The sequence below is a fragment of the Nyctereutes procyonoides genome, unplaced genomic scaffold (genome assembly GCF_905146905.1).
Source record: "Nyctereutes procyonoides isolate TBG_1078 unplaced genomic scaffold, NYPRO_anot_genome, whole genome shotgun sequence".
Classification (NCBI taxonomy): domain Eukaryota; kingdom Metazoa; phylum Chordata; class Mammalia; order Carnivora; family Canidae; genus Nyctereutes; species Nyctereutes procyonoides.
The window spans coordinates 30,324,108-30,396,196 of NW_026575120.1; the positions used below are offsets into that span (position 1 = coordinate 30,324,108).

Below are 72,089 nucleotides of genomic sequence, written 5' to 3' on the forward strand. Positions count from 1 at the left end.
CACACACACACACACACACACCATGTGATGGATGTGTTTACCATCCTCATTAAGGTAATCATTTTCCAATACAGGCATATATCAAACCACCACATTGTATACCTTAAGCTTATACAAAGCTATATGTCAGTTATATCTCAGTAAAATAGGAAAAAATAAAGATATGCTCCTCCTCCCCCCAAAAAATAGTTACCAACACATGTCACCAACTTCCCATTTTCTAGCCTCTTCCACTGGAGCTACAAATGTACAGGGTGCATTATCTGCCTTCCAGGCTTCACTATGCTACTATGGGAGATTGTTTTGCCAAATGTTTCCCTCCTGTGAATATGAATCATCATCCTTATGGCTTCTAATATCACTTCCTTTGTTGTGTACTATTTAGCCATTAAGCAAATTCCATCTATCTAAGATTTTTTGTTCTAGTAACAACTCTCTTCTGACAATAATTTCTGTATCAGTCAAGATTGGTTCAGTGTTGCTGCAGTAATAAACACCAAAATCTCAGTGGCTGAAAAGATTATTATTTTACTACATTGCCATTTGTGGGAGAGTAGGGGAGCTCTGCTAAATATAGTCACTCAGGAACTCAGGCTGATGATAGCCACTGTCTTGAATGTTGTTGGTTGCTGTAGCAGAGGGAATAAAGAGCTCTGGAGGGTCTTGCATTGGCAAACCTGGAAATGACTCATATTACCTCTGCTCATAACTAATAGGCCAAAATTAGTTACATGACATTACTCAACTACAAGGAAGCCAGGAAGAGCAATTCTCTCTTGTGCTCAGGATGGTAGGCAAAAAGGAAATATTTGTTGAGCACCATGAATACCCAGCAAAGTAGGTAAACAAACAAACAAAAATAATGAAAAATCTGTGATAAGTGAAGTGAAGGAGAAAAAAAAAAAAACTCGGGCTATCTGGTAATAGTAAATGAAGGATCTATTTAAAGTGGGTAGTCTGGGAGGTTTCCCTGATGATGTCACATTTGCAATGAGATCTTGACGTTCAGGAGTGAGTAAGAATGAAAAGAACATTCTGGACAGGAAGCATATGCAACAGCCCTTGGATGGAATGAGCTTGTTTTTTCCTAGAACTGACAGAAGACAAGATTTGGGGGGAACTCAAGAAGAAATGGTGGTGGGAGGGAAGAGTCATAAGATGGGAGAGACATCAGAGTCAGGTCACAGAAGACGATGAAGGCCATAGCAAATAATTAGGATTTTATTCTAAATGCAAGGGAAAGCCATTGAAAGGTCTTATGGTGAAAAGTGCTTGTTGGATTTAGGTTTGAAAGAGGTAACTCTGGCTATATGAGGAATTACTGGAAAAACGGTAAAAGTGAAAATGGGGAGACTAGCTGGGAGGGTACTATAACAGTGCAGACAGAGATGGTGGGGCTGGAAAGGGTTGTGGAGGGTAATCAGTAGTGAAGATGGTAAATGGTGAACGATTTAAGATATATTTTGAAGGCCTTACTGATGGATTGAATAAGAGAGAAATATTGGGAATGATGAGTTATTTATAACTTCCATTGTCAAAGATAAACAAAACTGGACACTAGTTAGAGTGGTTAAGTGGTAAGGACAGATTTTTATCAAAAGTAACTTTTTAACAATCAAAACCAGAGCCAGTCTTGAAAATTCCCTGAACAGACAATACCAGTTGAGTCATACAAACAGTGACTTAACTTATTTTGCAACAGTAACTTGACCTGGGTCATTTCTTATAGATGCCTCTGAAAATCACAAGCAAAGATCAAACTGTTTTCCAAGGTTGATATGAGCCAGTGCCCTATTATTTACGAGAATTCTAATGTTATAACCAGTCACTATGAAGAATAAAAACTCTGTTTTCCTATTCTATAAACTGTTTCATAGCAGCTACCCCTAAGCCTCATTTCATGGTTTGGTTTGACTGCTCCTGGTTTGCAAACTGTCTTTTTGGTATGTGAACAATAAACTTTGACTAATTACCACTTCTGGTGATTCATTGGTTTTACTTCTGTTATGTCTGAACTTTTGACAATCTATTACTCTAGGGAAAAGAATCCAATGTGAAATGAACTCAACCTTGATTTGTACGGAGATAAATGGGTGTTTCAAAGGAAGAATGAGGGAGTAAGGGGGAGGCGAGTGGCAGCTCAACAGAGTAAATGCAAGTAGGCCAGCTGTGTATGCTAGCTGGCAATCACTGAAGTTAGGATTTTCCCTTCCAACAGAGACTGGGAGACAGAGGCCCTAACTTTGGGTGTTGGCTGAAACAAACAGTGAGGAAAAAAAAAAATTGGCGGCCTTGAGCTTTCTCATTCAGGCACTTAAGGTGGCCATCTTAGGATGTGGCCTCAATCTGTTAAGAATTATATTAGTGTTTGTTCAAGTCTATGTATGTCAAGGTGGAGGCCTAGTTGAGAACAGGGCTCAGGGGAACGTGGCTGCAGTTTGGTCCAGGAGAGAATCTTTGTCACCACGTACCTGATTCTAGTGACATGTGGTTGGTGGTGTGGTTCACAGAGAAGAGGAAGTCTATGGGGACGACTAGGTTTAGAATCTAGAGGAAACCAAATCCCATGCTAAGTATGAGACATTTGAATGACTAAGAAGTTAAATATAAGAATGGACCACAGTAGAAGTCAGAGCTAGAGATATAAATATAAATCAAGAATTGTCATCATGATACAACTCAAAGATTACATAGGTGGGAGTGGGAGCTTGAGAAGACAGAGGGGCTCTAAGGATTTGCCTCACAAATTACTCCTTGAGATTTGTTTCTAGAAATATATCACAATTAGGTAGATGGATCTGTGTTTTTAATTATCAGAAAGTCAAATGAACAGAACATTAATCAACGTGGCTGTTAAACATTTGATTTTTCTTTCGATTTCAAATCTATCTCCATTTACTATTTCTAAATCGGTAAAAAAAATTGCATTTCTTGAACACTATTGTTCACACTCAACATATGTGGAAAAGTGAACAGAGGAGGATCAAATAACTTTTGCCATACAAAATTAGCTGAAGGTTGGGTCCTGTATTCAAAACTAAGCAATCTGCTTCCAGAGGCGATGATCTGAACCCCTATGCTATATCACAAGCATACTTAGTAGCCTGGTTTATTTAGTGGGTCATAAGTAATAGACTTGTATATACATATAGTAGTTCCAGTAAGTTTTTATTGGATCTAATGTTCCTGTGTGCATGCATGTCTCGGTCATTGGGGTTGGGATACAATTCACCTGGAGGCCATCCCCCAAGGTGTGTTACACCAAAACTCCAGGAAGGATAGAATCAGCTTCACTGGAACGGCCCCGAAGCTTCAACCCATTAAGAAACACACGAACAAAGAGGAAATTTTAACACACACACACACACAGATTGTACCAGAAGAGGGTGGGTTTGCTCTGCCCTATGGCATCACACTGAATTCCCCCCCCCCCGGAGTCTTCCCCTCCAAACGCTATACTATTACACTGAATTTTTACACGGTTATCCCTTTTTTTTTTTTTAAAGATTTTATTTACTCATGACAGATAGAAACACAGAGACAGAAAGAGGCAGAGACACATGCAGAGGGAGAAGCAGGCTCCATGCCGGGAGCCGGTGGGACTCGATCCCGGACCCCGGGGCCACGCCCTGGGCTGAAGGCGGCGCTAAACCGCTGCGCCACCCGGGCTGCCCCACACGGTTACCCTAAGTATTGAAGAGGTCTTTGGAGGCAGGCATTGTCTCCTTCCACCTCTCTTACTACATCCTCAGGGCCTAGCGGAGTCTGGCATAGAGTAGGAGCCCAAAGGATGGTATTGATTCTGGAAGGAGAGAGGGAAGGGACCCCCCCCCCAAAAAAAAGGGGGCTGAAAAGTAGGAAGAAAGAGAAAAAGAGAAAGGAAGGAAGTCAAATCAAACGTTCCTACTGGACACTTTTAGAAGGCGAGCAAGATGCCCTCCAAAGTTGCGTTTTAAAGGACAACTTTTTCCCACGCAGGGTGTGCAAGAAACCATCCCGGTCCCACCTGAGCGAGCCTATCCGAGCCCCTCGGCCCCGCCCCTCGGCCCTAGGCCCCGCCCCTCGGCCCCGTCCCCTGCCCCCGGACGCCGCTCGCCGGCCGGCCCGCCCACCGCGCCTGCGCACTTGGGGGCCGCTCCGCCGCGGGCCGTCGGGGCGGGGCCTTCCGCCCAGGGGAAGAGGAAGAGGAAGTGGGGGGAGGATCCTCGCAGGGAGTGAACCGGAAGTGCAAGCGCTCCTGCTCCTCTCCGGCCAGGCGGCTCCCGCTCTGCTGGGCCCGGTGGCCGCCAGAGAACTTTCTGTCTCCCGCCCCAGCGGTCGCCGCGGCCCGCTGCCTCGCCCGCCTGGCAGGCTCTCCCCCGCTTTCCCTTCCCCGCGCGGCCCTGTCTCCCTGTCGCCCCGCGGTGTCCGCTTGCCGCCGCCGCCGCCTCGTCGTCTCTGCCCGGCCGAGCGGCCCGCCCCGCTGCAGCGATGTGCGACAAGGAGTTCATGTGGGCCCTGAAAAACGGAGACTTGGACGAGGTGAAAGACTACGTGGCCAAGGTAAAGCGGCGACGAGCGGAGGTGGGATGCGGGTGGAGGCGGGGGAGCTGCGGGGAGCTGGGGGAGGGGAGGGGGAGGGCTGGCGACCCCGGGTCAGACCCCCACCCACCCTCCACCCGGAGCGCTGGTCATTGGCGTCTGGCCCCCTTTCTTCCAGGCCGGACTTCCTTCGATCCTGCTTTGAATGGGGGGCAAGGGTGGGGGGGGGTGGGAGGGGAGAAGGGAGGGGGGTCAATTCTCCCATCTTTTGGACCTGCCGGTGGCCCAATGGAGGAACCCCCAGTGATCAGAATCGGGGGAGAACGTTTTCTTGAACTTTTGAGCCTGCTGAGAATCTAAAGGAGTCAATGACCGTGACCGGGGTAGGGGGGTAGGGAGATGAGGGGCAAAAAAAAAAAAAAAAAAAAAAAAAGAAGTACCGAAAATCGCGATGGCTACAATCTTGAAACTTGGTACGGGCCTCCCTCTGAAGTCTTCACTCTGGGTGTGGCCTTTTTCCCCCCTTCCCACTCCCAGGGATTAGGTGTTTGGTTGCAGGGGTGGAGCGTCTGACCTGGATCAGAATAGTTTTGTTTTGTGTGTGTGTGTGTGTGTGTGTGTGTGTGTGTGTGTTTTCCAAGAAGCATGCTGTCACTTTTTCAGTTCCTCCGTGTCTGTCCCTTGGTTTGCACACCCCACCCCACCCCACCCCACCCCCGCCGCTGAACTACTGGAACGTGCACTGAGGAGTGTGCCGTTTCAGGGGTGCTCATCTCAAACCGAAACACTCCCCCGCCAAATAATAATAATAAATAATCATCATCATCATCATCATCGACCCTGCATCGTGGCGGAATGGTAGGCTTAAAATTCCGAGCTGGCCTGCCCTCGGGGGCAACCCCCCCCCCCGCCCCGAAACTGTGCCTTTTGCAGTCACGAGAGAACCCACCTGCGATTATAATACGGTTAAGTGTAAAAAGGGACCTTCCAAAGCAAACAGTATGACCTCATGACATAACCGTGGAGGGGAGGCATCTTGCTTCTTAAAAAAAAAAAAAAAAAAAGTTGTGACTTTATGACATAACCGTGGATAGCATCTTGCTCACCTCCTAAAAGCGTGAGAACGGGATCTAGGTTCTAGTTCTTCAAAGGGTATTTCGACCCCCCGGCGTGCTGTGTTTCTTTCCAGACCTGTGTCAGGAAGCAACTAAGCAGAAGCAGAGTTTCTCAAAACTTGCAGGATTGTGCAAAGGGCAAGCCGCTGCTAGTTTTTAGTCTATAATGAACCATTACAACTTAGCCTCCACCCCACCCCCACCCACCCCCCTCCCAGTACGCAGGATGTGTGTTTAGTTATTCACAGTGGGTCTGCACAGCACCATTCACTGCTTTCTCAGCTAGTAGTCTGAAACCCTTGGATGTTTCCACATAAGGTTGAAAGGCAGAAATTACGGGGACACTCCAGTCCCTGGTGCACTGTCCAGTGGTGGAACCCTGCAGTGCTCTGGAAGGGAGTGGGCTTTTTGTTTTTCTGTTTCGTAAAAGCTAGGTTATGCGATACACTTGAAGTAGGGAAAGTTGGTAGGTACTAATGGAGCTTACAACTACAGAAACACCACCATTTATGTGGTGTCTTCCTGGTACCTTATTTTATATCATCCTTGCGAGTCTTGTGAAGTCCTTTTATTCGTCTCGTTTTACAGGCAGGAGTCCTGAGATGCAGAGTGCTTAAGACAAAAATCCACAGTTAAAGAGATGACAAATGATTAAGCCAGAACTGGACTGCTGACTCCAAGACTTAGGCTCTTTAACTGCTCCATGCATGCAGTCTCTCCCAGTATAAAGTGTAATTGTGAAAGCATAGGATATCTTACTTCCAGTACGACATCCCCCCCCCCTTTTTTTTTAAGTTTTAAAATCAGGTCATTATGTGCAGTTTGGTTTTGTTCTTTTCCTGTTACCGCCATACTGCCTCTTCTTACCAAAAGAAGTGTGCTTGGGACGCCCGGTTGGCTCAGCAGTTGGGTGCCAGCCTTAGGCTCCGGGCCTGATCCCGGTCCAGGGATCGAGTCCCGCATCAGGCTCCCTGCATGGAGCCCCCTTCTCCCTCTCTCTCTGTGTGTGTCTCTCATGAATAAATAAATAAAATCTTTAATAAAAAAAAAAAGGTGTGCATGAGAGGGAGGCTAGACATTCAAAGAAAAGCAAAAGGAAGTATTAACTGGCTTATCTGAAAAGTTTGACTGAAATGTAATCCTATGAAAAACAAGCTTTTTCCTTAGTTTTGTTGAATAACTTGAGTCTCTTACTGTATCTTTTGTTTTGTTAATGAAAAATAACAACAAAAAACCAAACCACCAAAACCCAGCACTCCAGTTTTTCCTGAGTTCCCTTATGGTGCTATTCACATTCACAGGTGCTTGTGACATAGTTTCTTCTGCTCAGCAGCCATCTTCCCTGCTTACTCTTGACTCATTTTTTTCATCCTCCAACCCTCATGATGATACTCTTGAGTTTATGTAATGTACATTTATTTAGGTAAGTGTATGTAAACAACATACATAAAGGAATGTTTGGACTCCTCTAATTTTCCTTCTAAGCAGTCTTTAAAATACTCTCCTCAGTACTCCTATGAAGATTGCTCACATTGTTAGTATATAAGAATGGATCTGTAGGTGATTTTCCCTTTTTAAAACTAATATTTTAAAAAGTCAGTGATTTCACTTTTTTTTTTACCTGCTGTTGACTTATGTACAGAAATCTGAAATAAGGGTAGGCACAATTTGCTGTTTTGTGGTGAGTTCTAACTTTGAAAAATAAGTTCAGAGCCCCCAAATCATTGAAAATTGTATGTTTCTAAATGGAAAAAGCAGCATATAAAGAAAATTTTAGGTTAATCCATATTAAATGTTCATCTGTAACATTAAAACAATATCTGAGACAGCTTGGCTTCCGGACCGACCACACTTGGTTAGTTCATTCATTTGTATTGGGCATGTGTCAGGTCCCAAGCACTCTCTTAGGCCTGGCCTGATAGCGAAGAGGTCGGACACAGTGCTCAGGAAACTTAAGCATCCACCTTCAGCAGACTTGTGTGGGAAAATTTGCATACTTTTGAGGAAGTATGAAAACCATAAGTAACATCTCACTTACATGAAATTCAGTTTGTCCAATTGGAAAACAAGTGAAAGCTAGTGAGTGAGATCTTCACGAGCAGCAATAGTAGATACTTGTGGCCCCGTTTCCAATCTGTGTATTTCCTCTGGGTCACGTTACCTGTGCCTCGTCTTCCACTTCTGCCTTCACATTCACTTCTTCCACTGGAGTTAGCTCTGCTTCCACCTGGGCTTCAGTCAGCCTAAAGGATGGCTCTGTTCGCATGAAGTCCAGTTGAGCCCACACTGTCTTCTCAGAGATTTTTCATTTTTGTCGTTGCCATTTTGACTAATGACCTCATGACCCAACCGCTTGCCCAGATGAGAAATTGGGGGATTTTCCCCAATTCCTGAGTGTTGTCAAGACAACCCACTTCGTCCCTTTTAGCCATTCTTCACTCTCCGTTCTTATCACTGCTACTTTCCACTAGTTGCTGCCTCTTTCCTGCCTGAACTGTATTTTCCGTGACTATTAGTATTCCTCTCTTTCCTGGTCAACTTGCACATCTTGGTCAGGGAGATCTCTCTGTAATGTGAATTCTGAGACTCTTATCTTTTTCAGCCAACCTCCTTCACTGCCCTTAAAATATTTTGTGATTCCCCATTATTAATTTTTCCCCGTTACTAATTTTCAAAAGGGCCAGCTACTCCATTTGGGAGAGTAGGCCATTGGGATCTGGCCCATGCCTGCCTTTCTAAACCACCCCTCTGTAAACCCCCTGCTCCAGACCCACGCCAGGCTGTTTCTTACTTGTATACCTTTACATGTGCCCTTTTCATCCTCCCTGAGCAAGTCTGCTCACCTCAATCCCTCACCTCCAACTTGGTGAGCTTCTCTTTATCCTCTGAGCTTAAATACACTTCTGCCAGAAAAACATTTGCCTTCAACTGGTGCACTGCTGCTTTTGCTGTTTCACTTATCAAGTTTCTGTGACTTTGTTTACATGTCTGTCTTTAATTAGGCTCTGAGCCTCTGGAGCTTAGATATTATATTCTTTTTCATCTTTGTATCCCCCGTACAGTGCCAAGGAATTTCACACATGAAAAGCATATGTTCTGAGAAATTCTTTTTATTCTTGACTTAGCTACAGTTTCAACATACTTCATTAGCTTATATGATAATGATTACCATTGACAGAGTGATTTATATTGCCAGGTATTAGAAGACACTCTGCAAGATCTTTACCTAAGTTTTCGTTTGCTTTTTACCCTATCATTTCAGTATAGCTAATAGTATACCCATTTTAAGGGTAAAGAAATTGAAACTTCGAGAAGTTAAGCAATTCAACAAGGTCGCAAAGTAAGTAGCACAACTGGGATTTAAACCTAGGGCTCTCCGAATCTGCGCCCCACCCCCCTTTTTTTTACACCATATCAGTCTACCCTGAAATGGTTATCTGGTTTCTTAGCTCAGAGTAGCTTAGCATCAGCACATTAAGAAAAAGAAAGGGGCTTGCAAGAAGTAGGCACAAGTTATCTCTGATTATGAATAAAGACATAGAAAATGCCTACAATTTAAAACACTTTTAACTGTAATAATACGGAAATAGCATAGAGACAACATCTCTTACAAACTTTATTATCTCCTCAGTAGAGGCTCTCTTTGCTCAAGGTACTCTATAAGAAGACTGGTTGGTTGATAGCTTGCGGAAACTTTTGTATTTATAGTCACACACAGTTTTGGGTTTTTTTTTTTTTTGTGTGTGTGTGTGTGTGTTTTGTTTTAAGTAATCTCTACACCCAACATGGGGCTTGAACCCACAACCCCCATACAGAGAGTTGCAGGCTCTACTGACTGAGCCAACCAGGTGCCTCTGTAGTCACATAGTCTTAGAATTTATATTCCTAATTATGACCTATACAGTGCAGAAAAATTTAAATTGCTTCTCTTTACCTTAAGAAACAAATGTAAACTAAAGTATTGGAATTTCTATTCAGAGTGGTTTCCTGAATAAGAACTTCTTCTTTTTTTTTTTTTCTCAAAAAGTATGTTCTTAAAATTTTATTTGAGCATTGGGATGCCATGTGTAAATATAATTTCATTTACTTATCACATCAACCCATGAGCATAGTTAATGTTGTTAAGCCCCCATTTTAAAGATTAAGTGACTGAAGCAAAGATTAAATAGCTTGTCTACAGTCATAAAGTTCTTAGTGAAGCTGAGATTTGAACTCTAACTTCATAGCTCTTTGCTATTATACTTCATACCATTGGCCTTCGTTTCTCAAGAATGCCGTGTGATTCAGGGGGTACTGTTTTACTGAGTATGCAAATGTTAAAAATAATCACAGCAGGATGGTAAGTATCCATTGAGACTACTTAGAGGTAAGCTTTGTGATAGATTTTGAGGATCCAGCTCTCCCAGAAGTGAATGCTCATGAATTGTATTAATAAATAGTCCCATATAATTTCCAGCAGGTTGATATATGTACTCTCTTGTTGTGCTTCTGTTTCACTTACTGTGAAATACAATACATCAGGTCTCTTAACTTCCCTTTCTCTGTGGTTCCCTTTCCCTCTCTAGCCCCCATTCTAATTACATCTATCTGCCTTTGACACTCTGATAGCTTTGAAAAGCAACAATTGTGCACCCTTTGAAAGGATAGGATCTCTTGAACTTGAGAAAAGTATCAACTCTAATCTTTAGAAACTGCGAGACTTATTAGGTTTGCTTTTCACTTTCCTAATAAAATAGGCAATTTAAAAGCAATCCTAATTTAATATCTTGCTATTTATTCATTTTAAGCAGTTTTCCTTTTCTCTCCATTCCTTTTTTTAAATTACCAGTTTATTTCTTATAACGATCTGTCACTATATCTGCCCTTTCTGTACCAGGGCTGGTGACTCTGTCAGAAAGCAGATAGATCAGTTTGTATACGTATAGATGCCCTCAGAAGATATAGAAAGTTTAGTATAGATACACTTTTCTTTTAGTCTTTTTTTTTTTTTAATGTACAGGAAGATCTTTTTTATATTGGAAGTCTAGTGCTCACTCCCATGTCTATAGGCTATATATAGTGTTTTGATTTGAAATTTTAAACGTTATCCTTGCACTAGTGCAGACTGTTAAAAGTGTACTATATTAAAGCTGATTTGATTATAAAAATCATATAAGCTTTTAATATTTAAAAGATAACACTGTATTGAATAAAATAAATTGAAACTAAGTGTCCCCCATTGCTCATTTTCCCCTGCCCAGGTAGTTTCTTTAAAGTACAGGTTCTATTAGGTATTTTTAAGACAGAAAAGCATTAAAAAGACAAAAATTGCCCCATAAATTCTATCTAGATAATTCCTGTTAACTTTAAAATGAACTTTAAATTCCTGTTAATTCAGGAACAGTTTAAAAAAATGCAACAGCTATGGCTTTCTTCCTGGTCTCTGTGAACAGTGAGCCATTTTTAACAATTCTACATAATTTCAGAGAAACACCAGAAACTCACTCATCTATTTCCCCACTTAAGAGCAATTTTGTATGTACTTCCACACTTTGTTTTTTTTTTTTAATTCCTTAATAATTTATCTTGGATTCCACAACAAAATTTATTCATCCCTCTCCCCCTTTTTTTCCAGTAGGGAGGGCATAGTATTCTATTTTATGGATGTACCATAATTTATTTAACTAGTATTCTATGGTAAATAGTTTTTCAAGCTTATTTTTTCTTTTTTCTTTTTTCTTTTTTTTTTTTTTTTTCAAGAATTTATTTATTTATTTATTCATGAGAGACACAGACAGGCAGAGACACAGGGAGAAGCAGGTTCCATGCTGGGAGCCTGATGTAGGACTCGATCCCGGGTCTCAGGATCACACCCTGGGCCAAAGGCGGTTCTAAACCGCTGAGCCATCCAGGCTGCCTCTCCAGCTTATTCTTTCAATTAAACAGTGCTCTCGTGATTACGTTTGTATATATACCTTGATAGCTTTTGTGTCTGTATTACCCTCCTGATAAAGTTTTACTGACTTAGACATATATCAGTAAGCACACAAGACTGATTATTCCCTCACAACATCAGCAGCACTGGGCATCATCACACTTTTTAGTTTTTGCCATTTGAATAGATGAAAAATGATCTCTTGCTTCAAATTGCGTTTCTTTAACAAGAAAATAAAACATCAGAACTTTTATAGCACATGTATTCTTCCCCCCGCCCAATTTCTTATTTATATTTTTGTTCATTTTTCTATTAGGTAGTTGGCTTTTTATTGATTTGCATGAGCCCTTTATAAATTAAGGAAGTTCTTTTTTTATCATTTTTCTTGTAGATTTTTTTGCAGTTTGTCTCTTGACTTCATCTATTTTGTTCTGTAACAGTCTTTACTTTTTATATGGTAAATAGATCATTTTTCCCCCATTTGTGACTTGGATATTATCTTTTATTTACAGAGATCTCTTCTCTATAAGATTATAGATAAATTTGGTCTTCCAGACATCCCCCCCTTTTTTTTTTGTATTTTAGGTATTTGATCCTTCTGTTATTTACTTTGAAGTGTTTGTTTTTTGACAGTTTGTTTCCATATCATTTATTGTGTAATTCCTCTTTCCCTACTACTCTAAATTATTATTTCATAATTTATTTTAGTATGGAATAGAGCCATTTTTCTCTTGTATTCTCTTTGGAATTTTTGCAGGAGCATTCCTTTAAGATTTTTTCCTTTTTTCTTGTCTTGGGGAAAATACGAGCATTTTTAAAACTACCTCACTTTTATCCTTTATGTCTCCATAAGCAGTATATATTTTTTCCTAGCATGTTGGCACCATGTAATCTGAAGAACATAATGCTTTAGGTTCTAATTCTTTATGAAGTATTTTAGGATCAGAGGATATGGTTCAGTATGAGAATATTCTGTATCAAAGTATTTGAAACCATGTGTTTAGATAATCAAATCACAGCTGAATTGATATTTAAGAATTACTTTAGGTACTATAGCAGATGCTACCTTGTAATGAGAAGTATGACTGAAATCAACTTTTTTTTTGCAACTGTATCTTTATTAATAGTTCTGACAGCTTCAAAGCTTGATTTTTTTCTTTCTTTTTTTTTTTTTTTTTTTTTGTCCACAAAACACTACGCAGGGTAGAGCTGTGATTATTGAAAGCATTGAAGGAAGAAACAAAACATAAGCTGACCCTAGAAAATGAAGGGGCAACGAGTCATGTTACCTTAAAGTTCTAGAGGGCAATACAGTGATTAATATGTATGAATGTAAACTTGAGCTTCAAGTAAAGTTTAAATTAAGTCCACTTTTCTCCTATGTAAAAAGTCAGAGATGTGTAGGATATATTTTGAAAAGATTTCTATTTGGGGCGGCCCCAGGGGCCCAGTGGTTTAGAGCCACCTTCAGTCCCGGGCCTGATCCTGTAGTCCCAGGATCAAGTCCCACATTGGGCTTCCTGTAGGGAGCCTGCTTCTCCCTTTGCCTGTGTCTGCCTCTTTCTCTGTCTCTCTCATGAATAAATAAAAATCTTAAAAAAAAAAAAAAAAGAAAAGAAAAAGACTTCTGACTATATAAAATAATGAACATTTTGATACTTAGGTCTAAATTCTTCACCTTCTGAAAATTTTAGATATCTAAGAAAGGGGGTTGCAGATAATAAACACTTTGCCCATAGTATAATAGAAGCTATAATAGATAGTGTCCTTAGGGAATTTAGAATTTCATTGTTGACTTTAGCCAAAGTGTTCATGGCTTTGGAATTAAACCCTCTTGCTCTGGCTCTGTTAACTAACTGGGACGTGTTGAGCAAGTTAGTTCTCTGCTCAGAACCTGGGTTTCCTCAACTAGAGAAAAATGAGGCTATTAATATCTACTTGATATATATCAACTGTGTACCATTTTCCCTGGCATGCAGTGTTAGCCAAGAAATGTTAGCCATTGTTATTCATAATAATAACAACTATATGTTTGTTTAGAAGCAGAACTACTTAAATATCACCTAGTCCATCTCCCTTATTTTGTAGATGAGGAAAAATTACTAAAGGGCTTGACCCAGATTATACTGCTAATTAGGATTAAGACTTTAAAGCAATTTCCTGGAACCAGAACAGGTGCTTATTTTTTTTTTAACTAAACTATGGTATTTTATGATAAAGTACTTTGTACTTTATACTAGTTACTATCTCTGTTGCAATATTCTTTTTTGCCCCACCCTATCTGCTCAGTAAATTTCTATCTATTTTTAAAGTTCTTGTTCTGCCTAGCATTGCCTGTTTGTGCAGTTAATTGCTTATTTATGCCAATGTGGTATCTAACATGGAACTTTTTTACTGTGTTGATGCTATAGTGCAGAGTTTCTTTAACTGAAGAGATATGAGCTCCTGTTTTGACTGAAAAGTCCCTGGACTTGAGTTAGAAAAAAAATAGCTTAAGAAACTTAGATCTTGTTCTGTGGAGTTCTTCTCTTGCCTTTAAGTTTCGAATGTTCAAAAAGAGTTTTGTCTAATGACTGGTTAAAAAAAAAAGTGCCTGTGTAGAAGTGTTACCTGTTACCATTTAGATATTTGAATAGTGCCTCTCAAACTTGAGAACTCACAGCCTACCTCCCTCCAGATATTTCAGATGTTGATTTAAGATACAGTGTTTGTAGTGGGGCTTTAATCTTTTGGGAGGTGGGGCTTCCCAGAATTTGAAGGCCCTTCCTAGTGTTTGAGGAGTTCTCTCTTACATAGTATGAATCTTGATGAAATGCAAGTCCTACCACAATAAAAGCCAAAAAGGACAAATACATTGCTTTTTCCTGCCTACACTTAGGAAATGGCTCCAAAACTCATAACCATAATTGGATACTTTTATCTGGAGGTGATATAAAGACTCAGGCGACATAAAGGATATAGCAGCAGCAATAAAATATGCAGTTTGCAGAAAAAAAGAAGTAATGGTATGCCCATTGTGGCATCTCTTCTGCGCCTAGGTGCTTCTTGGGTCATATTTTGGTTTTATTTCCTGTTTTGAAACCTCCTTCATGCCTGCACATTTATGGAGCTTGGTTTTTCAACCTTCCCAGTAATTCTGAGAGAGATTTTTAATACCTGTTGAACACATTCCATTCCTGTTCCTCATTATGAATTGGTTTTTGCTGCTTGTAATTCAGAAGCCCATATTAATTTTTGCTTCCCTATCCTCCCTTCTTGTGCTGTGAGCTTTTTGAAGATAGAAATTTTCTTTGTATTTCCAGCATTTATCGTGTATTTTATCTGCGAAATAGTTAAGTTTAGGTTGAATTGGTATTCTAGGAACTAACCCTCCTCCCTTTGTTGTATTGTATATTTCTTTGTAACAGATGTTCTCTTACTATGTATGAATGATGTTCCTTCATATTTCCTCTCTTGAAAATAGCTAAGTTTTCAAAGGCTTTGTTTTAAACTGGTAAACTTTGTCCAGCTTTTTCACACTATTATCATAGGTGTGGAATACAATAGTGACAATAGTTATATAGATAGAATACCAGCTTTCACTTGTCACCTCTCATGGCCATCACTTTAGAAGTTCAGTAGAGAACTTTTAAAACCATAGATCTCAATAAAAGTAAAGGTAGTTTTTATGCTTGCATCTTGTAAAGAATCATCATTGCTTTTTTATTGGTATCAATGAACGGATATTAAAATCCATACTTAATGCCACATAAAACAATATAAAAAGCACATGGGGGAAAAAAAAGCACATGGACCATCAAACCAATAAAATTGAAAGCTATCTCACTGCAAACTAAGCCCTTCGAAAACACCCTTAGTATTTATTACTTTAAAGCCCTCTTTATAAGAGTAATTATACTTTCACTTTAGATTCCAACAGACCTGGGTTTGATCCCAATCCTACCACTTACTAGCCTTGACCAAGTTATTTAATTTCACCAACCTTAGCTTTCTCATCTGCAAAGAGGGATTATAATAATAACCAATTCAGATGTTTTATCTAATCTTTAAGAAATAGTGTAAAATTCAATAAAGCAGTATTGTACAGATTGTAACTACATAGTGAATATTTGCTATTTGTGTTGTTGTTCTTATGTAGCTCCATTCCTAAGAGGAGTCTTAGAGAGACCAGGGCTTTCTTAGGCTATGTGACCTATAGTCTCTATTATAGCTATTCATCTATGCAGTTAGGCAAAGGCAGCCATAGATGATATATAAGCAAATAAGTATGTCTGTGTTCAAGTGAAACTTTATTTACAAAAACAGGCAGCAATCTGGATTTGGCCCTTAGATCAGAGTTTGCTCATTTCTCTGTAACACTGAAGTTGCAATATTGGCTTGTCTAATAAACTCAGTTCTATTTCTTTCTCCTTGAGATTTTAAGATCTAAAATAATGATATGTATGATCAAATATAATACTTACTTTGGGGCTCAACATTTCCAAAAATATGATTCAGAAATTTTTCTGATTTAAAGATATTGAAGGAATAACAAGACTTAGAAAAGCTATGTGTAGATAAGGGAATGAGAAAGAAAGAGGTTGAATGAAATTCTCTAAAAGAAAAAGCAGAGTCTCTGTAGTAAATTTGTACCTTGGGCAAGAGGCTTAGACTTATTATGAAAATTAGGAATCATTACTTGTATACATGCAAACAAGAACTAATTTAGATTATTAAACTGAAAGGGGATTCTACAAAATCTTTTAGCCATCAGAGGTCATCCTTCACCAAAAATGTTCCAGGATTATTCTCTCTAGCCCTAATGCCAGTCCCAAGACCCTGCTTGATTTCCAAACTGTGGAAGTGAAAGAGAAGACTGCATAGTACGGTTTTCTCTGGTTCATTCATAATTCATTCAGCACATATCATTTGAGTACCTTTAGTAGCAGTCACTGTATCCAGTAAGCATAGGAATACAATAATTAATATTTTCTGAAGATCCATGTTCTTTAGTAGGTTCAGTTAAAAGGGTATACAGAACAAACAATAATTAACATAGTTGTATGGGTTCTAAATAAATTATTTTCCTACTTAAAACATGACATAGGAATAAAACTTAAAAAGCAATATACAAATATGTTAAGGAATCATACAACCATGTAAAAGTAATAGACTGCGATAAGAATCAAGAAAAAGTCATATTTGGTTACAGTAGAGCAGAGAATCAGTGCTATAGAACATCAAATTCAAAGTGGAAGATAATGGGAACATAATGCCTTCTCTGAGTGCTTACTCTCTGTCAGGTATGGTCCTACAAAATGAGATACTATGCATGTAGAGATGCATGCTGTTTAATCTCATGTCTACCCAGGTAGGCTTTATCTCCATTTTATATGTAGAGAAATGAAAATGAAGCAACTTGACTGAAATCCTACAGTTAGCCAGTAGAAGGGCAAGATTTAATCAGACTGATTCCAAAAGAGTATTCTTTGCCATCAATTGCACTGAAAGTTTTTAGAACTACAAATGAAGTACATAGATGGAAAAAATTGAAGATTATTACAATATATAAAGCATTGAGATTGAACCAGCAAAAGATAGGGAAGAGCATACAAGTTTGAACTGATAAATAGAAATACAAATTTTCACAACTGAAAAGAACATCCAAAATTGGAAATGGAGGGTCCTCACATTTTATTCAAAGCCAGTAAACATAAATGAGGAGCGTGACACATCCTGACTTAAGTGACTAACTATGAAGATTTTCTTTTAGTCTGTATGCTTATGGGCAGAATAGTAACATTAATTTTAAGAGGTTAAATCATCTTACCTTTAGATTATTTTCTGTGATAGTACTGGAAAACAGTGAAACAGGCAATTCTGTTAGGAATAAAACATATATTCAAGTTGTCACTCATGTATGATGGTGACAGAAAAACAATCTTAAGAAAATGTATACACCACCTCTCTTCCCACTCGATAGATTTCTTCAAAGGTCACACTTAAAATTGTAGGAACTGAGTTAGTTACTCTTTCCTCTCTTTCTTCTCTCCTGCCCCCTCTTTTCCTTTCCTTTTCCCTCTCCCTTCCTATCATGGGTTTATTTACAGATACATACTTTAGGAATGTAAACCATTGGATCCAGACACAAAATATTTCTCAGGCTACATAAGATTTTAGGAATAAATTCCACCTGTTGAACCCTGAATTAGTTTTTTGAAAATGAAACTAATTTTTGATCATATTAATTTTTTTCAAATTGAGATACTACCATAATGTTTTGAATGGAGTTTTTAAGTTTTGGTAGTCTATCTTCATATAAATGCATGCATTCTGTTAAATTAAAATTTTAATTTTATACCACCAGTAAAAATGTTAATACTTAGCTAATTTCCATCTGAAAATTTCCAAGTGTAACTGATTGATTTAAAACCTTCCAAGACAGAAAAATAAGGTGAGCTTTTAATAAGTAAATCAGCTATATAAAACTAATTTAAATGACTGAAGTAGCCATTTTGAAAAAAAAAAAAAAAAACTTAGTTAAAAGTTCTGTGTGGTATATCCATGGGGAAGTATACTATAAGAATTCTGCTCTTGGGATCCCTGGGTGGCGCAGCGGTTTGGCGCCTGCCTTTGGCCCAGGGCGCGATCCTGGAGACCCTGGATCGAATCCCACGTCGGGCTCCTGGTGCATGGAGCCTGCTTCTCCCTCTGCCTGTGTCTCTGCCTCTCTCTCTCTCTCTCTCTGTGACTATCATAAATAAATAAAAATTTCTTAAAAAAAAAAAATTCTGCTCTTGGAGGGGAGGAGGTTGGGAGGATAGGGTAACTGGGTGATGGACATTAAGGAGGGTAGGTGATGTAATATGAACACCAGGTGTTATATAAGATGGATGAATCACTGAGCTCCACCTCTGAAACCAGTAATACGTTATATGTTAATTAATTGGATTTAACTACAAGTTTTAAAAATTTCAGTTCTTAACTGTCATGGGCTTTCATTTAAAAACTTTATTAGTAAAAAACGTAGATGTATAACACTTCTGTTAAAAATACAGTTATACATTATGTTTGCACTTAAAATTTTTTTCATTCACGTTTTGATTTTCATTAGTTCTGTGTGATACTGATAAGTAAATTAATGAAAATGAACTTGTAATTTGAATATATCCTTCCAAAACCTTGAATAGTTCTCTAAGAATCCCAGAGACAGAAAAACATAGTCATTCAGATAACTATGTTAAAAATACAGAACTTTATTTTTTCATCCTTAAACAAAGTAAGTGTGTTTTGTTTTTTACTATGAACAATTTCTTCTTCCAAAGAAAACTTTTTGCCAGATTCTCAGGCATCATTACCATTGAAGTATGTTGAAATTATTAGCATTTGTCGTAATTTTGTCAGTGAAAATAACCCAGTTGGGAACATGTGTGTGGTGACTGATCCTGGTAGATTTTAGAAGGTGATTACTTTGGTCAGGATCAGCCTAGTAAGGATTTTAAATAGTAGTAAGAAACTATTCTTCAAAACAATTTAAAATGTTTTCTGTGGATGCATTATTATTTATTTACTAAATAGGTGCACATTAAGTGAATGTTTATGATGCGTATTATTATTGTTCATTATTTTGAAATGCATTCATATTTATAATATTTAAAGTTTGATGCATTTAGTGTGTCATACCTTTCCTGTTAACTTTGTAGAAAATATATAGAATTAAGAACAAGTTGATTATATATTTCTCAGACATTCTACCTTTCTGTTGTGCCATCTACCTTATTATCATCTTTTTGGTTTCCTTTCTTCCACATTGGTAAATTATACATTTGAATCCACTGCTGTGTTGTCATTTCTAACTCTGGTACTTTTTATCTGCTAATGTCACCGGTACAATATTATGTAATTTTTTTTTGGCAAAGTTGTACCCTAAGGCAAGGACTTGTAACCTCGAGGGGCAGGGGAGAGAGGACAGAGGGGCACTTGTAGGAAAGGAGGGCCCCTAGCATTCATCCAATCCTCAAAAGGCTCCGTCATTATAAAAATATTAAATACCACAGTCTTAGGGAAATTCTGAACTCACAGTAGGGAAAGGTAGTACTTAGCTGTAATTTAATTCCTAGGAACATTGACTCAACTAACTATATAGAATTTGTTAAATACAATAGTTTTACTGCATGCTACTATCAGTTAGGTGTCCAGGATTAATTTACATGCTGTGCTACAAAATAGTCACACGTATGCTAATTTAGTCTATTCTTTGTTAAGTGGCTTTTGAGGACACTGGTTTCTTGTGACAGTACAGTATGTACTTATGCATTAGAACTCAGTTGCAGCAGCATATAGGTATCTTGGAGATCAGAGGAAGCAAATTACGTGTGTATTTTCACCTAAAAAAAGTCCTAAGACAGAGTTCTCTGCAAGAGTCACATGACCATTTCATTTGGAAATATTATAAAGAATGTTATCTCAATCTGAATGTTTATTATTCAAATGAACCTAATGTGTAGTAGAGACCTGTAAGAAATACTAGATCTAGTAAATATTCCCACCAAACCACACTTTGGAGATGCATATGAAAGATTTTTGCCATTAAGGACAGGAAATCTGAAATTGTTGAAAGTATATACATATTTGCAGGTATATTTTTATTCCATATTAAAACCATTTAGAGTGGATAAGGCATATATTGAAAAAAGCTGGGAAATCTGATGAAAGGAGGAGGTAGAAAAGTAGAAATATAAAGTAAACTAGACTAAGTAAACTGACTACTCCTCTCTCTTTGGACTGTGGTTGTTAGAAATAAAACACTTCATATCACAAAGCCCCTTCAGAGGATTTTTTTAAGTTATCATTGTACCTAATTTTTTGTGCCTTATTTGCCTTAAACTTTCAGAAGCTGTTCTTACAATGATGTAGTACTAGCAGCCCAGCAGAAGAAAAATTAACTCTCTGGACCATATAAATGATTAAAATGACAGATCCCTAGAATATAGATAAAGCAAACCAAAGACCTACTACTTGTCCTGTATTACAAATAAACGTAACAATATTCTAATAGCCACCATGTAATTTTATGACTTGCTGGGTGCTTTGTCTACATTTTCTCATTTAATTCTCATAAACATTTGGCTTAAAAACACTATGGAAGATTGTTTTCACAGGTTAGATAAATGAGAATTGAAGAAATTTAAGTAATATGCCCAGGTTAACCAAGTTAGTAAATGGTAGAGCCAAGATTTGTCTGTAGATCTGTTTGGTTCCATAAAACACTCTCATTTCCATTACATGAATGTGAGGTTTTTGGTTTTGAAAGACTGAGGGAGTAGATAGATGGAGTTTCAATTTTTGTTTGTATGACTTGGCACATACCTGGTGTCAAAAGTGAAACTTTTAGAACCACAGTGACCATAGTCCAGCTCATGCTATGTGAATTACAGCTGTTAATTTTCCTGATGAACTTGTGTCTTTTTGTCCACTTCTGTACATTTCTACCATGTAGAATAATGTCTCGCTTTTAGCGGGAGCTCAAGAATATTTGAATAAATTGACCAAATAAATTGCTAGTGAGTGAAAAAAAATCTTTAAAGCTTTAAAAGGTCTTACTTATAAAGATCTAGAGCTGTGCATATGATAGTAAGTGTTTACATAGAAAGAGCTTGGAGTTATATTCTCTCTCCAGAAGATGAAATCAAAATCAAATTAAGGAGTGTCAGCTTGAGCTGAAAGGCAACGTTTGGAGACTAAATGACAGGAAAAAGAGTATCCAAAATCTGAACAGGAAATGAAGTGTTAACAGAGACAGAGACCAAGAACCAGTTCACCTTCATCTTGGCCTTAGCAAACTGACGGAAAAGGGATCTGAATCTGGGAAGGTGGAGAGGGACTGTAACATTGTCTTGGGATTTGACTAGTCACCCAGTGTACATTAGGGATGTTCCGTGTTCTTAAAATGCTTTTAACTGCTTCTACAGTGTAATACAAAAGATAAGGAGATTAAAAAAAAATAGATGACAAGCCACTTTGAGTTAGTCATGTAAAAAATCATTCCAGGCTTCATAATTTAAAAATAAGTTATTTAAATCATTATAAGACTTTACATTTGCTACAGAACATTGCTTATTATTTCTTTTATAATTTGTTACTCAAGAGGAAACAATCAAATTATTACACAGTATCACCAAAGCCAGGTATTAGTTTGCTGGTTTTTGCTTAAAATGAAAGATGAACACCTACTTTGGCTCCTAGACTTTGATTCAAAATATTAAGACTTATTTTTTAAACTTAAGGCTTGGAGATTTACTGCAGTTCTAAAAGTGCTGTACACTGAAAATTCTTGTTTTCATTCTGAATGCTCATTTTTATAAGGATGTATTTTGAATAGGTTTGTGAATAATTAGTCTAAAAGAAATAGCGGACTCTGCGTGTGTGTGTGTGTGTACATATATTATAAATACTGGGGGGGGGTGTTTCTCAAGCATTGAAAACTCTGTTAAATGAACTTTTTTTTTTTTTTTAAAGATTTTTATTTATTTATTCGTGAGAAGCAGAGACATAGCAGAGGGAGAAGCAGGCTCCCTTTGGGAGCCTGATGTGGGACTGAATCCCAGGACCCCAAGGTCATGACCTGAGCCAAAGCCAGATGCTCAACTACTGAACCACCAAGGCGCCCCTGTTAAATAAAATTTTATTATTAATTTATAAAACTAGAAAAATAGATCTTAGAATTTGAATTCAGATGTTCTGAGGTTAATTTACTTTGGAAGCAAGATGGATTGGATGATGTTTCTGTACAGTTTTTCTTTAATGGATTTTTAAATTCATAAAAATTACCATTACCTTTTAGCTAGTATGGAAAGTTACCAGAATTAGTATACTAAAAATTTTTGTTGTTGCAAGATCTAGGCAAACTAATAAATGTTTTCAAAGTCTAATGTGAAATAAAATAATAGGTTTTAAAAAGCCATGTAACTTTAAATTAATTTAACCATCTCACAGAAGAAGCTGTGGTTTTCCAGTTTTTGGTCTATTCATAAGTAATATTCTTACCTTTAATATAATAGTTTAATACTTTATTTTCAAAATAATGATTTTCCAGTATTGAGGTCTTCTTTGCTTCATCGGTAATTTAGGACATTTACTATTGGTTTTGGTGTGTGTGTGTGTGTTTGTGTGTGTGTGTGTTTGTGTGTTTTGTGTTTTTTTTTTAATTTTTATTTATTTATGATAGTCACAGAGAGAGAGAGAGAGGCAGAGACACAGGCAGAGGGAGAAGCAGGCTCCATGCACCGGGAGCCCGACGTGTGGGATTCGATCCCGGATCTCCAGGATCGCGCCCTAGGCCAAAGGCAGGCGCCAAACCGCTGCGCCACCCAGGGATCCCTGTTTTGTGTGTTTTGTGTGGGTTTTTTTGTTGTTCCTTTGGGGGTTTTTGACCTATTTTGTGTTTATATAAAGTTTTGGTATTGATTTTTAGTTTTACTGTATTGGAATTAGAGAATAGTTTCCATAAGGTTTTGAACTTTAGAATGTGTTGAGGTTTTCTTGGGTCTGTCATAGTCAACTTTCGTTAATCACTGAAAGTTAAAGGTGTAGTTTCTATAAAGTACAAAGTTCAATATATATTAATTCAGTCAACCTGCCAAAGACTGAGATTATTAAGACAGTCTCCCACTACAGTGCTATTTTTGTCAGTTATTTTCAGTTAGATACATGACTAACATACACATTTTTTTTATGTAAAATGAACATCTTTTTCACGTGTATTTTTCTTTGCCTTGAATTCAACTTTATCATATTAAAACTCATTAATTTTTTAGATATATGTGCCTGATATATTTTTGCCCATTCGTTACATTTTTCACATTTTCTTACATTATTTTGTTTTGGGGTGTGTGTCTCATTGGATTTTTGTTTGCTTTTCTTTTTGTCAGTGTTATTTAACAAAATCTAAGATTCATTCTATATCTTTAAATTTGATAGTTAAACCTATTCACATTTGTTGACATAACTGATGAGTTTAAATTTTCATTAGACTTTGAATTTATTTTGCTTAAACTTACTTTCATTTTGTATTTTTTTTTTTTTTTAGCCATAGGGATTTATTTTCTCAGTTTCCTTTTCTGTGAGTTGTAAGGTATTCATTTTTTTAGTTCTATCAGAACTTAAAGTTCATCAGAAAACAAGTGTTTGAATCTAAATTTTCCAAGCAGTAGCCTCTAGTTGTATTTTTTCAAAACAAGTGTGTTATTTCAATTGATTATAAAAGTAATGGATGCGGGAAACCTGGGTGGCTCAGCAGTTAATGGTCGTCTGCCTTCAGCCCAGGGCGTGATCCTGGGGTCCAGGGATCGAGTCCCACATCAGGCTCCCCACAGAGAGCCTCTGCCTCTGTCTCTCTGCCTCTCTCTGTGTGTCTCTCATGAATAAATAAATAAAATCTTTTTTTAAAAAAAAGTAATAGATGCTCATTTTTAACAAATATAACGTTGAAATTCAGAAAGTGAGAGTATTTTCATAGTCCTGGTCTCTAAAGATGACTCCTAATAAATTTATTGCATATTTTATATGATTATAGATAAGCATAGTCTTCTAAGTTTTGAAGTAAGTGGAATCATCTCTGCTTTATTCACTCAACAGCATGGTCCTCTCCCCATGTCAACAGTATGGAATTTGGGCAAGTTACCTTCTTGGGGCCTCGGTTTCCTTGTACGTGAATAGTAGTACTAATTTCCTAAAGCTTTGTGATAATTAAATGAATTAACACTTGGTAATTACTTGTAACAGTGCCTAGCCACATGGTAAACATTCAAGAAGTATGTTATTTTCATCTTAAATGATTCTGTGTAGTGTTTCATGGAGGATATGCCATCATTTATTTAAAAGTCACTGTGTACAGCATTTAATTGTGATTGTGTCACTTAAGACCCTATTTTGGGTAGAATCTAGTGGAGTTTTATTTTCTCACCTACTTTCTGTTTCATATAAATATGTGATTGTATGTGCTTGTTAAATTCTATGTCTTCTCTCTCAAGACTTATTTTTGATATCTCTATTATTTAATTTTTAAGCATATTTGCTTAACTAAAAGTTTAATTGGCTTTTCATCATTAGTTCTTTTATGCCAAAGCTCCCCGTTCTTGTGTTCTAATTTTGAATTAAGGCAACAGTTCTCAAAGTGCTGTAGATGTATTAGATCCCTGGGGGCCCCAGGGACCTCTTCAAGACATCCATTAGGTCAAGAGTTGTAATGTTAACAGAGTATGAAGTTCATTGCTACAGTGACAGATTCCACATTGTAAATAATCTTTAACAAACCGCCACTTGTTGAGTTTTAGTGTAATGTCAAAGAAAATCCATAATTAGCTGAAAAGGCTATTAAGAGCATATTAAATTTTTTACCTGTTCAGCTATATATCTGTGGAAGGCCAAATTTTCTTCATATATTTCGGCCAAAATGACACATCAAAACAAATTGAGTATGGCAGCAGATATGAGAAGTCAGCCGTCCTCTATTAAAGCAGATGTTTAAAAGATTGCAAGATATATATATGTGTGTGTATGTGTGTATATATATATATATATATATATATATATATATATATATATATATATAATGCAGTGTCACCCTTTACCTTTTAGGGGAGACAGGAAGAGGAATAGAGTTATTTTTTATTTTTAAAAATCTCATTTATGGGGGATCCCTGGGTGGTGCAGTGGTTTGGCGCCTGTCTTTGGCCCGGGGCGCAATCCTGGAGACCCGGGATCGAGTCCCACGTCGGGCTCCTGGTGCATGGAGCCTGCTTCTCCCTCTGCCTGTGTCTCTGCCTCTCTCTCTCTCTCTCTCTCTCTCTCTCTCTCTCTCTCTCTCTCTGACTGTCATAAATAATTAAAAATTTTTAAAAAAATCTCATTTATGTTAACATGCAGTGTGTTTCTTTTTGTTACTTCTAAATGAATTAATAAATATTTAAAAGGCTTTCTGCTTTTTTTTTTGTTTATAATGGTTCTATTATAAACAAAAAAAAACCACTTTTGGGATGCTGAGACTAAGTGTTGGAAAATTTACTGGGTTAGAAATCTTAAGGTACTGCTCACCTTCTCCTCCTCCCATCTTGGGAGCATCAGTGGTGTATTTTCTGATTTGCTGGTACCCAAAACTGCCTTTGCCTTACACATGAACGTTGATTTGCTTGGTGTGGAATGCATGAGTCATACTTTATTCTCTCTCAGGTGCAGATCAGAGATTCTCAACCTTCTGCCTACCTCCAGCATATTTAAAGGACACCTCATACATCTCCCATTGGTGTCGGTATCAGCAGCTCTCCTCAGAGACATATACCTCATCCCCAAGTCCTCTCCAGAGAGCATTATTTTAGAGAGTTTCTTTCTCTTGTCCCCTGGAATTCAGTGTTGAGAAAGAGACCAGGCTAATTTAATTTTCTTTAGAGTTAATTTTTTATTTTTTTACTTTTGTTTTATCCTTGTAAAACAGAAATTGCAAAACTATACTAATAGCAGCAGAAGGGGTTGGGGGGCAGTTCTATTGAATTTTGTCAGCTTTTACCTAAGAGATCTGTAGGTTCAGGTCTTTTTTAAACCCAAAAAAGTTTACTTTTATAACTTTTTTAGTTCCCCTTGTTCTGACCAGGTATTATTTATAGATTTTAACTTTACTGTCATTATAACATTTTAATCATTTTTATTTATCACTTCAGTATTCTGGGAGAATTTCTTAAGGTTATTGTCAATTCTTTATTTAATTCAGTTTTCTCAGTCTAGAGTTGGTAGTGTTACCCAGCTCTACTGACTTTGGTGCAGATTTTAATCTTGCAATTGCCATTTTAATTCTCCGGCTGTATTTCTGAGCCAGCTTCCTAGTCCCATCAGCCTGGATCTCAGTTTGTTCACTCTACAAGGTTGCTTATTTTTCTCTTAAGATACTTTTTTCATAGAAACCATGTCTTTTGGATTCCATGTTGCTCACTCTGTGAATGCTTTCTAAAATTAAGTTCTTGAGTTTTCAGTATTTTTCTTTTCCTTTCTTATTGTTTTCTTACACCCCATTATTTTTCTTCTGTTACTTACCCTTTAAAGGGGAAAGCTGTCAAGATTGAGGGTATGCAAACAGATAGGACGTGAGGATTGCTCCTGACCACACGTACCATCTGCCTTGTACTAGAAGAATTCTAGTTTCTGGTTACTTTGTTGGCCTGATGTGATAAGTTTAGTATTCTCTATTGCCTAGTTCTAAAAGACTGCTTAAAAAAATTCTAACTTCAGGCAGGAATGTGCCCTAGGTCTCTCTGTAAGTCTGTTGCCACAGAAAGTGGTTGATGTTCCATGGATGGAGAAATAGTGGAGCACTTTTGTTTTATTCTGACAGGAGCAGATTCTGCATCTAAGAAGAGACAGTGGGAGAAAAGAAACTTTTTATTTTATAACCTTTTCCCAAAGGTGATAAATGACTGAACAAGAGAGTGGTTTATTTTTCTCTCTTGTAAGAGAAACCATGAAGTAGGCAGTCCATGCCTGGTACAGTGGCTCCATGGTCATAAGGTACTTAAGCTCCTCCATCCTTTGTGAATCACTTCTATGTTCAGGGTCACCTCATGGTCCAAAGTGGCTGCTGGAGTTTCAGCCACCATTCTCGCATTCAAACAGGAATAAGAGGAGAAGCATATCTTCCAGTAAGTCCTCGAGGCACCATTCAGCTTGTGTTCTCACCTCTTGACTACTTCTAGGTACTGAGTTGCTGGGAAATGTGTGGGAGTGGGGCACATTGCCAACTTAATAAAGTCAAAATTTGTTGATAAAGAAGGATAGAATGGTGATGCAGTAGGTAGTATCTTTGCTACAGTGGCACTATATATGGTAATGTGCAAATAGATCACAAGGGCATGCTTCCATAACACCATAGATAATGAATGTACAAGTAGTTGGCCAATATACTTGGTTTTCTGAGCTTGTTTTCTTTTTTTTGGTTTTCTTTTTAGACAGAGCGAGCACACCGCATGCACATGCAATCACCGTAGGAAGGGGGCACAGCACAGGAAGTCAAAGGAGAGAGAATCTTAAGCTGACTCCACACCCAATTCAGAACCCAACACAGAGCTCAGTCTCACAACCCTGAGATCATGACCTGCACCAAAATCAAGAGTTGGATGCTTAACTGAATGAGCCACCTGAGCGCCCCGTTCTGAGCTTTTTGAGTTGTTTTTTTCAGTTTGTTTTCATGGAAGTTGAGACAGGCACATTAGGAATGTGTCCCTGAGAATATATTGCTTATACTGGAGGACAGTTTGCTTTCCTTTTAGTTTGTGGACACAATTCAGATGAAGTGAGAACTTCCAGACATTTAGTGTTAGCATTAAGATTTAATGTGTTCCTACTGGCTTTAACTTATCTAATATCTTTATTACATTATTAAAATATGAAATATTCTATTTAGTTTCTGAACTAGAATTGATGGCACACTCACCCATTTTCCATGAGAGTAATGTGAGCAGGTCTTACTTTCAGTGTATTTCACACTTTTGTGTTCTCCAGCTTCAGGATAATCTAATTCTGTACTGCACATTCTAGCATTTTGACCCAGTCATATTTTAGTTTCCATAGCAAAGCCAGGCATAGTCAATGACTGGTAGTGTTTTTCCAAAGCACATAATCAACCCATAGGGTGACCTTCCCCCTTTCATCAAGGCAAGTGGTAAGCCCCCCACCCCATTTTGTGACCCCATTTCAGAGATGTTAAAATATAGGAAAAGGCTATGCTTTGGAATTGATGAGATATATGATATTGTATGTTCTATAAAATAAGAACTTTAATGGTACAGGGTATTTGGTATTAATCCATGTGTCCAGAATTAGGAGAGTATTTAGGTAAACTATGGCACACCTTGACAGAATATTATGAAGCTTTCAAGAATGGCACAAGATATCTCAATGTTAAATTATTAGTGTGATGATAATTTTTTAAGTAACTACTTTCATTGAGAAAATTAAGCAGAAATACAGCAAGGTAGTAATAATGGTTGTATTTTTTTTAATGGTTGTATTTTAGATGGCAGGACTGTATAGAAGAAAAATCTCTTATTTTCCAAATCTTATTTAATGAACATATTACTTTTTAAATGTAAATGTATTCATGGTGGCCATGGGGTTGTTTGTAACACATAGGAAGAGATCAATTAGAAATAAATCCTGCTGTGCTAATCCCCCCCCCCTTTTTTTTTTTGCAGTTCCTAGACCATCAGATAAAGGAAATCTTAATCATTTCATTGAAATTTTTATGCTTTAATGTTATGCTTGAGGGAATGATGGTAAAGGATGGTTGGATAAGAATGTAATGAACTAGATTCAAGACTGTTTGAATGGTAGTACCCAGAGATATACTACCTATTTCTTTATGTAGTGAACTGAAGGAAGTTTCCTAAATTCTGGTGGGGCTCATTCTCATCTTTTCTTACTTTCTAATAAATGTCCTAGATCACCATAATGAAGATACATGAGGTACAACTAGAGGGAGGTTGGGGATCAGAACTAACAAATTCCTTTTAATAAATCTAGAAAGAAATTAGCAGCCTGGAAAAATAAGATGACCATTATAAGTTGAAATTTAATAGCCATTAATGTAATGGCTCTACATGTTTACTCAGAAAATCAGTCATTGAAGTTCTGGAGAACAGCAGATCATATAAAAAAGATTTCATCTTATAATGTGATGTGGCTGCTAAACATAATTGGTAATCTAACATGAAAATAGGGACTGCTTATTCCGTATGTTCCCAAGGGGTAGAACACAGAACTGGTAAACAGTGGATTTTCTAGCATTTAAAGTAAGAATGAGGTGATAGTAAGATCTTGAGTTGCCTTTCATTAGAGGTTCAATTCTAGGTTGGATATCGTATACAAGCAAGGATTCAAACACAGAGGGAGTGGTTGGGTAACACTAAGACTTGATGACGTCAGACACAGCAATAACATTTTTAAAATACCTGTTTATGGAGTGATAGTTATGGTAAGCAACAGAGCAGCACACTTTGTTCCATAGTGTGACAAAGATAGTATAAATGACTGCACTAATTCATTAAATTGGACTGTTTGAACAAGTCACCCATAGATATCATAGGCGGTATATATAAGTAAGGCACTGTTCTTTTTTTAATGGAGTTTTTATTGAAGTACATAAATAACAAATGCCTAATTGAAAAAAGGTGGAATAGAGTAAGAGACATAAACAAGAACTATGAGGATTCAAAGCGGGGAATTATATATCCAGAGTATCAAGGGGATAAAAAGAGTGTCAAGTAAAAGTTTAACAGAGAAAATAGATCTCAGGGAATAAGTGGAATTTCAGTAGATCAAGACATGAATGGAAGTGGGGGAACCATGACAAAGACAGGCAATGATGTGAAGTTTCTCAGAAGTGGGAAAGCACTGATGTGTTGGAAACAGTGTGCATATGAGGTAATGCATATGAAGTAAAATGGCCAGAATGGTAAGTTGGTGTTAACGTGAAGATAACTTGAGCATCATGATGAGGATTCTCTGTTCAACAAAAGGGAGCAGTTGAAATTTTTTGAGTGAAGGAGAAGCGTGGTCGGTCTTACTTCTTAGGAACATTGATTGACTTGATTCACATTTGTTGAATTGTTGAATGTGGAGAAGTTGAGTAGAAGGTTAATTCAGATGACAACCATTGAAGCCTCTGTTAATATTAAGAGGAGCATTTGGCGTTATTGAGTGCTCACTATGTGCCAGGCACCTTACATTATTTCAGCGAAGCCCCACAACCATGTCATGTGGTAGGAGGTTTCCAAATAACATTTCTTGGATTTTCGGGAGGAAATTCCTATGAGAAATCCATATACCATAATAATTAATTTCTCCAGGCATATTCTCTTAGGTACACAGGTGCTATATTCACCCACACTCTCCAGACCACCTTAATGAATACTGTTGTCTTAACATAATATTTTATAACATAAAATAACATAATCAGTTAGCAATCACAAATTATTATTGAGGTTTAAAAGTACCATATTTGGCATTGTGGCAGCAATAAAAGAAGTAGAAGATGTAGTCTCTGACTCCTAAGGTAGACACAGACCCGCAATTTCACTTTTGCGTACCGTTAGCATGCCCAGTACAATGCGAGGAACATGGCTTCTTAGTAAATACTAGCTGATTTATTGATATTAAAGATAGAACTAGACCATTACACCAGTAATTTTCTAGTCAGACAAGAATTTACCAGTATAGCTGAGGCTCTTTGTTACTGAGAACAATGGTACTTGAGAATTGAAGCATAACTAGCTCTCATAAATGCCAGTAATGTCATTTAATTTTCAAAAAGTTGGAAAACTGTCCAGTGTCCAACCCTAAAATGTCATCATGCTTCAACATTGGAATAAATGATATTGTTTATTCAGTTCTCCCCTTAACGTAGAACTCACTGACTTATTGTAAATTCGTTGTGCATTATCCCTTTCTTTTTTTTAATTCTAAGAATAATTCTGATTAGGACCAGAGAAGAGCCAGAGAAGGTAGTCTGCAGTTGTTAAAATATAGAGTAATTTTACAACTCTTCTTCGGTTCCATTTGATTTAGAATTTCACGTAGACTTTCTTCTCCCATCATAATCTAACCCCCTTATTGGATAGGCACAAGAGTCAACCCGTCCTGAAGTATTTCATAGTCACTACAGTAGTCCTGGATAGAGTGTGTTTAAACTGCTCACCAGAAAATATTGTCGAGTTTATAATACCTACAATATTATGTATCTGGAATATGCCATATTTGAAAAAAATAAGGTTAGCTTAAAAACACCTTAAAAATCTGTGTTGTGTATTTAACAACCAACAGGCTTCATGTTGCAATAAAGGAAAGTATAATGAAACTGGATAAATTACTCTGTTAAAAGAGAAAGATGAAACTAGGCAAGCCTTGATGTGATGACAAATTAGGTTTGTCAGTCTGTGTTACTTCAGCTGTACATAGCAAAGAGAAGCTGTGTGCAGTCATTTATGACCTACATGATTATTTACATACACATCATGAAGAGAAACATTCTCAAAAACATACAATGTTACTGTATAGTGATATCTTTAAAAAACATATGTATACTTTATCCCTAAGGAAGCATTTGTTATTCCAAAAAAAATTTATAGTCAAGGTATTTCAATGTAGATATTATTAGAGGACTGTATGAGGATGACTAAACTTATCAGCTGTTTAAATTATATATAATGAAAATCTGGAATCATAACCAAGATTCCCAAAATTTGTTTTAAACACCTGGTGGACACGAATAAGTCAGGAGAGGAAACAGAAGCGATAGTCAACAATGTGATGTCACTGAAGCCAAGAGAAGAGCATATGTTTAAAAAATAAGAATTGATGGACTTTGTCACTTTCTAAGCCAATTAAGGTGAGGACTGAGACAACCTTAGCATTTTGCAACATGAAGTCATTGACCTTAGCAAAAATGGGTATGGTTTAGTGTTGAGGGTAGAAGTCAGATTAGAACAAAAGGTGAGAAATTGGAGATAGCAAATATGGACAGTGCTTTTGGGAAAGTTAGCCATTAAAGGGAGGAGGGAGAGCAGTAACTAAAAGGTCTGAGGATGGGTCTAAGAAGAGGTTGTTGTGTTGCAGTTGGCTTATTTAGTGGAAAAGTTGTGCATGGCATGTACTGATGAAAAGGAACCAGTAGAGCAGTAGAGGTTGAAAACAAAGAAAAGGGATAAACAAAGGAGTAAGCTTTCTAAGAAAGCAAGAAAAAATGATATCTAAAACAGGTAAGAGTTTGGCTTCAGATAGGAAGAGAGGATTTGTTGGTTGTAGGTAAGTGTGGTGGAGGGAAGTTCCAGAGGGAGTGGCTGTCTGAAGCAGTCTTCTGTGTAGAGAGTGTATGATGAGATTATCTGCTGAGATCGAAAGGGAAGGAAGAGATAGAGAAGTCTTAAATCTATAAAAAGTGGAAGTAACTTTAAAATAGTGTCTGTGGCATGTGGAAAAGCAAGAGAAAAAGGAAAACATGGCACGTAATGCTAAGGGACCCCTGGAGATTGTACATCTTTCTTTGATCCCAGAATCTGGGAGACAAAATTAGGCTTAGATTTTTCTCTGTACTGGTAATGTTTCATTAAGTTAGAATCAAAATTACAGAATAAGTGTCTAATGTCCACTATGATGATGTCACTAATGCTTAGAATATGGGCAGAGGGTAGGAAGAAAGGAACTAGATAGAGCACTATCTTCCTTCCCTATTTCATCACCATTACTGCAGTTACCACCTATCAGAACCACTGAAAACCTGTTGAAATTGTCATTCAAATCCCCTACATCAGTAAACACACCATTGACCTCAAGTTACTGCTATTACCAGATAACTAAAGTATATTACCCATGTTTACTTGAAATGGAAGGTGTCCTGTATGGCTTACTTCCAAATCTATTACTTGAGCAACCTCTCCATTTCTTCAGCCAACAGCTTTATCGTATTAACATTTACTATATGTCACAAACTATACTTGGCATTGGAGATGCAGAAGTAAATAATAGATACATGGTGCCTGACCTTTCATAGAGAATACAGATACATGCAGTTTTTGAGTACAGTGTGCTAAATGTCAGGACTCCGGGAAATGCATGGTGCTTTGGGCACACTTGCAAGGCTCACATTACTCAGCTGCGGTGGTTAAAGATGACTTTCCATGGGAAGTTGTATTAAAGCCTGCTTCTAAAGGATTAGTAGGAGTTAACAAAGGATAGGGAGGGTAGTGCTGGGGTAGGAATGCTGTGAGAAATGAAATTGTAAGGGTAGTCATCAGATGCTAGACCACTCCAATGAATAGTCATTAGGAGACTTTTTAAAAGGGAATGATGTGATCACATTTTGTGTTTAGCAAGTTCCACGTAGTTGGCAGAGTAAAGAATGGAGTCGGCAAAATAGTGCTAGAAGTTGGGATATTAATAAGGAGGGTTTTTTTCAGCAATTCATACAATTGTTTTGATCTCTAACGCTCACCCAACTGGTTGAGGTCACACTGATCCTTTCTCATCCCACTTTAAAACTGATTCCACGTAATTAGTTGAGGTATAGGATATAGAAGGCAAAAGCTTTTCCTTCAGCACTAGCAGTGAAGGAACCTGACCTCAACTAGCTTTTGCTCCTTAAGTCTCCCATGAAGATTGTTAGTCACCCCTGCCCTCATCTTATCTCAAATATGACTTTGTTAGCAACCCATTTTGTAAGAATAGAGCCACAGAGATTTGATTTCAGGAAAATCTGTTCCTGAGATATAATTGAAATACAAACCACAGATATTTAAAGTGTACAATTTGGTAAGTTTTGGCATGTGAAAAACACCTGTGAAATCACCACCATAATCAAGATAATGAACACATCTGTTACCTTCCCTGTTCCTTTGTAGCCTCTCTCTCCTATAGCCCCTCTTTTCCTCCCAGGCATCCACTGATCTGCTTTCTTTCACTATGCATTAGTGATAAAAGTTTGCATATTTTAGCATTTTATGCCAAAACTATACTTTCTTGATTTTTTTTTTCAGTTTCTAGTAATTGAAATCCAGTAGTCCTGGCCTTCCAACTTGTAGTCCTGGCCTTCCAACTTGTTTGTTTTTTTCAAAGTGGTTTTGGTTAGTCTAGATTCTTTGCATTTTGAGATTGAATTTAGGGTCAGTTTGTGAGTTCCTTAAAAACCTGCTGTGGTTTTGATTGGTATTGCAATGAATCTACACATCAGTTTAGGGAGAATTGACATCTTTACAGTCTTGAATCTTCAAACCCACAAACGGGTATATCTGTTTCTTTAGGTCCTCTCTAATTTCAACAATTTTTAGTAGTTTTCAGTGTATAGGTATTTCATGTTTTTATTAATTTATCACTAAATATTTCATATCTTTGGATGCTCTTGTAAATAATACTGAGCATCTATATGAAATATATATATATATATACATGCATTTGATTTTATGTATTGTTTTGTCCTGAAACACTGCTGAGGTTACTTATTAGTTGTAGCAGATTTTGGTAGAGTCCATAGGATTTTCTGCATAGATGAGAATGTCACCTGCAAATAAAAACAATTTTACTTCTTTCTATTAAAAAATAAGTACTCTCCCCCCCCCCCCTTAATTGCACTGGTTAGAGCTTCTAGTACAGTGTTGAGTAGAATTGGTAGGAACAGAGATGTGTTGTTCCTGATTTTTAGGGGCAAAACATTCGATATGTCACCAATGTAGTATGATAGTTGTGGTTGGGTTTTCGGTGGAAACCCCTTATTAGGTGTAATTTGCTGAGCTTTTATCAGGAAGGACATAGGGTTTTGTCAGATTGTTTTTCATCTACTGAGATGATACGGTTTTTCTTTTTTAGTGGTGGTATAGAAAGAGAATAAGTTTAGATCTCCCTTGTGACTAAGCCACATTAAAAAAGTTATTTAATCTCTTTTAGCTTCAGACTTTTCGTTTATTAAATGGAGATTTTCTCCTTCTAGGTTGGCTTAAAGATTAGAGATTTTGTGTATAGCAGTGCCGAACCCATAATAGCTGGTCAGTAAAGAGGCTTGTTGTATTCGTTATTGTTAGAATCTGTTAATTCTCCATGAATGAAAACTTTTTTTGAGGCCTTAAGTTCATTTTCTAACATGACCCACTCCTCATCCATCACCAAGATTAAGCCCTATTCTTCTGATAAGTATTTGTATAGTACTGAGTTCCTTTATAGCAGTTGTTTGACATTGTTTAATTATGTGGTTGATTAGTGTCTGCCTTCCCAGACTAGATGGTAAGCTCCATGCAATCAGAAGCTCTGTCTGATTTTGTTCACCTTTGTCTTCTGTGCACAGTACCTGTCATATAGCAAGGCTTTAGTAAATGTTGAATGAAATGATTCTTAGTAGCATTACTAACTACCTCGAGATAATGATGTCTGTGTCCATTAAAGTAGCGATGCTTTCCTTGAATTACAGTACATGTCCTATGATTGGCATAAAATCGGTAATTTACCAGTCTTTTGTGGCCACGTCTTGACATTATGCTGACTGAACTCCATAGATACAGAGCACAGTAACATATTTCATGGCAGCATTATTGTCTATTGTTTTCAGTTTGATCATGATCAAATTACCTTCATACTGCATATCTTCTATTGTGCTATTTCAACTTCTTGGTCACTTCAATTTGCAAGAAATATTGTTTCATGACACTCCTAGACTTTTAAGAAAGTAAAACTACCAGGTATCTCATGTCCCATCTTCAGTCTACCATCCATCTGAATATCATTTCATTTGGCTTCTCTTATAAGGGAGAAGATGTCAACCGGACACTAGAAGGTGGAAGAAAGCCTCTTCATTATGCAGCAGACTGTGGGCAGCTTGAAATCCTGGAATTTCTGCTGCTGAAAGGAGCAGATATTAATGTATGTAAAGAACATTGTCATTTTAGAAAAAAATTCCTGTTGTATGCATTGGGTCATTATATTATTTTATAAGTCTATAGAAAACAGTCTGAAATTATACCAAATTTCCTGTAACTTAGAAATATATAGTTGGGATTATTTTTTTTTAAAATAAGCAGAACAAACGTTTTAAAACTATGTATGAGTCGTAAATGGTTATGATGCAGTGGAGGATAGGTCTCTGCAGTCATAGGATAAATCCAAACTGGAGTTTTGGACAAAGGTCAATAGGCAGACGGTCAAACAGGAGTAATTCTCTCCTGGCTCTTGCCTTTTATAGCTTTTCAGAGTTTTGGAAAAAGGTTTAAGCAACCATGACAGCAAGTAAGATCCACTCTACACATTTCAGGGGGACACCGTGTCACCTGGCCCCATTGTGGCAGTCTTTTTACCTCTTCAGCGGCTAATTTCCATCTACTCTTCCCTTCCTGGACCTCACTGGCATCCCTACAGTATTGAGGACTTGGGGTTCAAAGTTAAATACTAGGCAACACAGTAAGTGTCAGAGCCAAGGTTTGAGCCAAGGCCAGAGTCCTGCGCCCTTTGCTTCACTGTGCCGACAACCCAAGGAGACACTGCTATGGGTTTGGGCCTTGGCAGCTAAGTGGCTAGAAACTTGTAGCTGTGAAGCGATTTTGTATAACAAGGCAAATAGGGAAACATTGATAGTTCTCTAAATAAATCTAGAAGAAGAAATGAAAAATAGAGTTGTTGTTTTTTTTTTTATCTCCTTTCATAGGCTCCAGATAAACATCATATTACCCCTCTTCTGTCTGCTGTCTATGAAGGTCATGTCTCCTGTGTGAAATTGCTTCTGTCAAAGGTAAGGTCAATTGCTAATATTTTTTTAGGTTTTTATTTAAAATTCCAATTAACATACACCGTAATATTAATTTAAGGCATACAATACAGTGATTCAGCACTTGCTTACAACACCTGCTGCTTATCACAACAAATGCACTCCCTCATCCCTATCACTTATTTTACCCATCTGCCCACCCTCCCTTCTGGTACCCATCAGTTTGTTCTCTGTATTTAAGAGTCTTTTTCTTGGTTTGCCTCTTCGCCCTCCCCTTTGCTCATTTGTTTTGTTTCTTAAATTCCACATATGAGTGAGATTGTATGGTATTTGTCTTTCTCTGACTGACTCATTTCGCTTAGCATAATACTCTCTAACTCCATCTATGCTGTTGCAGATGGCAAGACTTCATTCTATTTTATGGCTGAGTAATATTCCAGCGTGTGTGCGCGCATGCACACCACTTCCTCCTTAGCCACTCATCATGGACACTTGTACTGCTTGCATAATTCAGCTATTGTAGATAATGCCACTGTAAACATTGGGGTGTGTATCCCTGTGAATTAGTGTTTTTGTATGCTTTAGGTAAATACCTAGTAGTGCAATTGATGAATAATAGGGTAGTTGTATTTTTAACTTTTTGAGGAACCTCTGTACTGTTTTCCAGAGTGGCTGCACCAGTCTACATTCCTACTAACATTGCTTCAGAGTTCTCCTTTCTCCACATCCTTGCCAACAGCTGTTGTTTCTTTTAGCCTTTCTGACAGGTGTGAGGTGTTACCTCATTGTAGTTTTGATTTGCATTTCCCTGATGATGGGTACTGTTAAATATCTTCTCATGTGTTAGTTGGCTATCTGGATATTTTCTTTGGAAAATTGTCAGCACATGTCTTCTGTACATTTTTAGTCAGATTATTTGTTTTTTGAGGTTTAGGTTTTATAAGTTCTTTATCAGATAATGTCATTTGTAAATATCTTCTCCCATCCTATAGATTGCCTTTTAGTTTTGTTGTTGGTGTCCTTTACTGTGCAGAAACTTTTTAATGTAGTCCCAATAGTTTATTTTTGCTTTTGTTTCCCTTGCCTCATTTCTAGACATTTCTAGAAAGTTGCTATGGCTGGTGTCAAAGAAGTTACTGCCTGTGTTCTCTTTTAGGATTTTTATGGTTTGAGGTCTCACATTTAAGTCTTTCATCCATTTTGAATTTATTTTTGTGAATGGTATAAGAAAGTAGTCCAGTTTCTTTCTTCTGCATGTTGCTGTCCAGTTTTTCTAACACCATTTGTTAAAAACACTATCTTTTTCCCTTTGGATATTCTTTTCTGCTTTGTCGCAGATTAATTGACCATATTGTTGTGGGTTCATTTCTGCATTTTCTTTTGTTTCATTGATCTGTGTGTCTATTTTTGGACCAATACTGTACTGTTTTGGCTACTACAACTCTGTAATATAACTCGAAGTCTAGAATTGTGGATGGATTCTTTGTTAAAGCTTTGTGAATAATGCTGTTGGTACTTTGACAGGAATTGCATTAAATATGCAGATTGCTCTGGGTAGTATAGACATTGTAACAATATTTGTTCTTCCAATCCATGAGCATGGGATGTCTTGTCATTTTGTTGTGTCATCTTCAATTTCTTTCATCCGTTTTATAGCTTCAAGATTTCTAGGTATCCTGTTGTTTTTGGTACTAAGTTGCTAATTTTTATTGTTTTTTCCATTACTCTGTTTAAGCTAGGTGTTTGGATGTCGTTTAAGTTGTGTGTGGCATCAGGGACAAAATTTAAAACCAAGGTTTAGAACAAGTGTTATTTTAAATAGCTGGTCCAAAAACTGTTACCAGTTCATGATGAGTAAAGAGTTTGGGCTAGAATATAAATCAATCCAGTCTCCTTCATCAAAAATGTCTTGCTATGAAAAAACAAGTTAGCTGAACTAAGCATTATACTTAATGATGTAGAAAATGTTGTCCTGGACTACTAACAATTTGCAGACTGGTACCACATTCACAACACACTTTGAGTATCCCTACTATGGAATTTGTAAGTTTAATTTTCTGTAGCGCATACTGAGTGAGATGATTAGAGGCAGTTTGCTGTAGATAAGTCATCTTGATATGCTTCAGGTCCTGGTAAGTTTGGAATTTTCTAGTGTTAACTCTTAAATGGAGTTCAAATTCCAGTCTCAACAAATCAGTCAGTTGTAACCATTCTGGCTGTATGAGCTGGAACCTGCAAATGATGGAAGACAAGAAATCTTAATAAAATAAGGCACTAGTATTAATCCCAAACTTATCATTTCATGGCATAATCTAGAAAATATTGTTTATAGCACTTTACTTGGGGTTTTAAAATAGAAGTCCTGCTAAAGAACGATACAGAAAGTAAATGAGTAAATGTATACAAAACATTTTGCCACAGTTCCTGACATAAATGTTCAATAAATGGTAGCTTTTATATTAACTAAGTCTGAAGAGAATTTTATGCTTCATAGGCTAACTCATTTAGGAAAGAATGCTAGCACATTTGTCTCTTACACTTTATTGATAATTTCTTAAAGAAACTGTTCTGAAAGCAGTTAATTTAGGGTATCTAAAACTAGGATTTTTTATTACCCATTCAGTAATAAGTGCTGCATGTTAAGCACTTATTACTGAATTTCTTTAAGTGTGTGGTGGTCATTGGTTTGCGGTGGGTTTTTATTTTGGGAGAGGGGGTATATATCAGTAGTAATTTTAGGTACTACACATTATACTGATATGAATGATGTGGTTCTACCAAAGCCAAAACAAATGAAAATATTATTCTTGGTCACTGTGATGAATCCAGAATCTGTGGTAAGTACCTTTGAAAACCACTGGATCACTTCATCCGGGAGAATATTTTTGCTTACCATTTTCAAAACTGCTTATCACAGGTTATAAGTATTGATTTACAGTTTGTTAGAAATTTGTGTAATTCCAGTATTTATTAGTTAGAACTCTTTATATTGTGTGTAACTAAACCCAGCTCAGATAGCTTAAACAGTAAAGAGATCTTGTTGACTCCCATAACTACAGTTGAGGCACACAGCCTGACCCTGGGCTTATGCCGCATTACCAGGATCTGATTTCTGTTTGCTTCTCAGCTCTGTTTCTCAGCATGGACTTAATTCCCCTGACCTCAACCTATCTGCTATAAGTGTATAGTAAAAGAAACGGTAATAATACTGTCGTGTATATTTGAAAATAGTTGAGAGTAAATCTTTAAAGTTCTCATCCAAGAAAAAGCTGTCTGAGGGGTGATAGATGTTAACTTTATTGTGATAATCATTGTGAGTATATATGTGTCAAATCATTGTGGTCTGCACCTTAAACTAATACAAATGTTATATGTCAATTGTAGCCCAAAAAATAAATTCATAAGTCAGAATAAAAGATAAAAGAACTTTTCCTCCCCTTTCTTTCTTTCCCTGATATTTTTCCACCCAGCTAAGGTTTTGTTCTCTGAAAATAAAAACCTCCATGGGATTCTTTTTAGCTTAGGCTCTGATCATTTATTAAATGAGATGCTCCCAAGCATGCTCTTTTTAGTCATATATCAGACTCTGTATTTCCTTCCAATAAGCCTCTCTTTCCTCACAGGACAAACAAAAAAGTTATTATTATGCTGGAGAAGTCCCAAAGCATGATGCTCCAGGTTATTGAAACGTGACTGTTAGATTCCATTATTTAAAGAATCTTCTGCCTTAATTTGCATGTGCATTAGGCCCTACTATGTTTTCTTAGAAGGGTCCCTATAATTATGTACTCTGTTGCTACATTATTGGTTGTAAGTTGACTCTTAACTGGCTTATTTTTTTTTGTTGTTTTACTTGTGACTGAAATACTGCCCTTTTATTTGTGTGTGAGCCTTGATTTTTTGAAGTTAAGTGACATTCAGAGATGGCTCTGCTAATGGCAGATCAATTGTACCCATGCAGAGCTGTTATTTTAGATGAAAGAGTTTTACCTTTATGAAAGCAGCATAGTAAAATTTAGTTCTGCTTTCTCAAAATTACTTTGATTTTTTATTATTGCATAAGCTTCTTTAATGGATACCCTATGGTTTTGTTAGCCAAATTTTTTTTGGAAATTGATTGTACTCTTTCAGAAATCCTTAGTTGTTAAAACAAGGCTATTCCAGAGTATTTTTGTTGTTGCAATCAGTGTTTGTATTATGAAATCTGGTTCTGCCTTTTATCAAAAGTTAGAATCCTTATGGATTATTATGAATTCATTTTAAAAATACTTAGTTTGAGAAGTTTACCAAATTGACATTTTTAATATATTATCCAGCTGGCATATCCGTAAGTATAGAAAAAAAAGCCAAAATAAACAAAGTTAAAAACTCAATATGATCACCACTAATGGTGGGGAGCCACAAAAACAAAAGAAAGAGGATTACTAGACTATTCAAAATCAAACTGTGCTTACTGGACATGTTTTTGTTTTGATTTTAATGCAATACAAGATGAAGTTTATGATACAAGTGGGAATTTAAAACATTTAGTTTTTGATTGTCCACATAGAAAAGAAGAAACTAACATCTGTAGAGAACATAATATGTACTAAGCACTTTGCTTATATAATCTTTAATTTCTGTCAACCCAAATACATAGGTATAGTCATCTCCATATTATGGATAAAGAAACAATTTGGCTCAGGGAGGCTGAGTATCTACCTATAGTCAAACAAAATATAATGGAATTGAGATTTGTTCCATGATTATGACTCAGAAGTACATGTTCGTTCTACTACTTAAGATTGCATATCATAGAGTCAGGGACAGTTATGAGAAATAGGTTGTGTATATTTCTGTAGGTAAAAGTTATTTGGCCTAATTTTTTGAGTTAGCACTAATAATAAGAGATCAGTAATGTGGAACTTCCACTTCGAGATTGGGGTCTGAGCACATGCTATGGTATCCTACCCTTTTTTGCCTTCCTATGACAGGAAAGAGGTTTTTAAAATGAATCAGTATTTTCTTTGAAATATAAGAAGGGATTCGTTAGAGAAGAAATCTTTTGAATCCTTGAGACACAGAAAGCAGAGGGGATGAGGTTGAAGAAGAAAACATTCCCTGAAATGAGCAAGAGAGTATTGTTAAAAAAAAGATAGGTGATCCAGGGCTGCTCCAAGCCTGAAAGTGGTCAGTACCCTGAGCAACAAACAAGTGAAGATTTGGATGTACTTCAGGAAGAAACAAATTAAACTCAAAGAGAAAAAGAGTGATCATAGTCAAGAAATTAGTATGTGACGGGCAGCCCGGGTGGCTCAGTGGTTTAGTGCCGTCTTCAGCCCAGGGCGTGACCCCAGGGTCCCGGGATCGAGTCCCACATCAGGCTCCCTACATGGAGCCTGCTTCTCCCTCTGCCTGTGTCTCTGCCTCTCTCTCTGTATCTCATGAATAAATAAAATCTTAAAAAAAAAAGAAAAATTAGTATATGAATCTAAAGAAATATTAAAATACGAAACAGCGCAGCCTGGGTGGCTCAGCGGGCATGATCCTGGAGGCCTGGGATCAAGTCCCACGTCGGGCTCCCTGCATGGAGCCTGCTTCTCCCTCTGCCTGTGTGTGTGTGTGTGCGTGTCTCGTGAAAATAAACAAAATGTTTTAAAATAAATAAAATACAAAACAATAACATTTAAAAAAGCTACTATAGAATTATTAAATAATAACTTATAAGATGGAAGGCAAGTGATCAAAGGAGTACATGTAAAACATTGCGTAAAACTGGGGAGAAGAAACAAGGGAAAGGACACAGATAAAACAGGTTAGAATACAGGCTTCAAGAAGCATCCTGGGAAATGTAGCAGAGGAAGAAAAGGCCTAAGCAAGACTGTGAAACAGACATCTATATAGAGAAGTGGTGACCAAACAGCAGTCAATAAAAAGGCCAAGCCTAATTGACTTCAGCCTGTTTTTATCAAAGCAAAAGAGACTAAGTATGTATCATTTGAATTGTAGTTTTCTCAGTTGAATAAGGGTTTTTGTTTTTTTTGCCCTAAAAGAAATCTCAACCAAGAAATTTTGAGAATAAAAGGAATGTTTAAAAGGTGATACAAAAATATGCTATAGTCCAGAGGTTGGCACACTTTTTCTTAAAGGGTCGTGTATAACTGGAGGCCGTGTGGTTTCTGGCATAACTTTGCCACTATAGCTCTAAAGCTTCCATAGACAAACTAGAACAAATACTGAAATTTGTATGGAATCATACACACACACACACCAAAAACACAAAAAAAAAAAAAACCTGAATAGCCAAGGCAGTTTTGAGAAAGACCAAAGCTGGAGGCATCACAACCCCTGATTTTAAGATATATACTACAAAGCTATAATGAATGAAACAGTATGGTAACTAGCCAAAAATACACACATTCTGTTTGGCAGAACAGAATAGAGCCTGGAAACAAACCTGTGTTTAATATGGTCAATGAATCTGTGAGAGAGGAGACAAGAATATACGATGAGGAAAAGAAAGTGTCTTCAATAAATGTTGAATGTTGCCTGAGTGAAAAATAAATGTTGATGAGTAAAGTGCACAGTTACAAACAAAAGAGTAAAACTAGACCACTTTCTTATATAAACTCACCTGAAATAAAATTCCCAGAAAAAAAAACATAGTAATCTGACATTGACCTTAGCAACATTTATTGTGAAATCAGAGAAAGACAAATACCATATGATTTCACTTATATGTGGAATCTAAAAAGGATAAACCCATAATTACAGAGAACAAACTGATGGTTGTCAAAGGAGAAGGGGTAGGAGGATGGGCAAAATGGGTGAATGGGAGTATAGGCTTCAGGTATGGAATGCACAAGTCACAGCGATAAAAGGTACAGCATAGAAACAGAGTCTGTGGCATTGTAATAGGGTTTTATGATGACAGGTGGTAGCTACACTTGCAGTGAGCGAAACATAACATATAGGGTTGTCTAATTGCTATGTTGTATACCTGAAACTAATGTCACATTGTGTATCAACTATAATTTAAAAAGCTGACATAGGACAGAAATGAATAAGCATTGCTGAGTTCCTGTAAAACTTTATTTAAAAAACAAGCATCTGGGTCACAGTTTGCAGACTCCTATTTTAGCTCATGAATAGTTTAGAATTTATAGCGTATCATTTTAAACCTCTAGCCCTAGTGGGAAGATATCCTTCCTAAATGATGCAGTTTGAGAATGTATCTGTCATTGTGGATGCTTTTATTCCCCTGTGCTATTGCTTATTTGTTGAAAAGTTTTGTTATCAATTAATGCAGCTGAACAAGAGCTTGTAGAACAGTCATCTGGATTTTTCATTATTACTGAACTAATCTTATATGCCTGAATAATAGCATCATTTCATAAATACATTATTTAGAAGAGTTAATCATGAAGTGATACTCTCTTGAATTATATTATTATTAGCCAGTAGACTTTTAAGTCCAGAATTCATTTCTTTTTCACAGCTACATATTTTTTGGTATACACATAATTTGGTACCTTAAATCTAGTTTGCCTGGTTGAAGATACAATTCTCTGAAAGAAGTTTGTCTATAGCATTAATACACTATCATGTTAGACATTTCCTATAATATTGTTATGATACATAGTTCTGACATATCATTTCTATATTGATACTTATTAGAATTCCTTATAATTTATGTAATTGGTAACTGGATTTTAAGAAGTATCCTTTCTTCCTAATCCTAAGGAAAAGCACTCCTAAATAAACCAGTGTGGGGAAAAGGGAAATATTTAAATGTTTACTTCTGTTCCTCTTTTAAAGGATGTTAAGGAACATAGGTAGATAACCTGTGCCATCTACTCTGGTGTGTGTTCATATTCTGTCCCCGTATAGGTATATACTGCTATTAAAAATGACCACTCGACTTCCTGTGAGAACAAGAATTCTTTTAAGTAAATAGAAAAAGTTGTACTCTAGCATGTGAGAATGAAAATCTTGTGAATTTGAAAATTTAATCCAACTTCTAAAACATGGAAATTACTGTTTTCCTAGATTACAAACCTATAGCATACTTAAATTGTTATTATACACCGTCATTTGTTATTAGTGATGTTTAACACAGTCAGCTATACCTGAGAGGAAGAAATCCAAAGAAACTTGGGCTTTGTTTTCCATTATTTCTCTGCTTCACTCTGTGTCAAAGAAGCTATTTCCTTAGCAAGTGTTATAACCGTACGACAAAGTAGTAGGTGACCACTGATTGTGCAACACTAATTGTAGTGACTCATAGCTGTTTCACACAACTGTAAGACATCTGCTCCTCTTTGAGTAGAATAAATGAGCGACAGCAAAAAAGGCTTATTCAGCTATCTCTTCTTATAAAAAAGTCAAACTATTAATGTTTTATGTATAATTGCTCTAAAGAGTAAAATATACTTTAAAAAATCAGTTTAAGAAACTTTAGAAGACCATCTTTTATATAACATTGATGTTTTTGCTAAACATGTTTGTTATGTTTTTAAAAAATCAAGCAGCCAATTAATGATAAAAACTGAATACCCCTCTCAAATACCAGCATCATCAAATTCTCAGTGTCTGTGGTACAGATTTTGCCGATTGAACTGAGATTCCAATGTATGAGATCCAAAGATGGTAACTTACCTTGTCAGCATCAACAAGTATGTGCTTGCAAGTAGAATGATTTTTCACACTCCTAATTCCTCCCTGCCCCCCCCCCCCCCGCAGTAAAACCTAGACAGTTTTACATCCTCTCAAGTGCAGATTTTATCATAGCTCGGAACCCCAATACATAGGCAGGTCTGGTTTTAAAACTTTTTAGGACAGGTGATCCTCCAAGAACTCAGCAGTGCCTTTCTCAGCTACTTTCAGAAGGAACTGCATTGCCAGAATTCATACAGCCACCAATCTTATCACCTAAATATTGAAGAAACCAGTTCTTACACTGTTTAAATGTTTCCCAAATCTCATACATAGATATGCCCATTGTAAGCTTGTTGTTTTTACCCATTTAGATCTTTGAGTCTGGAGTCATAATTAAATAGTTTTTGTCCAAGACATACTGGCAGCTTTGGTGCCACATTCCCCCACTCCCCAGTTTAGTTCTTAGTTCTGCTTAATAGCTTTGTGGTTTTGAGCAAGTTCCTTAACATGTAAGCCTAATAAGCTTTCTTTTCTGCAGCACAGAGCCAGTATAATAGTTTCCTCTCATCCAGAGTTTGCTTTTCACAGTTGCAGTTACTGTCGGTCATCCACAGTCTAGATTCAGATGATCCTCGTCCTGACTATCCTCAGAAGGTCAGCAGTAGCCTGATGCTGCATGGCCATTCCTACGTCATTCACCTCACTGCATCTCATCGCATAGGCATTTTATCATCTCACATCACCACATTTTACAGCTAACTCTTCCTTTCACCTGAACACTTAGGGGCCACTGTAGGGATATTAATTGGCCTAATTTCCTATTGTGTCTCAGAATAGGGAGACTGGAGAAGAGGGAGAGAGAGAGAGGGAAATAGCCAGTGGAACAACCAGAATACATAGATCATGTATCGATTAAGTTCACCATCTTATGTGGGCACAACTCTTGGGCGCCCAGAACTATTACAGTAAGAACAAAGATAAATGATCACAAATCACCAAAATATAGAAGTATGAAATACTGTAAGAATTACCCAAATGTGACACAGAGACATGAAATAAGCAAATGCTATTGGAAAAATGGCACTGATAGACTTGTTTGATCCAGGGTTCCCACAAACCTTCAATATGTTTACAACAACAACAACAAACAAACCAGTATCCGTGAAGCACCGGTAAAGCGAACCACATCCAAATGAGGTATGCCTATACTTGATTTATAGCACAAAAGCAGCCATAAACAATATGGTCCAAAAAAAAAAAAAAGAGGACTGTGTTCTAGTAAAACTTTATCAAAACTACGTCTGACACTTAATAGAAACTTTACAAACATTGAATAGACTTAGGGAAGTGGTTATCTTTGAAAATGTTTTTAGCTTGAATGTATTCCAACAGATGACACATTATATACAAAATCGTATAAGGTTCTTCATTTTCCTGGAGGAGACACAAAAATGTTGAAAATACCTAAGGTTAATAAATTCTAGAATCTGACTCTCATCCTAATGTTTTTAGGGGGAAGTCCATAGGTCATTTTTAACAAAGATCATGGAACACAAGATGTAGAGTGAGAAGGCTCTAGTTTCTTTAACCTACTGACTTGGATTTTGGGCAAGTTTCTTACCCTCTCTGAGCTTAAGTTAAATCTCTGTTAAAAAGAGATAACAGTGCCTACTTTACAGGGCTGCTATGATGATAAAACGAGATGACATATCTGTAGTATTGGGTTAAACACTCAAAACTGCTATAAAATTTAAGAAACATAACATTTACTGTGTTGAGTATTGCATTACATTCTATTGGGTACCCAGAAATATTCTTTATTGTGTCTCCTGTATCAATATGTAAGTTAAATGCGCTGTTAAATCCTGTAATAGTAAATAACATTATACAACATGTGTAAATGTAGGTATTTGAATTACTTTTCTAGTGTTACTGTTTTTAGTAGACTCCAAAATGGAATTGTGTAAGTTCTATGCTAATGGCAATATTTAAATGTATATTCAAACAATTGAAAATTCCCAGGTTCTGAGCATTTTTTCCTACTGCCATAGAACTATAAACAAATGCCCCCAAATCATGAGATAATAGAGTATTTAATGAGCAGTTTCTCAGGATTGTTCTAGAATATGTATGAATTGATTCAAAATAAATATTTTATGGGTTTTTTTTAAGATTTTACTTATTTGAGAGTAAGAGAGAGCACAAGCCAGGGGAGAGGCAGAGAGAGAGGGAGAAGCAGACTCCCCACTGAACAGGGAGCCCGACATGGAACTCCATCCCAGGACCCTAGGATCATGACCGGAGCCGAAGGCAGATACTTAATCTACTGAGCCACCGAGGCGCCCCTGCAGTATTCTTTAAAACACAGTGATTTGGGGGACGCCTGGGTGGCTCAGTGATTGAGCGTTTGCCTTCTGCCCCAGGAGTGATCCTGGAGACCCGGGATTGAGTCCCACATCAGGCTCCCTGCATGGAGCCTGCTTCTCCCTCTGCCTGTGTCTCTGCCTCTCTCTCTATATATATATATACCTCTCATGAATAAATAAGTAAAATCTTTAAAAAAAAAAAAAACATAGTGCTTTGGTATGTGTATACACAAAATGGTAGAAAAGATAGGGTAGGATTGATGTTACTAATACTCATTTGCATTGTGCCCCACATGTAAATTTTTGTTGAGCATCTGCTATATACCAGGCATCATCCTAGGTGTTAAAAGTACAGAGATGAATATAGTAAGACCCCTGCCCTCATGGAACCCAGCCTAATTTGGAGGAAAGGTCTTTTAACATCAGTTCAGACTATGGTAAGTGCATTAAGAGAACTGGAGTTCAGCTATAACATAAATTCCTACTATAGTGATTTAAACAAAAAAGTGACTCAGCAGGGGTCTGAGGTGTGCAACCCAAGGCTGGGCAGCTGGATGTGCTGTGTCATCAACATCCCACACTCCCTTCTCTATCTTCCCCAGGGCTCATGGTTATAATGACTGCTGAACCACCAGGCATTGTGTCTGTGTTTTGGGGTAGGAACAAGAGCAAAGAGCTTAGGACTGTGTCCTCCTGGGACTTTACTGAAAAAAGGAAAGCCCTCCATGGGAAACGCTAAATTTGTGTCAGATGGCCAGCTGTAGCTCTATGGCAGTCTGCAGATTCAATTTCTTTTCAACCTCTGAGGTAGAGGAAAGCAAACTCTAGTCTAATGGAGGGAGACAAATACATAAAACAAGCACATTAAAGTGTTATGATGGCTGTGGCACACAGTAGGAATTTGAAGGAAAAGGTCAGGTGTGGCCTTGGTGGGTCAAGGAGATAATGTTATAAGTAAGGATGCCATTACAACCTCAGGCACAATTCATAAAGCAGTTGTAATATAATTCATAAAGCAATTGACACTTGAGCTGAATCTTTGAAACTTGTGTCCAGGAATCTAATAGAGAATTAAGGTACCATTCTAAACAGAAGCAACAATGTTAGAAAAGTCACAGGGACAAAGAGAGACCATGATGCATTAAGGTAAGGTTTAAAAAAAAAAAAAAAAAACAATAGAGCTACAACATACACTAGGAAGAAATAGGACTAAATAGGTAAATAGTGAGATCATGCTTTGTTTGTGATACTATTTATCTTCATTCTCTTCTGTGAGGATGCCAGTAAGGTTTTTTGGTAGTTGGCTAGTATGATCAGACTTGGATTTTAACAAACATCACCCAAATTGATGTATGGAATCTGAATTGAAATGGTGTAAGAAGTGAAAAAAGATAGGAGATTATTGAATTAGGATCTCTATGTAAAAATCCCGAGCTAAGAGAGTAGTGGCAGTAAGGACAGCTGAAAAAATGTTAAGAATAGTGGTTTAAAAACCTGGTAACTGATTATGCGGGAAGTAAACAAGAAAAACTGCATGGTGTCTGCACATTTCTTGGAAGATGGTAGTATTCTTTACCATGATAGAAAATGCTGAAAAAGGAGCAAGTTTGTAGGAAAGATTATGGTGGAAACAAATGTAAAGGTGAGCCAGCCTGAGGCAGACGATGAGGTCAGTAACATGGGAAAAGGGATCTACATCCTTAAATGACCTTACAAGGTAGAGCCACCCTACCAACCTTAATACCCTTACTTAGCACTAGACTGTTTGAGAGAATAATTATTAAAATGTACATAATACCCAAAATAATCAACTAAGTCAGTGTAATCCCTATCAAAATTCCAGTGGCATTTTCACAGATACAAAAGAAACAATTTCCAACTTCATATGTAGAACCACAAAAGACTCCAAATAGCCAAAGCGGTCTTGAGAAAGAAAAACAAAGCTGGAGGCATTGTGCTTCATAATTTCAAAACCTATTACAAAACTTATAGTAATTAAGACAGTAATGTGTTAGCATAAAAACAGACACACAGATCAATAGAACATAATAGAGTGCCCAAAAATAAACCCACCATATATGGACAACTAATTTACAACACAGGAGCCAAGAATATAGTCTCTTCAATAAATGCTGTTGGGGAAATTGGACAACCACATGTAAAAGAATGAAACTGGACAACTATCTTAACCCTACACAAAAAATCTAAAAATGGATTAAGGACCTGAACATAAGACCGGAAAATCATAACGTTCCTAGAAAAAGAACCTAGAGGTTAAGCTCCTTAACATCTATGTCAGCAGTGGGTTTTTTTGGATTTGACATCAGAAGCAAAGAGAGAAAAGCAAAAAAATAAATAGGTGGGACTATATCAAACAGTACAGCAAAGAAGATTAACAAAATGAAAAGATAGTCAATGGAATAAGAAAATATATGCAAATTAATGTATATAAGAGGTTAATATCCAAAATATATAAAGAACTGCAACTCAATAGAAGAAAAAACCCATCTGATTAAAATATAGGTGGAGGACCCGAACATTTTTCCAAAGACGACATACAGATGGCCAACAGGTACATGTAAAGGTGCTTCACTGATTGCCAGGGAAATGCAAATCAAAACCACAATGAAAGATCACTTCTCACTTGTTACAATGGCTATCATCAAAAAGACAAGACATAACCAATGTTGGTGAGGATATAAAGAAAAGGAAACCTTCGCATACTATTAGTGAGGATTTAAATTGGCGTAACCACTATGGAAAACGCTATAGAGTTTCCTCAAAAAAATTAAAAACAGACCTTCCATTTGATCCAGCAGTTCTACTTCTGGATATTTATCTGAAGGAAATGAGTGTGGAGGTTCCTCAAAGAGTTAAACATAGACCTGCCCTACGACCCAGCAGTTGCACTGCTGGGGATTTACCCCAAAGTTACAGATGCTGTGAAACGCCGGGACACCTGCACCCCGATGATTATAGCAGCAATGTCCACAATAGCCAAACTGTGGAAGGAGCCTCGGTGTCCATCGAAAGATGATGGATAAAGAAGATGTGGTTTATGTATACAATGGAATATTCCTCAGCCATTAGAAATGACAAATACCCACCATTTGCTTCAACTTGGATGGAACTGGAGGGTATTATGCTGACTGAAATAAGTCAATCAGAGAAGGATAAACATTTTATGGTCTCATTCATTTGGGGAATATAAAAAATAGTGAAAGAGAATAAAGGGGAAAGGAGAAAAATGAGTGGGAAATATCAGAAAGGGAGACAGAACATGAGAGACTCCTAACTCTGGGAAAGGAAGAAGGGAAAGTGGAAGGGGAGGTGGGCGGGGGGTGGGGGTGACTGGGTGACGGGCACTGCGGCGGTCACTTGATGGGATGAGCACTAGGTGTTATTCTATATGTTGGCAAATTGAACACCAATAAAAAATACATTTAAAAAAAATGAATGAAATGAGATCACCATCTTGAAAAGATATCTGCAATCCCCATGTTCCTTACTGCATTATTGACAATAGCCAGGACATGCTAACAAACCTGAGTGTCCATCGACAATTAAATGGATAAAGAAAATGTGGATAATACACATTCATGTGTGTGTGCACACAGGAATGTTATTCAGCCATTAAAAAAAGGAAATTCGCATTTGCAAATTTGCTGACATTTGCAACAACATAGATGGACCTTCAGGGCATTATATTAAGTGAAATAAGTCAGTGACATATAATGTCACTTATATGTGGAATCTTTATACACACACATATGTAAAGTGAACAGGTTGCTGGTTGCCAAAAGTGGGGGGTGTTGGGGAATGGGCAAAATAAGTGAAGGTACAGACTTAACAGTTGAAAGATAAAGTCCTGGGGATGTAATATACACTGTGGTGACTTAAAAGGCATAAAAAAGAATCAAAACAGTTCTCACAGAACAGAATAAAGCTCATCTTGACAAAACAGAAAAGCTGGCAAGTTTTAAGAGAAAGTATACAGTAGAGACATGAAATACTGTCCGAACTGATGGAACAAGAAATATAGGTTTAATTAACTGTACTTTAAATGTATAAAGAAACAAACTGATATTTTAAATATACGAAGAAATGAGATAGTCTGGTGGTGAGTTAAAGCCTCATCCATGTAGCAGGAAGTAAGAAGAGAACATCTAAAATTAATAATGCAAAAAAAATTAATAATGCAAATACTAACGTGAATATATTATTTAAAGCTATGAAAATAATCACCAGAATTAAAAACAAATGATTAAAAATGGTTTCCTCAAGGAAAGGGTGAAGTCAAATATACTTACTGTAAGTTTGTTAGGAACTGCATCAAATACCAAAAAATCATTTTAATATTCTTATCCACATTGACAAAACTGGTTCCTCTTTTTCAGAAATGGTTTGACTTTGTTTGGATTTATTCTTAAGTATTTTATTCTATTCTTTTTGGTGCTATTTTAAATTGAATTGTTTTCTCCATTTCATTTTTGAACCATGAATATTGAACCTTTTAGATCTTATGAAATGCACCTCTTTGTAGTAATACGGGTTTTTTTTTAAAGTTTCTGTCTGATATATAGTCTCTCTAGTTCTTCTAGGGTTAGTCATTTATTTTTAAAAGATTTAAAACAAAAGAGTAGACAAACACTAAAATGTTAACAGAAGTACCTGGTCTATAGAATTTGAGTTTTATGGATTTTTTTTGTGTATTTTGAGTTCTGTGATTAAATTAAAATTAGATTAAAAAGTGACTTCTATAAATCAGCCAGACTTTTGTTGTTCTTGCAAATGGCAGAAATTGACTCTAACAGGTAGAAAAGGGAATTTTTGAAGATATTGGACTAGTCATAGAACCAACAGGACAGCTGGAGAATCAGGCTCAGAAGGAGCAGGAGCTGTGGCACCTTCAGGACTCCAGGTAGCAGAAACTCCTCAACTGTCTCATCTGGGTCATGCCACAGAAATACATGAACTCTGAATTTTTTATTCTCCCTCTCTTGATCTCGCCCATCAAGATTCAGAATCCAGAAAAGTGAAAGTTCTGTCTGGGTCAAATAAATCTTTGACACTTGGTGAAGAAAATCCACCAAGTTATATAGGATATATATAGGCCCAGGACTCCACAGACAGTAGGGACAAAACATTCACCCAAAATCAAATTAGGAAGAATGCTGTTACCAAAAGAAAGAAAACAAAGTCTGGCAGCTAACAAGCAAGAGGTAGATGTTCACTAAAATATTTAACTTCTTGTTAGTGCAGAATTACTGTTTTAATGCTAGTCATAAAAGCAGCTATCAGGTAAGAAATGGTTTTAAATACAGTGATCCCAATTATTGTCCCACAACCTGTAGAGGACTTCCCACACTGAAGAGTTCCCTCATAGACTTCTCTCCCACTTGACTGTGAGTTCCATGGGTTCCATGAAGCAGTCAAATTCAATTAGAAAATGAGGAAATAGAGATTTTTATAATCCTAATGAAGAGGACTCTGTAATCATTTAACACTTCCTAGGATGTCATCCTCTTGGTTTACTTAATCAACTTGTATTTATTCATCAAGACTCAGCACAAACACCGTCTAATTTGAGAAGCCTTTCTCCCTTACAATCCTCCTATCACATCCTAACAGACGTCTCATCCACGTGCAGAACACATTCTCATCCACCACTGTCATAATGGTTCCTTTGTCTGTCTCCCACACTAGCCAGACTGGCAGGCTGTCTTGTTCTTGGATTCTCCAACTCCTTACACAGTGTCTACACATTCACTAAAGACTTGTTGAATGAATGAATCTCCCAGAGCACAGGTGTAAGTCCAGCATGTGTAAAGGCATGACACATGGTATTTGAGAATGGTGAGAAGTTCCACAGGATCAGAGCAGAGCGAGGTTAATGGGAGAAGAGACTGCTAAGTTTGACTACAGCTGGTCTTTAAAGGACCATCTCCATTAAGTTTAGAGAGTTCTGTAGGCCTTAGAACAGAAGAACCGTGGAGTTTGGCAAGGGGAGGAGGGCGGGACACTAGAGGCTGTTTGGTGGCTAAACATCAGTTGGGGCTGGAACTAGCCAGGAGAACCCTCAGGTGTTGGAATATTGGAGTCTCTAGTTTTAAAAAGGTCCAGACCTGGTTTGGGAGCAAATTCACCTCCCAGGTTCTAGGTACTTTTTAGGTGCTGGGAACACAGTAGCAAAGTAATACAGAGGAGATGCTCCCCTGGAGCTTTGTTCTAGTAAACACAAATAAAACCAACGGACGCAAAGGTGTATGTACACTTTCTCAAAACTGAAACACCATGTTGCAGGTAAAATATTCCAGAATCACACTGTCCAGGTAAAGCTTTGGAATATAGGCTAGAGAGGACTTCCAAAGAATACAGAAGGGAACCTCCTGTTATAGCCCACATAGCAAACATTTACTGCTCGGTTTTTGTACATAGAATGACCAGTATTATACAGTATTCTTAAGGAATTTGTCTTAAATAGTTTGCAAGCTCTGAATTTTAGAAATATGTGTATGGATAGTATTTATGCACTCTCCACAAGGTATTGCAAAGGAATAATTGTCACAGTAATGCTTTCTTCTTTGGCAAAAGTAATTTTCTCCGTTTTATATTTACACATTGGGATAATCTTTTCTAAAGCTTAATGAATGTGTGATAGTATAAATGAAAGGCAATCATTGCCCACATTATTGGCAAGTTGTATCTGTAGCTTACAGTTTCTAGTACCTGAAAAATAATCTGACATTTTTACAACTTAGTCTACAACCTTGCCAGATGTTTGTGGTTCTGTTTTTGTTTTCATCAGAAGGGATTCCATTAGTATAGGGATGATTGATTCTTGACATACACATTGGCCTGGGCAGGTGATGGAGTCTCCACGTTCATGGTGGACTCATTCAGTATTAACGGCTGTTTCCTCTCTTCCCAGGGTGCTGATAAGACCGTGAAAGGTCCAGATGGACTAACTGCCTTTGAAGCCACTGACAACCAGGCAATCAAAGCTCTTCTTCAGTGATGGACGGATGGGCTGACAGCTCTGGAAGAAGGGCTCTCCTGTGGCCTCACACTGCTGCCTGTCTGTCTGTCACTCTATCTGCCAGCTTCTTCAGCTAAATACTTTAAGAGGGGTGAGGGGAGAGAGAAATTCATAACAAATCAGACTACCAGAAAAAACAATGTTTGGGAAGAGAGGAAAACAGGGTGATCAGGCTTTTACTCGGATTCCTGATCAAGTCAGCCTCTTTTCCGTTTCCAACAAAATCTACAGCTTATGCCCAAGGGAGAGCAAAGACAAAACCTACCAGTACCATTTGACCCTTTCAGCTCCCTAGCTAGTTTATTCATTAGATCGTGTCGAGGGTCTGATTCTACCAAGACCAACTCTCCGTGTGGGGTAGCCCTAACTGTGCAAGCAGCATTGGCTGCTGGGACCTAACTCCGGGTGCTGAGATAAGCAATCAGCTCTAGCCTTCTGCCTTAAGATGCACTCTACTGGGGGCCTCCTGGCGTAGTTAAGAGCGCTGCCCGTGGTCGGCGACCAAATCTTCCCTCAGCAAGTTTAAGCTTTACGGAAGAGCTCAGTTAAGGTGAGGGGGGCACACTCCTAAATTGCTGGATGACTCAACTTTGGATTTCCTCTCCCCTTTCACATGGATTTCATGTATCTTTAGATAAAACTGACGAGTTTTATTTATAAAATCTGAAATTTTGGAAGCCTAAAGGAGAAATCATTCCAGTGTGCATATTTTTTTCTCCTCCGGATTCAGATGTTTATATAACATATAAACACTTTCAAACTCCTGCTGGTAGTAAAAGGGGATTTAAACATAGACTCATAGCCATAGCCTGTTAGTATCCCATAGAGAACAGTTGTCTTAGTACCTATGGATTTTCTTCATTTGCTCTTTGAATGGATTGATCTCGGTTATGTTTGGAGAATCAAGGAACATTCTTTGGAAATCCTCCCTAAGACCCACCTTGGATGCTAATTATTTACTGCACCAAAGCTATCACTGGGGTGAGATTTACGATCTGGACAAATTGAGCCCTGGCCCTTCAAAAATATGCTCATTACCAGGTTTCCCCAAGTTATTGGATAGGCTTCTGCTGAACATACGCCAGCCCACCTGCATAATATATTTTTGTTTCTTTTCTAAACCATGCATCACATTAAGTGTGACACTTTCAAAATGTATTCTGTGTTCTTAAAATATAGTGCCCTAAAATGGGTGTTATGACCTGCAGGAAATATTTAGATACACGTTCAAATGTTTATTTCATGAGCAGTACGAGAAAACAGATACCCTTAAATTTGCTATCTTGCATTTAAAATATCAATTCCTTTGATTTGCCATCCATAAAACCTTGCTAAAAATAGGGTTTTTCCTTAGCCAAATCACGCAATAATTGAATGTACCTCAAATTTTTAAAGGGGAGGGGGGTTGGGTTAGGGGCTTGTATTCAGATCATGGATAACAAAAAATTGATGATTTTTTAAGGCAATGTAGCATTCTAAAGCAGGGTTAAACTAGTATCAAAAATAATAGCCAGCTAATAACAAATCTTAATTGATCAGTTGCCGATTGGTTTATTAGGGTGTGGGTTTATGCGTGCATGCCAGGGTGTGTGTGTGTGTGTGTGTGTGTGTGTGTGTGTGTGGTTCCCCCATGAACCTTTTTTTTTTTAATCATGTGGCTTTTTGCTTACAACTAGCCTAACCCTGTAATTTTCCTGCATCCAAGAAAACAATCACAAACAAAATGATTTAAATACTTTGATATATATGGCTAATTCTGCTGTCTTAATGCAGCTTATTAGAGTTGGATTAGAAGTCAGTAAACAGTACTTTATTACATCACTGAACAGAAACAGAGCTATCCTCATTGAAGACGGAGGGCACTTTATCAGTCTGTACGTTGGTAGCAACAAGGTGTTTTGATACGTTTGTTTTCACCTCTTGGCATAATGCTTTTGAAAAGGCTTGGATTTTACCCTCTATGGTTTTTACCTTTACTTTCAAACTGTTGTGTTGTATTTGGCTATTGCAGAAAGTGCACGGTCTTATCATTCCTAAACCTGGTCTGCTTTCTACAGTCACCTGGTGCAAAAACCTCGTGATTCTTTGTGCAGTTCATCCTGCTGTTCTTGTAATGCAGTAGAGGCTACTTCGCCTTCCCTCTTCTTTCTCAGCCATTTTGTAAGCCCCGTAATTATGGAGCGATTGCTTGAGAAAATAACATAAACATAGAATAGACTGGCCAAGATGGTTTACAAGTTCCTTTTTTTTTTTAAACTAGGTTATTTATAATGTATTTCTGAACCACTTGGCAGAGAAATTTCACAACACTTAATGTTCATTTTTTGAGTAAAAGAAGCTAAAAACATGTCTGCTTTTTGGTACTACATGCATTTAGTGAAAGATAAATAAGTTTTGTTCTCCACTGAATATTTAACATCTCAGAAAAAATCTTGCATGTTCTGTAGTTTTGTATTAAGTCAGTCATTTTGTATGCACTATATCAAGTAAAAACAGGTGGTTTACCTGTTTACGTTAGTATACTAACAAAGTCCCCCCCCCCCTCCTTGCAGCTTCAGACTGGTATCTCTAGACTTAGAGTTCAAACACAGCACCTGAGGATACCCAAGTAGCTCTTCTATGCATAGTTTGCCTTCTCCACCCAGTGGGGCACAGAGGAGAGTAGGTGGGTACAGTGTGTACAAGCTGCGAGTAAGGCCCTTTATTCATTGATTTCTTTCCCCCAATTAATGGATCTTTAATCTGTATGTACCTACTTTTTTTCTCTGAAAACTTCAACTGAGCTGCTCTTTACTTCCATGCAATATTGTATACTCGATTGTGTATAGAAGAAGCTGGTGAGAGTGCCCTCCTACATAAGCAATTGCAGTGTTTTGCATGCAAAATTTTAAGAATTTAAATCGTCCTGATTCTATTTTGTAAATGGAGAAAAACAATCATATCTTTCTAAGCAGTAATGGAGGAAGACTAGTGCTTTGTGCATTTTGATATATTTGAGTTTCATTTTTTCCATAATGTAATACTTTTGACACAATTGAGTTTCTCATATTATCCTAGTTCATGTACATCCGAATGCTAAATAATACTGTGTTTAAGTTTTGTGTTGCAAGAACAAATGGAATAAACTTGAATTGTGCTACAAGGAATGTGTCAGCAGCTTTTCCTCCCTCGGCTCTTGCGGCCTTCCTTTCCAAACCCTCTTCTCTACAGCTGTACCCATCCTGTGATTGACTCCAACTTTGGATTCAGCCAAATTTTCCCTCACACCCTACTTCTAGAAAAAAATAAATGAAAAGAAAATAAGACATAGGAAAGATTTCATTGAAATAAACTGTACCTCTATTCATCTGGAAGGTTTGTTTTTGTATTAGTCCCCCATTACAGATTGTTTTCACCTAGAAATGTTTAGTGATCCTGGTCTTCTAAACACAAGGGCTAGCTAACCAGCATATGCTGGAGCATTCGGATTGGAGTAGGTGTTAAGGAAAACAGGGTCACGGTCAGCTGCTCAGACCTCGCATGTGCTCACTGAAGTTGCTGCACATCCGTGAGGTTCACATTTGCTAAACTTAACTTGATCGTGCGTGATTTTTTAGAGTGTACTTTTCAGAACGAATATTCTGATTTAAAATTAAATCACTTTGAACCTCAAAATCTGAACAAGATTATATGCAGTTTGATTCAATTGTAGTCTTGTCAACAACCTAGGACTTTTGTGTATTTTTCTTTTGAAATGGTCTATGAATAAAAAAAACTACATGCAGATTCTCAATAGAATACAGCAAAAGCTATCGTTCGGGACCTTTGTGTTGCTGACTGAGGTTTAGGGGTGGGGTAGCATGTGGGTGTAGGTGTGAGTGTTGACAGGAGATTTTTTGATCAATGAAACTTTCATTTTAAGAATTGGGGTCTATCCGAGGCAGTGGCTCAGTCAGTAAGCATTTGACTCTTGACTTCCGCTCAGGTCAGCATCTCAGGGTCCTGGGATGGAGCCCACATCCGGCTTCATACTCCCATGTGGAGTAGGCCTGAGAGTCTCTCCCTTTGCCCTTTGCCACAGCTCACACACTCTCTAAAGTAAATCTTAAAGATGTGAAGTCCATCAACGTGTTTAAATCTAGTTAAATATATGTTAAAGGGATCCAAGAAACTTCTATAATCCCTGAAGAACAGACCAATATTAGTCAACAGAAGGCACACTTTTGGACAAAAAGAGCTTAGAGTTACTGTGAAACTCTTTTGCAATTAGATACCAGCTATCCTAGCACCCTAATGCAACACAGGAGATCAGGTTAAGATTTTTTTTTCCTTCTACAAAACCAGTGATTATCAAAATGTCCCTGGCCTAACTACATCACCGCTGCCTGAGGACTCGAAGTGTCCAGTCCAGGCTGACAATCCCAACATGGTGCCGAGCCCATCTGTCCATGTTGCAACAACCCTCCTAGGTGATTCTGACGCACACTGGAGTTTGAGGCCCTCTGTGAACGACCATAGGGAGTCTAAAACCCTGTAAATGGGAGGTCACCCAGGGCGGCTTCCTGGAAATGAAGTAAATGAAAGCCTTTAATATGAGAGCCACAGCAAAACCGTGGACACCCAAGGAAAACCTTAAGGTTCGAAGCTTTAGAGTTATGCTCGGGGCAAAAGAAGTTAGGGTAAGAGGCAATAATAGCTCCAAAGATACAATGCTGGGGAGAATGACCCTTCATTTTCGGGGGTATATTTCCCTGCAGGATGTCCCATCAACGGCTGTGGATAGTATTTCCACAGGAGCCCAGGGCTGGAGTCCACACGGCCCAATTGCTTGAGCCCTCCCCAAGTCCTTTCCTTGAATCCCACACAGGGGTGAGGAGGCATGCAAGGAATTTGGGAAGATAGGTCATGAGTCTTCTTATCTTGGGTTTGGCACATTGCACATCACTGGGATGGTTCCTGTCACTTCTTCGCTATGTCTGCTCGTTTCTGCCTGTCAGCCCTACAGCAAGAGATAGCCACCCTGGGGGGCCAGTTCCTGCTTCCTCACTCCCGCTGCCCTGTGAGTGTAGATCCGCCACTGCGGTAGGGAGGCCACGGCTCCGGAACGGCCAATCCTCCTGTCATCTAACCGTGGTCTGTTGAGGATCACCTGCCCCTCCCAGATACTAACCAGATCATCACATATCAGCCACAGGGTATTTTTCTTCAAGGCTCTTTTTTCCTTGAAATAGCAATTAACCGATTGAGAACAAAATTTATCAGCAGCTTTTATAGCCACCTGCCACTTGGAAGACATTCACTGTATGTGTTCTGAGCTACTAATGTCAAATCCTTAGGCAGCCAAATAGGAGACGGGCTTTGTTTTCAGTAAATCACGCCTAAAGAGTCGCTGTTGGGACCCTGGGGTGACACCTAAGTGTCACCATACCCAAATGTTGGCCGAGTAGCCTTGTAAGTACTATTGGTGCCGCAACTCCAAATCAGCGAAGTAAAGACAAATGCCACAGTCACGATGCATCGAGGAATGCTGACCAGGGGTCAAATGCAGGTCACTGAGCCACTGTGGCATATACTAAAGCACAGCTATAAATAGAGCAGCAAAAACAAAGGCTTGTCTGGCCACCCTAGCAACTTCTATGCATTCAGCAGCTGCAGCAACAAGGATAGTCTTATTTACACAGTTTGGATAGAATGAGGGGTCACACGTCTGGCAGCATCCACACGCATCTTGTCACACAAAGGAAAATAATGCATAGACAATTCCAGCTCACTGGGTGCTGTTTTGAGGGTACTACTAGATAAAATCTTTTTTAAAAAATGTTATTCATAAGAGACACAGAGACACAGGCAGAGGGAGAAGCAGGCTCCATGCAGGGAGCCCGACGCAGGACTCGATCCCAGGACCCTGGGATCAAGCCCTGGGCCGAAGGTGGGCGCTCAACCGCTGAGCCACCCAAGGATTCCCAATAACTAAATCTTTTTTTTTTAAGGAAGAGATACTTCTCTAAGGTTTTACTAACGAATCTGAAGAAGTATCCGTACGTCCCTGCCTGGCCTCTACTACTGTTGCTTGCTTTCACGCACACCCCCTGCGCCAGGCTACCAAGTCTGGCCCTGTCGCCCCTGCTCGTGACTTGCTAGTTGGATCTGAATTCTTGTAACAGGCTTGCAAGTACACAGATCTAGGCCAATTTTACCACTAAAATTTTTAATCAACATTTATCGCGTGCAAGTTTAGAGCTAGGCATCGTGCTGAGGACTCTGTACAGCATCACCTTATCCAATATTCACGATCACCAGCTTTAAAGGGGCGCCTAAGGAGTGTTAGGTAACTTGCACACAGCCAGTAAGTAACTCATGAATGGGAAAATTCAGCTCTGATTTTTAGTGCCCAACCTCCTTCAAAGTAAGTGAAAAATAAAAGCTGTTCTCACCCAGACATCCAAAACCGATGCTCATGCGACTCTTTCCCCAGACCAGTGCTTCGATCTCTGGAGGAGGCTGCATGGCCCTGGTGCAGTCTTTCTCAACCGTAGGTCTCCAGAACTTATTTCACATTACCGAAGTGTTGTAACATTTAACCACCATGTCTCCATTGACCCCGCCCCCAGCCCTGGGCACCTGCCATTCTGCTCTCTGCTTCTAGGAGTCTACTTTAGATGCCACATGTAAGTGAGACCATGCAGTATTGTCCTTTGTTCACTTCGCATGATGCTCTCAAGGTCTATCGATGTTGTTGCAAATGGCAGGAAACTTTCCGAAGCCTGAATTAATACGATGTCCTAGGACTATAACCACATTCTCTGTATCCGTTTATGTATCGACACTTAGGAGGTTTCCCTATCTTGGCTCCGATTGAGTAATGCTGCAGTGAACATGGAGAGCACATCGGATCTCTTTATGATCTAGATTCCAATTCCTTTGGATATATACCCAGAAAAAAGGATCGCCGGTGTCCCAAGCACACTCTAAAGGCATACATCAGTTGTGTCTTCCCCAGGGTCAGCTTTATTCAGTCCTAAAGCAAGGTTAGCATAACTGTAAAACAGGTTCAGGATCCCAAACTCAAGGACACACAACCAGGCTTCATGCCCATCGTACAAAGTCACACAACAGAGATGACACGGGGAGGGAGGCCTATGAAGTCAATGAAGCCAACTCAAAGTCATTCCGTGAGTGGGCAGTTGAGAGGGGGACTCGATCCAGTCCAGACCAGCTCTCAGCACTGATGGCTCATTCTGTTCAAGCAGTGGAGCGTCTTTATTATGGCGTGGGAGCAACTGGGGGGAGCCTTGAGTAGCAGCTGCCTTTTTAGTGCAGTCAGACGTGGAAGTGTCCATGTTGAGAGTCCGACCATCTGACAATATGTCATGTTTGCTGCAAAAGTCATCCCTTCTTAAGGGAGTTTGATCAGTCTTGGCCCTTTGTGGGCCTCTTCTGGTTCTCATGACTACCAGCTCTTGGCTCTTCCAGGCTTTCTTGGTTTTGATGGTTACCAGTCCACGGTGCCATCAGCCTGTGAAGGTTCTGTTGATAACTGGTCTTAGCTGCCATGCCCTTGGCTGCCTACATCGCTGCTAGACATGAACCGCTGCTTGCCATGAGTGATTCCATCTTGCTCTCTATGGCTGGATTAAATCTGAATTCTTGTTTAAATATTTTGAGGAACCACCACATTGTTTTCCACAGTGGCCGCACTAATTTATATTCCCACCAACAGTGTAGAAAATTCCATCTTCTCTACTTCCTTATCAACACTTGTCCATTTTTTTTTATGATAGTCAACTTAACTATATAGGAGCCAGTACTTCATGGCAGTTCAGATTTGCATTTTCCTGAGGATTAGTAATATCGAGCACCTTTTCATATCTCCGTTGGCCACTGGTAGGTCTTCTTGGAAAGAAAATTGAATTACTTGGTTTTATTGATACTGAGTTATAGGAGTTCATTACATATTTTGGATATTAACTCCTTATCAGGTAAGTAGTCTGCAGATATTTTCTCCCATTCTGTAGGTTGCTCTTTCATTCAGTTGACAACATCCTTCACTGTGCAGAAGCTTTTCATTTTGATGTAATCCCACTTTAGTTTTGCTTATGTTGCTGTGCTTTTGGTGTCATATCAAAGAAATCATTTTCCGGTCTAACATCAGAAGCTTTTTCATGTTTCTGTCTAAGAGTTTTATTGTTTCAGGGTTTACATTTAAGTCTTTAATCCATTTTCAGTTGATTTTTCTTTATAAGGGTCCAATTTCATTATTTTTCATGTGGATATCCAATTTTCTCAACACCTTTTACAGAGATTTTTTTCCCATTGTATTCTTGGCTCCTTTGTCAAACATGAGTTGACACTATATGTGAGGGTTTATTTCTGGCTCCCTATTCTGCTCCATTGGTCCATAAGTTACTATGTCAATCAATACTTGTATTGCTGATTGCTATAGCTTTGCAATATTTGGTATTTGCAGTATCACAGGGAGTGTGATACTTCCCACTTTGTTATTACTCAAACTTGTTTTGGCTGTCCAGGGTCCTTGGTGGCTCCAAATCAATGTTAGGAGTATTTTCTTATTTCTATAAAAATATCTTTGGGATTTTGTTAAGGATTGAGTTGGATCTGTGTATCACTTTGAGAAGCATGATCCCCATTTTAACAATATTAATTCTTCCAGTCCACGAACATGAGATGTCCTTCCATTTGGATCATTTTTTCCATCAATATTTTATAGGTTTTAGTAGACCACTCTGTTAAGTATCTTATTCCTTTTAATAGTACTGTAAATGGATTTGTTTTAATTTTCTTTTTGGGTAGTTGTTAGTGTGTAGAAATACAACTGACTTTTGTATCCAAAGGACTTACTGAGTTTTAGTTCCAGCAACTTTAAGTTAAAATTACAAGTTCTTGTAACTGTACCACCACACGATGAACATGGAAACCATCCTATACCTATGCTTATCAAAAAATTACCATTTAAGGGAGTTAGGATTTCAGAATATTTTGATGTTTGTTTCACCATTTTTTTTAACTGAGCATTTACTATGATCTGGGCACCATTCTAACTATTTTATGTGGACTACTATGTTTAATCTTCATAGTAATCCTATAAGCAGGACTATCATCATCCCTATTTTCAGATGAGAAAATTGAAGCTCAGAGAAGCTAAGTAACATCACTATGGTCACACAGCCAGTGAGCAGTAGGGCCAGAGCTTCAACTCAGGCAGTCTGACTAAAGTTTGCACTCTGTACCTTCTTATTTTGCCCCTCCAACTTTCACTGAACCAACTCACGACATCTTAGTCTATGAACCCAGCTTTTACCAAGTTCTTAAAAAGATACTTAGAAAACATCGTATAGATTTAAGATTTCAAACAACCAGGTGGAAAATATTATGTAACATACATTTATTGATGACTTTTCATATTGAAATCAAGTTCTACAAAGATGACATTTAATTTTCAAGTTTGAGAAGCAGCAACACTTGAGTGTAACATACATTTTTTTCGGCAGTCTGAAAGATTAGGATACAGACCAAGAATCAGCAAGTCCAAAAAATTAAAATAAAAGAATCAGCAAGTCCATAGGCCAAACCTAGCCCACCATCTGTTTCTGTAAATAAACTTTTATTGGCACCACAGCTATGCCCTATTCATTTATATATCATACACAGCTCCTCCCACACTTCAGTGGCAGAGCCAGTAGTTGCAAAGAGTATATGGCTTACAAAGCCTAAAATATTTACTCTCTGGTCCTTCACTGAAAATGTTTGCCAACTCCTGATATAGATGTTTAGGTGAGCTAGGTTGAGAAATACCGTCTAGATTTGACCAGGATCTAGTTATAGAGTGATAAGCAAAGTCATGAGACACTGTAATGCATCGGTTGACGCAAATGAAAAGTCAAAACCATAAATAACGCACCTCATAGCTGTAGGAGACTGTTCCAGTACCCATCCCCAGTGACTCATGCCTCCCAGTATGGATGCCCTAGGGTAACCCTGCTCTATGCGGACTCTTGAGTTGGCCATGTGACTTGTTGGAGCCAAATGGGACAAATGTGAAACCAACAGAAGCTTAAACAGGTACTTCCTCATTGAGGTTTGCCCCCCTGGATCTCAGCATGAGAACGAGTACTCTTCAGGAGAGGCCACACCAAGAACACCACACATGTGACTGAGTCCATCTTGGGTCACCCACCCTCAGGCATATGAGTGACACCAGATGAGACCAGCAGAGAACACTACTAGCTAAAAACCCAGTCCAAACTGCAAAACTTCGAACAAACAGTGGTGATTTTAAGCCACTAGGTTCTGGGGGGGTGTTTTGCTTTATGCAGAACAGATAGTGGCCACAACACCCAGGCCTAAGACCATCAGTAGCCAGTGGCATCACCCAGGGAGGAGAAAACATGTCTGAAAATCAAAGGGGAAGAAATCATAACACACGTAGGAAATACCAAATACCATGACGGACCTGAGATTTCCTTTTCTTTCAAAGTCTTGAAAGGAAAGAGAAGAAAGAAAAGAAGAAAAGAAAAAAGAAAGAGAAAAGAGAAAGAAAAGAAAAAAGAGAAAGAAGAGAAAGAAAAGAAAAAGAAAAGAAAAGAGAAAGAAAAAGAAAAGAAAAGAAAAAGAAAAAGAAAAAGAAAAAGAAAAAGAAAAGAAAAGAAAAGAAAAGAAAGAAAAGAAAAGAAAAGAACAAAGGCAGGCAGCCTGGATGGCTCAGCGGTTTAGCGCCACCTTAGGCCCAGGGCCTGATCCTGGAGTCCCGGGATCGAGTCCCACGTCAGGCTCCCTGCATGGAACCTGCTTCTCCCTCTGCCTTTGTCTCTGCCTCTCTCTCTCTGTCTCTCATGAATAAATAAATAAAATCCTAAAATAAAATAAATTTAAAAAAAGAAAAGTCTTTGGCTTCCTGTTTAGGAAAGGTTAGGTGCTGCTAAATAATAAACTCTCCTGTTTCTACAGCATCCTATCCCCTTCTGTCTTCCCAGACCAAAAAGGAATCTCTCACATCCTTGCAGGGTTTTCTATTTCCCTCTGGGAGGAGTCAAAGCCTAGTGGGGATTTACTGGCATGAGCCAAATACATGGCATGTGCCAAGTTGGGGCTTTAAGGCAAAAAAAAAAAAAAAAAAAGGCAAGCTGTGGTTTAGTAGTGTGTGTGGGAAGGGGGGAGCAGGGAGGAGCAATTGTAAAGAGGGGGGCAGCACAGAACAAAGAGAAGCCACAGGGGCTGAGACCCTCCTGCACAGTGCAGGGTGAGCCGGCGCAGACTTCCTGCTGCAGACAAGGCAAGGAGGGCCCTAAGCACCGGCCAGTGGGGTGGGGGCCCGAAGGCCTGCACCACCTGCACCCCAGGCAGGAGTCTCCCACTCTTCAGACCTGCGCTTCATGCAAGCGATGCTCTCCCAACCGGGACCTGGGGAATCACATCAAAGCAGCCTTCTTGGGGATCCATGCCCCAAGCCCCCACAAAACACCTCTGAAAGCTCCAGAAGCAAAAAAAAAAAAGAAAGAAAAAAAAAAGAAAGAAAGAAAGAAAGAAAGAAAGAAAAGAAAGAAAAGAAAGAAAGAAAGAAAGAAAGAAAAGAAAAAAGAAAAAGAAAGAAATGCATCTGGTGCAGGGACAAGAAGGGAAGGGGAAGTTGCAGGTCAGAAGGAGGGGAGACCTTGTCACACGGGACTAACAAAGGAAGCACAAGGTCCAACGACCAAAGCAACTGGGCCAGCTCAGCTCAGAATGAATTTTACCAAGGGAGGTAGTGAGGATGGTTCTGGGGGTGTGAGCCCAGTCAGTCCCCACACACGTGGAGCCTGCAGGTGTGTGGCCCTGTCGTGGGCATGCAGCCATGGCAGCGAACGCCGTGACAGGCCTCCTGCCCACCCAGGCCTGCCATCCCCGGAGGGGAGGAAAACAACAGTAACCGAACCACCAAGTCTACTACTCAAATCATGACAGCTCCTGATGTGTGCTGGGAGGGAATGCACAAGCTGGCTGGGGGCTGGAGGGGGGCCTCCTTGCTCCTGGGGGGCAAGCGCCCGGTCTTGCTTTGGTCAGTGCCTATCCTGGGGCTTGTGCATTTGAATGAAGCATTTGGGCCTCAGGTAAGCAAATTCAAGGTGGTTGGACTTTTCCACATTTCACTTTGCAGTCTTGTGCTACACAGATGCTGGGGGCTAAGGCCCTGGGTAGGGGGGGTGCAGATGCCAGCAGCATGGAGTAGATGCTGAGCAGGCCTCTCCAGGGGTCGCCTGGCACCTGCTAGTGACGTTGCCTGCAGGGCAGGCCAGAGAGCCACACTCCAGTGCCATCTCTGCACCAGGAGCCTCTGCTAAACTAGAGCCAGCAGCAACCCCCACCCTGAGTTCCGCTCTCGAGCTTTCTAGATCATCCCAGTGGGACCACCCAGGAGACAGAAGCCCAGCTTTCTCTGCCGGGAGCTCCTGATGCTTCCCCCTCCTGGGGGAGGACCACCAGCAATTTGCTCGCTTTACAAAATAAGAACTCGGTCCCTAGGCTTTATCACCCCAAGGAGGATGGGTTTCTAATATCTACTCCTCACACTAAGCAGAAAAGCACTGGAGATGGGCTTTTCACCTTTTTCTTATTCTTTTTTTCTTTTTTTTTTTAAATATACCATTACATAATCCTATACACCATCTCCTTTCAGTAACTAGGAGTTTAAATCTTGTTACATGTCACTATTAGCAACTCTTTTCATAATGATAATAATGAATAAAAACCCCAATTAAAACCTGGACGGACACCAGGCACCCCGTTGCCACAAGCAAATGAACTGTTCGCTCCAAAGGGATCACTGTGGCTTGATGGTGCGGGGGGTGGGGGGGGGGACACACGTGTGGGTTGTATGACCCAGTGGATTATCTTTTAAAAATTTAAACTCCCTCATTTCAAAATATACAAAGGGTAGGACTTTATTTTTTTTAAAGGTGATTTTTACTTTTTTTATTTTTATTTATTTATGATAGTCACACAGAGAGAGGGGGGAGGGCAGAGACACAGGCAGAGGGAGAAGCTGGCTCCATGCACCGGGAGCCCGACGTGGGACTCGATCCCGGGTCTCCAGGATCGCGCCCTGGGCCAAAGGCAGGCGCCAAACCGCTGCGCCACCCAGGGATCCCAAGGGTAGGACTTTAAATCTAATACCGCTGGCCCAGAACTTTCATTTGATTGAATTTCACTTCCTGAGAAATTCACGACCAAGTGTTAAATACATGATTTAATATGCTTGCTAAATTATGGAGCGTTGAACAAAGGGAAAGTATCTATATTTTTTCCCCCTCTCGCCACAGTTATTTATTTGGGTTAAAGATTGCCTTGGGCTTCCTGACATATGTTAAGAAAGAATTATGTTGGAGTTTTGTCGTGTCATGAATCAACTTGCCAATCTTTTCTACCAAAACTTGCATCTTTACTTTTGGCGTCCCTCCCTTTGAAGTTGTCCTCTCTTTGTTAAGAAGAAATAGATGCTTTTTTCATAAGCCTGTGGGCTAATTATGTCAAAGGGGAAGGTGGGTAGGCAGGTTCCAAATATAGGTTGATGAGCTGCATGAGGTTGAACTCAGGCTGACCACTGTGGAGTAGCACTTCCTTTTTCCACATTGTGTTAGGTTCTTGCCTGCACTCACTGAGAGACATCAGTTCTGAGCCTTCAGATAAACTTGTACTCTTAGGTGAACTTGCCCGAGTTTCTTGTGCTCACATTATGGCTGAGCTGCAACTGTTTCCCAGGATCCAAAAACACTTCTGACACCAATAACCAAGTCTCTTGTATCCCAAGATAAATCCGCCCAGTGGAAATTGAATTAAAAGGTTCTCATTGCTCACTCTCCTTCTTCCCCCTGATGCTTCATTGGTCTAATAATATACAACGATGATCACCCAGGCCTCCGCCAGCTAATGCAGCTGCGCAGGTGAGCCAGATTTAAACCAGATTGACCAGTGAGTCAAAGACACCTATGGGTAATCAGGCAAGAAGAAAAGTGTGGAGGGCACGGATACCACACCAATTGTGCAAGACGAAATGGTTATGAAATGATTCAAGATGTTAAAGGCAGACAATGTTCTGAGAAAGCAGTTGTGCCGAGTTTCAGGAGGTCTGAAGACATCCTGCTTCTAATCCCAACGGTGAGGCTTCCAAGAGTATGGAGGCATGAACAAGAAGACCGTGGAGATAAGAGTTTTAGACCAACTGATATAGTCCTTCTGCATCCTGGCCCCTAAAGCACGTTTATCTCCTATTTGAGAATCAATCCAAAAAGCCCACCACACCATCAACACAATGTGCCCTGTGTTCATTTGTTACCACAGGAGTCTTGATGGTATTGGAGAGAGGCGTCACATGTAACCAGAACAGTTTCTAACATAGACGCTCAACATCAAAATGAGAACAAAAGCCAGGTCAGGGGTACAGGCAGTTAGGTCAAGGGCTCCAGGATCCCCCCGAGGGAATGACCCCCAAATCCACATCTTTCCTGAAACTTCATTTGAACTCTGAGTCATTCTCTCCAACTTTCTTCTGCATCCAAAACGAATAAACTCACCATCTTCACTGCCCTCCCACCTCCACAAACATTGCTTGCCTTCCAAATATAATGTATATTAAATCCATTAATCGAACGTATGCCACAACATCCTTCTTTTAATCACAGAGATTTGAAACCCAGTCAAACTTGCTGGATTACATGCTCTGTCTCATCCTCTCCTGCTGTCATGTCTTCTATTAAAATTCTCCATGGCCAAGCTGAACCCTCCGTCCCCACTACTGCCCCCTGTTATGGGTTCAATCATGTCTCCAAAAAGATATCTTGAGGTCCTAACCCCCACACCCCAGAATGTGACTTTCTTTGGAAATAGGATCGCAGATGCAATTAGTCCAGATGAGGTCATAGTAGAGTAAAAATGGACCCTTGATGTAATAGAGCTGGTGTCCTTGGACGGAGAGAATGTGAGGACCGAGGCAGACATGGGAGCGATGCAGCGCCAAGCCACAGAGTGCCAAGGACAGATGGCCACCACCTGAAGCTCAGAAAAGGCAACGAGTCTCAGCGCTTGGCCCCATAGATACCTCAATTTCTGACCTCCAGAGCCCTGAGGCAATAAATGTCCTTTGAGGGATCCAGTTTGTGAAACCTTGTTAGCCCTGGGAAACAAACACAACCTCCTTCCCTTCTGAAACCCCTCAATGTCTTCCTGTTCCCTCCTCATTTCAAGTTCTATTCTTTGGCCAGAATAAACTTTGGCTCCTGAGGCCTGCCCTTGTCCCGCCCATCCTCCCTTTACAAACGTACCTCCTCCCATCATTTCTTCATGACTTCTCTGAACTGCAATCTACGCCAACCTCTCCCATCTTCAGAGTCTTGCTACCCATGTTTCCACTAATATATCCTTTCCCTCTACCAAGTGTGTTTGTTTCTGCCTTCCCTATCAGTCCATGGCCCCTTGAGAGATGGGCTAGGACTCACTGTCTTTTGAATCTCCCCTGAGTACTCAAATACTCTAGAAGTGCTGGTCTAGTCATCTTGACACATGCTTTACCCTTGACCTGAAATGTTGGGTAGGCTCTGAGCCACAAGCCAGGGACCACTGGTTCACTCTTTGTGTCCCCAAGGCCCAGCACAGTAGCTGACATCTCATAGACTTTCAATAATTATTTTTTACTTAATCCATCTTAAAGATCAAACCTCAGGTGGACCTATTCCGGCTCCATCCCAGGTAGAAGGGACTCGCTAATGAAATACCTTGAAGTTCTTCAGACAAAAGTGGCTGAAGAGGGAGGAAATGCCATCCTTTTCCTCTGGTAACCTCACTAATAGGTCATTAAAAGGGCCCCAGCCTGGAGCCCCAGGAAGCCTTATTAGTTTCCACGACCCATCAGTGAGGGCAGCCTTCCTCCCGGGTATCAGGCCTACTGTTTATTAATACATGACAGTGCTTGTTCTTACATCCCATTGTTACCTGTGTTTCCAGAGCCCTTTGAAAGCATGAATAAATGATAGCTGGCTGGTCTCCTTTCCCCAGGATTTTGTCAATGCCGAGAATCCAGACAGTTTTCCAAGACATGATTTGCCACTACAAATGCCAGGTGCTCCTGTCCTCTTCTATTTATAGAGATGCTTGATAATCCAAGGTACCAACTCCTTCCAACAGAGACCGACTAATGCTGTCATAAGTCTGCAGGTCATAGAGCTGTGCCCTGAGCTTTGCAAAGAGCCCAAGCCTTGGCAGCGTAGAAGCCCCCTGCTCAGCAGGTAAGCCATTCAGAGCCCCAAGACTCCAGAGCCCGAGGGTTGCAGGGGCCTCAGGGGGACTTCGGCAGGGGCAGAGCCCAGAGGAAGGTTATTGTTCCCATTCTGCTTGCCACTGCCCCTTCCCACCCCTACACCTCACTTCTACCCACATTTCCCAAGATATTTGAGTTAATCCCTCTGACAGTTATTCCCTTGGCCTGGACTTCGTCCCCCGAAATGCAAATCCCCCAGCCCTCCAGTGGATGCTTAAAGGATCAGGAGGGACAGGGGTGCGGCAGGAGTCCCAGCTTGGAAGGTAGTGAGAAGCCAAAGAAAGAAGGGGGTGTTTAGTATCCAGTTCCACATGTAAGGAGCTTGGGAGTCACCACTCTGTCCTGGCAACAAGGGAAAAGCCGAACAACTCTTCTTGGGCTGAGGGGATCCCTGGGCGGCTCAGTGGTTTAGCACCTGCCTTCAGCCCAGGGCGTGATCCTGTGGTTCCGGGCTCGAGTCCCACATCAGGTTCCCAGCATGGAGCCTACTTTTCCCTCTGCCTATGTCTCTGTCTCTGTCTCTCATGAATAAAAAACTCTTCTTGGGTTGGTTAGAGAAGTGAGGACACAGGGCAAACTGCCCCCAGCCTGGAGAGGGAGACAAGTGAACGCAGAGAGTCATGATTTACCAGAGCAGAAATCTCTGTGGAACCCATGGTGCACAGGAAAACCTGAACTGTAACACATGAATGAGTGGGGACTCAGTGTGGACAAATCTGGGAATTGAAAGCTTCAGAGGGAATCCAGTCATGGGAAACCCCCCAAATGCTGTGAGATTTACCTTCAAGCTCAACCAGATACCCCACAGTACATACCTGAGGAAAAACTCTCTGGAGCTTCCAGCAGGACGGGGGGTGGTGGGCAAAAGAAACCATTACTAAGTACAGCAGGGCACACTGTTCTCAACAAGGCCTGCCCTCAGCTGAAATGAGTTAACCAGAGGCTAACGTGCTGGGG

The 72,089-nt window shown here is 38.8% G+C and overlaps 1 protein-coding gene across 1 annotated transcript; it reads left to right on the plus strand.

Moving 5' to 3' along the window:
* Positions 1-4,198: 4,198 nt before the first annotated feature.
* Positions 4,199-57,992, plus strand: MTPN (myotrophin). The gene is made up of 4 exons (XM_055335260.1): positions 4,199-4,542; positions 35,857-35,970; positions 36,749-36,832; positions 54,743-57,992. The coding sequence occupies exons 1-4, from the start codon at positions 4,471-4,473 to the stop codon at positions 54,827-54,829; spliced, it is 357 nt and encodes a 118-aa protein (XP_055191235.1). The 5' UTR covers positions 4,199-4,470; the 3' UTR covers positions 54,830-57,992.
* The last annotated feature ends 14,097 nt before the right edge of the window (positions 57,993-72,089 follow it).

Coding starts and splice junctions, on each gene's coding strand:
- MTPN (XM_055335260.1), top strand. CDS start 4,471: ATGTGCGACAAGGAGTTCATGTGGGCCCTGAAAAACGGAGACTTGGAC. Junction 35,971..36,748: donor TGAAAGGAGCAGATATTAAT/GTATGTAAAGAA, acceptor CTCCTTTCATAG/GCTCCAGATAAACATCATAT. Junction 36,833..54,742: donor TGAAATTGCTTCTGTCAAAG/GTAAGGTCAATT, acceptor CTCTCTTCCCAG/GGTGCTGATAAGACCGTGAA.